The sequence below is a fragment of the Alosa pseudoharengus genome, unplaced genomic scaffold, assembly GCF_046254945.1.
Source record: "Alosa pseudoharengus isolate Yale_2024_CS ecotype anadromous, Long Island Sound unplaced genomic scaffold, YU_APseudo_1.1 YU_APseudo_1.1_scf_3, whole genome shotgun sequence".
Classification (NCBI taxonomy): Eukaryota; Metazoa; Chordata; class Actinopteri; order Clupeiformes; family Clupeidae; genus Alosa; species Alosa pseudoharengus.
Genome location: NW_027468718.1, coordinates 33080874 through 33152962, shown reverse-complemented (window position 1 = coordinate 33152962; position 72089 = coordinate 33080874). Strand labels below are relative to the sequence as shown.

General features: G+C 41.7%; 3 protein-coding genes, 1 long non-coding RNA gene and 2 pseudogenes across 4 annotated transcripts in view; 4 read left to right on the top strand and 2 right to left on the bottom strand.

The window, feature by feature from the left end:
• Positions 1–1716, bottom strand: part of LOC143099926 (E3 ubiquitin-protein ligase TRIM35-like) — a 491084-nt gene extending 489368 nt beyond the window's left edge. Inside the window, exon 1 of the mRNA XM_076262836.1 lies at positions 1129–1716. Within this exon, the coding sequence (XP_076118951.1) occupies positions 1129–1527 (399 nt within the window). The 5' untranslated portion in view covers positions 1528–1716. The remainder of the gene's footprint in view (positions 1–1128) is intronic.
• A 3284-nt stretch (positions 1717–5000) lies between these two features.
• LOC143100671 (E3 ubiquitin-protein ligase TRIM35-like) lies at positions 5001–8987 on the bottom strand. The gene is made up of 6 exons (XM_076264066.1): positions 8391–8987; positions 8149–8244; positions 7842–8072; positions 6283–6305; positions 6079–6197; positions 5001–5950 (listed from the first exon to the last, which is right to left on the bottom strand). Exons 1-6 carry the CDS (start codon positions 8964–8966, stop codon positions 5292–5294), a joined length of 1704 nt encoding a protein of 567 aa, XP_076120181.1. The 5' UTR covers positions 8967–8987; the 3' UTR covers positions 5001–5291.
• Positions 8988–13085: 4098 nt separating this feature from the next.
• On the top strand, positions 13086–14045 carry LOC143099925 (UDP-glucuronosyltransferase 1A1 pseudogene; annotated as a pseudogene).
• A 1236-nt stretch (positions 14046–15281) lies between these two features.
• On the top strand, positions 15282–16166 carry LOC143099924 (UDP-glucuronosyltransferase 1A6 pseudogene; annotated as a pseudogene).
• An 823-nt stretch (positions 16167–16989) lies between these two features.
• LOC143099922 (UDP-glucuronosyltransferase-like) lies at positions 16990–20997 on the top strand. The gene is made up of 5 exons (XM_076262835.1): positions 16990–17850; positions 19588–19719; positions 19919–20006; positions 20322–20541; positions 20644–20997. Exons 1-5 carry the CDS (start codon positions 16990–16992, stop codon positions 20930–20932), a joined length of 1590 nt encoding a protein of 529 aa, XP_076118950.1. The 3' UTR covers positions 20933–20997.
• Positions 20998–38282: 17285 nt separating this feature from the next.
• On the top strand, positions 38283–39632 carry LOC143099741 (uncharacterized). The gene is made up of 3 exons (XR_012981730.1): positions 38283–38421; positions 38751–38861; positions 39499–39632. It is a non-coding gene; the product is annotated as an uncharacterized LOC143099741 (long non-coding RNA).
• The last annotated feature ends 32457 nt before the right edge of the window (positions 39633–72089 follow it).

The window sequence follows — 72089 nt, the reverse complement described above, 5'->3', positions numbered from 1 at the left end:
AATATGTGGGATGATACCCCACAGGTGTCATTGTAATTATTGTGATTATTATTGTCATTGTATATATACATAAATATATAAATGTAAATCAGGTTTCTCGGCCAAGTAAACTGAACACACAGTGAAGTGAAGCACACACACTAACCCAGAGCAGTGAGCTGCCCGGCACTCGGGGAGCAGTGAGGGCTTAGGTTTTTTGCTCTTTGACTAAATTGTGTGCTCATTTTATTAAACTAGTCCAGTGCCAACATCCTATCCGGCCATGCTCCCCCTGCCCCCAAACCCCCATCTACCACCACAACATGTCACCATCTACCACCACAACATGTCACCATCTACCACCACAACATGTATCTTCGTAATCAACCATCTTTGGTGACATGTTGTGGTGGTAGATGGTGACACCACCACAACATGTCACTAAAGATGGTTGATTACGAAGATACTTCCTGAGAGGCCATTTCCTGTCCCTGGAAATGTATGCAAATAGGGTAGCAGTAGTACACGCCCCGTGTGAAGGGGGGGGGGTGGGGCACTATCCCCATTTATGCAGTGATTGGGCTCCCTTTTTAACATTGAGGTCTATGGCAGAATCCACGAATTTCCCAGAATTTGTCAAAGCCTTATTTTTTGAGCAATGGATGCACATTTCGGACACGGTATCATGATCTCCAAACCCTCCTCCCCATTTCAGGAGAATGTCGTGACAGTATGACCCTCCAGTCGGGAGAAAATCAACATCTTGAATTTCCCCTGGGTATCAATAAAGTATCTATCTATCTATCTATCTATCTATCTATCTATCTATCTATTAATGAAGGTGTACACCAAGGTTGTTTTGTACTCTGGCTTCTGTCTGGCGTGGAACTGAAGCATTCAAACTTCAGTCATACATTAGTGACACGCCCTTGTGCAGGCGCCCTGACGCTTTGCCGCCAAACCCCCGTCTACCACCACAACATGTCACACTCACCAGCCACACTCGTATGCCCACGGCACATTCTTTCTTTTTTTTCTGGAGGAAACATTTTTCCACTTTATGACAATTCTGTGAGACATTCATAATTCCTTAAAAAGCAACCTATGTGTAGTTAAAATTAACTGCCAGTATCATGTCAAAATCCATACCTTAATATCTAGTGCAGCCTCATCGATGGGACTGAAGTTATGGTTTTGATGCTTCTTTGAGGTCTGACACACCAGACACACAGGCTGTTCATCGTCCAGACAGAAGAGTTTGAGTTTCTCACTGTGCAGACTGCAGAGCACCTCAGATCCTGCTGAAGTTCTCTGACTTCTCTTCTGTAAGAAAGACTCACACAGGTTCCTTAGATGGCGATTCAGAGGAGGCTGAGTATTTGAGGATATCCTCCTGCAGACTGGACATTGTCTAGATCCCGTGTCCCAGACCATCTGCAGACAGACCTTACAGAAGCTGTGACTACAGGAGAGGAGAACGGGATCCCTGAAGATGTCCTGGCACACAGGACAGGAGAAATCCTCTTCTGAGAAAGAATTAGATGCCATTGTCTAGTTACTGGTAGACTTTCTTTTGAAGTGTGCTTGAAGATCACCGTCACTGCAGATTCAAGAAAACACATTCTATTGAGCTGCTTTCCAGTGGCTGAAACCAAATGCTATGTCTGTGTGCGCATCATAAGGTTTTGACACAGAGTTAAAAATGAATCCATCGTTCAACACAGTCCACGTGTCTTGGTTCCCCACTTCCTAGTTTCAACAAGGAGGGGCGTGGGTCGAGAAGGACTCTGATTGGTATTCTACAACAGCTATTTGAAATTTTTAAGGCAGACAAAGCACCTTTTATCATTCTGGCATCAATCATCTTGCACATTCTCTACTATTCCTTAAGCAATTCTAAAATACATTTTTGTGAAACACTTATAGTTCTCTATTTAAACACACAATTAAAAACTTTAAAGTATGCTATCAAAGAAGTCTTATTCTAAAGGAGGACACTGCCTAGATGTGTCATTTGGTATTTGTGTGGAGAGTATTAATACAATAATGAGGTTTTAGCAAAAATGGAATAGACTTTTTCTGTATAAGTGTGTGTATGTGTGTGTGTGTGTGTGTGTGTGTGAGTGAGAGAGAGAGAGACAGAGAGAAAGAGAGAGAGAGAAAGAGAGAGAGAGAGTATGTGGGTGAGAGACATATTTAATTCAATCTGTTGTGATGTTCAACCCTGTTAACATTCACATTATTAGACCATTGACATTTTGTCAAACAGAATTCTTAACCTGGAATTGATATATATTTTGTATGCTGGTTTGTACTCTATGTAATGCTTGTTGTATAAGTTGTTTGTTGTGTTATCTGTATTGATTGCATTGTCTGTATTTGTCTATTTCGTCCTTTTATCCCCCTTGCCCAGGGACCACTATGTAAATTAGCTGTATAGCTAACTCTGGTACAGGGCTTGAACTGTACATGGGCCCTGACAAATAAACTACTACACTAAACTAAACTAAACTAAACATGAAGTGTGTCCAAATAGATTTATTTAGGGCACAAACAGTAAAATGCACACACTTGTGCATGTGCGTGTGTATGTCTGTGTATGTATGTGTGTTTATGCAAGTTGGTGTTTTTATGCGAGTGTGTGTGTGTGTGGTGTGTGTGTTTATGTCTGTCTGCGTGTATGTGTGCGTGCTTGCGTGTATGTACTGCTGTGTGAGAGACAGAAGAGGCCATCACTAGAGTAGTTCTGAGATATTGAGCTTCAAAAAGTTTTAGAATTCCATAGAGCTAATTATATTGATAAGTGGAACAAGCCTCTTTAGATATAATGTACAATTAGATGTAATGTACAACTTCAAGAAACACCTCACTTCACCTTATGAAGTTGTGACAGACTAAGACTACAGTATGTCAATAACTCAATTTTGACAAAAATGTTAGATAGAACCTTATAATTCTAAGAAGATGAAGTGTTTCAGCCTATGTGTTCACCTCTGTTCTCACTTCAGCTTCAAGAAAAGAAAATGCTTAACTTTCATTTCTGGTGAAACAAGATAAGCACCTAACTGTCATTTCCTGTTTCAGCAAGAGGACAGACGGTGTGTTCATGCACATGGGAAACAAAAAAATTCCCAGTGAAAATGTCATCGTTCACATCAAACTACTTCGGTGCCTCAGGCCCTTTGCATAAACAATTGAAGTCACCCTTAATGTGTATTGCATGTACAGTATCAAAGCTAATTCATCCTGGGCCAAAGTATGTCGGTATTGGGCCCGCGTAGCGCTCTCGCACCTGGGCCCACCATTGGTTTGTTACACCACTGGCCTTTACCCATCACCAGTGATCATTAATGTGCATGTTGTGTCTTTGCTGCACGCATCATGTGTGTATAATACTATTTATTTATTATTATGACCGCCGCGCAGCGAAAATTTAATTTAAAATGTATTTATTTATTTATTTATTTTCTTTTTCGCATGTCCAAATTTCCGTCAATGATTCCCGGGACACTGAAAGACCGGGGTACACGAAACTTGGTGGGCATGTAACCCCACATGGATAGCATGGAACCATCGTTTTTCGTTTTGATCTGTGGCCCCCCCGCTGGACTGGACCCCCCAAAAGGAGGGTAGGGCAGACACAGTTTTCTGTGAATATCTCGAGAACCGTAGGGTTTAGGAGGACCATTTTTTTTTTGTATGTTGATCTCAAGGGGCCATGTCAACCCATTCCATAACCACTCATTTCATGTATAGCGCCACCTAGTTAAACACAAAAAAGTAAAAATGAGGTGTTGTAATCGCAGGTATCTGTGACCTAACATAGTCAAAACTGCACGAAATTGGAAGTGTAGGATCATTATGACACCTTCCGAATGCATGCCAAGTTTTGTGAACTTTCGTTCATGGGGGGCCTTACAATAAAATAATTTATGTGTACATTTAGTGACCATACACCAACAAGGATTCCCGGGACACTGAAAGACCGGGGTACACGAAACTTGGTGGGCATATAACCCCACATGGATAGCATGGAACCATCGTTTTTCGTTTTTGATCTGTGGCCCCCCCGCTGGACTGGACCCCCCAAAAGGAGGGTAGGGCAGACACAGTTTTCTGTGAATATCTTGAGAACCGTAGGGCCTAGGATGACCTATTTTTTCCATATGTTTGCCTCCAGGGGTCATGTTAACCCATTCCATGTGCACACATGTGCACAAACAGATACACACGCACACACATACATTCACAGTAATCATACGTATGACACATACTCACACAGTAGACATATGTACGCATGCATGCATATGCACAAACACACATACGCAGACAAACACACAAGCACGCACACACACAGACACACACACACACACACACACACACACACACATAAACATAAACGTGTGCACGCACACATGCACACAATTCAAGAATTTCTCAGAATTATGAACAGGCAAGATGGGAGTGGGGTTGTATAAAATGAATTTTACATGTGAAATCTATGAACTAATCATGTTTTGGTACTTGTTGTCTAGCAGATACCAGTGAGAATTGAGTGTGGATAATGCAATTTAGTGAGACAGTTAGAATCATATAGGCCTTTCAGCGTGATTTATTTTTGTGGAAAAAATGTGCTGGACTGGGCGGCGGTCATATTTTGTACCGCTCTGCGGTACATCTAGTTTTGATGGTATTTCACTCTATTCAGTGCACTTTTTACTCATAGAAACAAGCGTAAATTTGAGCGCAGGAATCATCTTTCGACAGGACTCACGTGTGATTCATGAAACGTTCGCATCACTCCAATTCCAGCGTAAGACTGAACATGTGTTGGTAAATATGGCGGCTGAAAACAAGCGTAATTTAAATATCCCCTATATATGCTCATTTCAGAGGCCTCGCCCCTACAATTTACAACCTGAAGGTGCATAATACATCCAAAAGAGAAACATTTCTGATGCAGAGAATGTTGTTTATTTTAACAGCTTGAAAAGTCTCATCAAGAAAGCCAAGAAACTATAGTGATTTAACAGATTTTATTTTTGCTTAGAGAATGCATCATTCTACAAATACATTCATTACAAAACCATACGACACCTGTCATTTGTCCCTTAAAAAAAACGTATAATTTAGGACCGTTGCGCTTTCCAAAGCAAAAGTTATTCTCTCCACACATCCTTAGCCATCAAATGTGTCAACATAGCAGGCTATATTACGGAAAGTAAGCTACAAATGAACAGGAAAAGTATTAGGTCCAAGATGTTCCATGACTTCAACTTTCCACTCCTCTGCTGATTTACTGCTGCACCGTGCTATGACACCTTAAAAACTTGCGTACATGAGTTGAGACTTGACATGAGATTCGAGTGTGGCCACTGCTCACATTCACATTGAGAAATGCCATGCTTTGTTGGAAATGAGCGTACGCCTGTTTCATGTTGTATGCTTGTTTTGGAAATTAGGGCCACTAAAACCTTCACTGGTAAGATCCTCAGAGATGACACCCCACCACCATTAAAGTATGGAAACACTCTCTCAGTGAAAGTGTGTGTGAGAGTGTGTAGGTGTGTGTTATTAACAGGGTCAGAGAATGACACCTTTCCTCTGTCCCAGTCCAGCTGCACTCTGATCCTCTGGGGTTTCCGCTTCACTGTGAGGAGAGTGGAGGGCTGAGGTGGAGCAAATGCTCTATATACATCCCTATTTTTATACACACACCTCCGTCCCCTCCTGGATAAAAAGTCTCCTTTCCTCATCACACCAACACTCCACCATGTGTTCTCCCCAACCTCCACATCCCAGCTGTGAGTCCCTGAGTTAAAGCCCTCAGAGCCCAGGACACCGTAATACTTATCAAATCTCTCTGGGTTATCAGGAAGCTGTTGTCTCTCATTACCTATTCTCACACTGGTCAGATCCTCAGACAGGATGAGACAGTCATCAGCAGTGTTGGGATCCAGAGTCACAGGAGCTGCAGAGATAAAAAAATAAATGCACAATTGAGCTGAATATTGAGTGATGTGTGAGGAAGTTGTGAATGATGTTCATTGATGCGTTACCCAGTGTTTTCTGTGTGTGTGAGAGTGACACAAAACTCACTGTATTGAACAATGTCCTGCATCTTCTCCCAGACTCTGAACTTCAGGTTGCCCAGGTGCTTTGCCACATTGATCAGAGCTCCTGAAACCCTCTCTGGATCTTGCAGTGTGCACTGGGCTCTGGAATAACATTCAGGAGTCAGTGCTGCTGTGGGTTTGGGTTCAGAACCACAGAGAAGAGAGAGACAGGAGGCAGATCACTCACCTTTTCACTGTGCTCTTGTAGTTCTGCAGAACAATAAAGGGTGAAATACAGTAAGCATTACAGTGAAATTCATTGAATGTGTAATTGAATAAATCATAAATATGGTTAAATACTGAATAATAGGTCTCTGTTCATGCCCAAATTGTGTCCTCTCTGTCATCATTTAATATATGAGGGTGAATATCAAATGGAAATGCCTGCATTCCGTATGTCCACTACAGTATAGCTCCCTATGAAGTGCATCAGCACATGTCCACTATGGTCCACTACAGCTGGTTTCCCTATGAAGTGCATCAGCACATGTCCACTATGGTCCACTACAGCTGGTTTCCCTATGAAGTGCATCAGCACATGTCCACTATGGTCCACTACAGCTGGTTTCCCTATGAAGTGCATCAGCACATGTCCACTATGGTCCACTAGAGCTGGTTTCCCTATGAAGTGCATCATGTCCACTATGGTCCACTAGAGCTGTGTTCCCTATGGGCCAATCCCAAAGGGAACCCTGAGGACTAAGGACTCACAGACTTAATTGATCTCAGGTGCTAATGAGTGAGTGTGTGAGGCCACATGGGCTCAGATAGGTATGAATGGGTTTGGGACAGAACTTCACGAGATCACATGTTACCTTGGGGACGTTTCATAACAAAGATGTTGCTGATACTTGCCGGTTTGGGAATTTTCATTTTAAGGCTGTTGTTTTTCACACGGCCAAGGCACAGGAGACAACTGCCAGATTTGTGTGTTGTGCTGTTGTTTACCTTTGTAATTTTTGGATTTCCCTATGGTCTCTACGGTAAATGTCACAACACTTTGAACTGTGGGTAATTCCCTTTGGTGAAGTCTGCACTGATGCAGACTCAGGAAAGGGCTCGGTAAGTGTCTACTCAAACCCTCACGCCCTTAGAAATGCAACATTGGGACAGCCCTAAGCCCTTACAAATTTTGCAAGAACGCGCAGCAACGTCTGTAAGTCTGGACTTTGAGATTGGGCCTATGAAGTGCATCAGTTCATGTCCACTATGGTCCAGTAGAGCTGTGTTCCCTATGAAGTGCATCAGTTCACGTCCACTATGGTCCACTTGAGCTGCATTTTCTATGAAATGCATCAGTTCATGTCCACTACACAGTAAAAAAGGAAAAGTCAGGGTTGTTGAATTTATCAAACCATATTACGTTGTTCAAACCGTATTACGTTGTTCAAATGTTCAAATAGTCATTCCAATTGAGTAATCCATTTTTCCATCACGTCAGGTAAAAACTTGACTGTTTCATGTAATTGTAACGTAATGGGGTTTGATAAATTGTACAGACCAGACTTTTTATTTTTACAGTGCACCTGTATAGCACAATCACATTGAAATGACATGAATATTTCATGTAAGCCTAATCAATTTCATTGGAATTAATTGATCAAATTAGGTTATCACAACATGAAGGCTGAAAGAGAAATGCTGGACTAATTCTAGACATTTCTTTCAACCTATGTACATGGTCAAATCTAGTAAGTCCTGCAATTTCTTTTTTTCAATATAGAAAAGCTCAAGACTGCTTCTTACTTGTAGAAAAGTCACTTCATCAGCTTTCATCTTCTCTTCTATGGCTCTGATTGTGTCTGAAAGAGATGAGATCTCTCTGTTCATCTTCTCAATCTTCTCCTTCATCATCTGACTTTTCTGCTCCTCTTCCTTCCACAGTGCAGCTATCCTGGCTGCCTCTTCATCTCTCAGAAACTGGTGAAGCCTCTTAAACTCCATCTTGATCAGCCTCTCTGTGTCTTGAGTCTGGCTCTACATTAACACACAATAGATTTACATCTGCTGTAAATGAGCGTAAAGTTGGTATTGAGTGTGATCCATGTCTCACCTTAATGTGTGCTGCTGTTTGGTCACAGATGAGTTTAACTTTTTTAAAGGTTTTCAGTTTCCTTCTCATAGGCTTCAGTTTGATCTCGAGTTCCTCCTGAAATATGCAGAGATTTTTTACTGCTGAGTAATTACTACTGTTATAATGATTTCAAGAGATTTACACTCTTTGACCTAATTGTGAAAGACATTCATCTTTAATTCATAATCTACAAACCACCACCATTGTTTCAAAATCCATACCTCGATATCTAGTGCAGCCTCACTGATGGGACTGAAGTTGTGGTGTTTGTGTTTTTTAGAGTCTCTACACACCACACACACAAGCTGTTTATCCTCCAGACAGAAGAGTTTGAGTTTCTCACTGTGCAGACTGCAGAGCACCTCAGACCCTGCTGAAGCTCTCCAACTTCTCTCCTGTAAGAAAGTCTCACACAAGTTCTTTAAATGGAGATTCAGAGGAGGATGACCATTTGATGACCTTTTCCTGCAGACTGGACATTCTCTAGATTTGTTAGTGTCCCAGACCGTCTGTAGACAGACCTTACAGATGCTGTGACTACAGGTGAGGAGGACGGGATCCCTGAAGATGTCTTTGCACACAGGACAGGAGAAATCCTCTTCTGAGAAACATTTGGATGCCATAGTGTAGTCACTGGTTGACTTTCTTTTGAAGTTTGCTTGAAGAAAACGCAAGTTTTCTGAAAGACTATCGAGGTGCTTTACAGGGGCTGAAACCAAACGCTGTGTCTGTTTGAGCATTATAAGATTTTGAGAAACTCTTACCGTGTTAAAGATAAGAAAGAATCCATTAATCATCACAGCCCGCGTGTCTCGGTTTCCTACTTCCTCTTTGAACAAAGGGGAAACAGAGGGAGGGGCTTGGGTCGAAAAGGACTCTGATTGGTAATCTACAATATGAAACAGCTATTTGACAGACAGACAAAGTGCTACTGGCACAATCATTGTGGCATCTATCATCTACGGGCCTGGTCAGCGGAACCATGAGCATAGTCTCTGTGTCATTTGACATTTGTGTGGAGGGTTTTGATACAAAAATGTGATTTTGGTAAATAGGAAGAGGTGTTTGCTTTTGCTGTATGTGTGTGTGTGTGTGTGTGTGTGTGTTGTATGTTTTGTGTGATATGGAGTTTAGTTTGGACAAAATGAGGCAGTTTTAAATATTCTGTCTAAACATTAGTAAAAACGAACCAAAAAACTATTAAAGTAGAGAGAGACCTATTTCATTAAATCTGACATGCATGAATGTCATGTGGCATTCATTTTGCTTTATAAGCTATAGGAGTGCATTCACTAATAGCTATTCTAACTTGACGGAATTTGCCACGCCTCCTTCTTCAATCAGTCAGGTTATTTATTTTGCAGTCTACCTGCCGAAGTTGCTGCATCGGTGTTACTCCGCTCGCAACCCACCACCTCCCCTTACGCCTCCCGTCTTCCATATTTAAAGAATAAGGGGGTGTATGGCGGAATCCTGCCCGACTCCTGCCTGCGCAGTCGACTCCGGCACGATTCCGCGAAGCCCTTCAGGACCATGGCCAGAGACCTCGCCAAACATGCTTTTCTATTATGCTTTTATGTATTATGCTTTTATGTCTTTATGCAAATTCAGGAATGTGAACTAGTGAATGCAGTATTGGCAATTTTTTCGCTGTTTTCTCGGTTTTTGCTTCTTTTCGCTAGCTGTCATGACGAATGTCTGAGAAACTCCATCACTACCTTGTTCTAGCCGGTGCCTGGTGTGTACAGTATGTGTATTTACTGTATGTTACATCGGAGCTATTATTTCTGATAGGCCTATATTGAGCAAATTACGTTTGATTTTAGTTCACATCGCCTGCCTGCATATGTGAACCAGACGTGAACGGTAATGTGTTTCTTTTTAATAAACTGCCTGTACACTTACAAAGTTCTCAATGCTTCGGTTTACATGTAGAGACCCTCATTATGCTACTGTGTAAGTGTGGTGCTATTTTGAGCCTTGTTAGTGGTATAGAAATAGCAATTTCTTTCTACTGTACGTGTGCCCCGAAGGCTAGCGTTAAACGCTAATAAGCGGTTTGCAATAAAACTGGTCACATTCGACTAGCATGAAAACAAATCCCAGCGAACGGTCGAACTCGGTACACATGTGTTATTAACCCCTAGGTTCATTTTGCGCCGGAATTGTCCTTTAACTTTCACCCGTGGTCACATGCAGTAGGCTAGATCAGGGGTTCCCAAAGTGGGGGTCGCGACCCCCCGGGGGGTCGCGGGACGGCGAGGGGTGGGTCGCGAAATGATTTCCATAAATCAAATAAATTTGGAAAAAAAAAATTCTGAAAAATTCTGACTGGATAAGATCACCATTCACTGTAACCACCGCAAGTCATCTGTCAGCCGGCATGGAGGGCGCACTGGTTGAGCTGTCATGTGACCGCACTTTAAAGACAGATTTTAATTCCAAGACGCTTGCTGATTTCTGGATTTCAGTCGAGAGGGAATATCCACAGCTATCCAAGGCCGCGATGGACGTACTGACGCCGTTCTTTGCACTGACATATATTAAAAACAAATACAGATCGCGTCTAAATGTGGAGGATGATCTCCGTGTGGCCATCTCCACAATTAAACCAAGAATGGACTTTCTGTGTTCCGCGCATAGCGCGCATCCATCTCATTAGATGAGATTAACGCTGAAACGTAGTTGCCAAAATTTAAATTTGCGCAGCAACAATGTACATATGTTTACAACAGTTTGTGGATATTACCCTGACTGAGATATTCTTCTGTTAAAGCAACACCAAATAATTTTTTGTACATTAAAATACTGTTTCCAAAATCATCAACTCATAACAGGGTGAACGGGACTTCTGCATTCTCTTCGCGACCCTCTATCGGCTATAACCGCACTATTGCCAGATCGGGTAGCGGATCTTTAGTTCGATGGAATGAGACATAAGAAACTACAAATTTGACTTGCTTCTGATGTCGCAATACATTATACTTTCATAAAATCATGCAACGTACTCTACCTTGTCTGTAGACATCGTTATTTCCAAAGCCAGTGCTGTATAAACAAGCGTGCGTGCGACAGGAAAAGTGCTTTGGTGTTGCTTTAAAATGGAAATTAAAGTAAAGTTTGCACATGACAGCAATAATGTGCACTCATGGATATTATTTTTTGACTAAGGTATTCTGCTTTTATCATATAGTAAAGTTCTATATGTAAAATCATAACAGGCTGCTCTGTTCTTTTGTGTTGTCGTTAAGCCCGTGTTTGGATAAGCCTAGTGCGTATGGCCGGTGCGCACATTTTATTTTATTTTTTGAGTCACATCCAGGGATAGTGGGGGTCGCCAGTCTCTGGCACGGTTATTTTGGGGGTCGCGGGTTGAAAAGTTTGGGAACCCCTGGGCTAGATGACTAAATTCCACTCCAGAATAGTAATGTAATCATGTGGATCAAAGAGCCTTTGTTCATACTTGGTACAGACCATTGCTATCTGATAATTAATCTGAAAAGATGCAAAGTCCAGTCCAGAGTAAAGTAAACACACCTCACTGTGAGCCTCTCCACTGAAGAATAGCCTATTTCTTCTTGTCCAGCCATAGCGGCACACAATTCAGATTTCTCCATGGCTGCTGCACAGATGTCCGTCAGGAGACCGTTCCCCCGGGCTGCTGATTGCTCTCTTCTGCATGGGTTCTGCATGGGCACCTAAGAGCCACCCAATGCATGTTGCCCTACTGAAAGCATGCTGTACAACAAGGAGCTGATGCAGACCCTACAGGATTATGTTTATCTTTTTGTTTTAATTTTATTATGTTTTATTATCCTTTGCTATGGCAGGCATACCATTTTTCAGTCGTCCGTCCATATGTGTTTTTTTGTCTGTTACAACACAGTATTTGCATATCTCCCAAAGCGGTTGAGGGATCTCAATTTTTGCACTAATCAGTTTTTGCAAAGTGAATCACAAGGGGGAGTATTGTTGTTCTTAGATGAAGTCATATGTGTGAAACCCAGTAAATCAATCATTATAAAGATTAGATGGACAGCTATAGGTACTAAGATTGTGTGGTCAAAGGTTATGATCACATCAGGTTATATATGTCTACATGTCTTGAGGTGACATCAACAGAACTGCCACGGTATAATGGCCATATGCCACATTTTGACGTCTGTTGGCATCAAAGTCATGTTGTGGGCATAGGTGTTGAATGAATGAATACATGCACCTGGGCATAGGTATGGTGGCATGAAAAGGGGGTGAGCAGGGAGAGTGCATTTTTGGTTGACCATATCGCAAGAACAACACACTTTATTGCATCTTTGCACATTACACAAGTACTTTATGTCTGCCCTTGCCATGCTATGCTGCTTAGATTGATGTTTTTACCTGGACTTTAGACAGTAAATCAAGCAAACTACATGAAGGATTCCACATTTGTTTGGAACAAGCCTTACTTAGCCTCTCAGTGACTTTATATGTTCGTAATCACTGTACATGGGTTAAAGGGACAATACAGTATTTTTCAGGTGGTGACTCATCACTCATAATTCAATGGCTAACCAGTACTTCAGTAGGTGGCACAAAATGTGTACAGAGAACGAATTGTCCTTGTACAAATTATTGTATTCTAACATAATATAAACAAAACTAATTAGGAAATTACCAAAGCCTACGTTTAAAAATAAACAACATAGGGCATGGCGTCGAGACCTAATGTAGTTGCAAGCTTGATTTTAAAGCCTTGATTCAGACCTGGTCCAGACCACTTTTTTCATGTTTCTTACCTCATGATTAACCTGAGAAGACGCAAAGTCCAGCCCACTGAAAAGTAAACACACCTCACAGTAAACTCCTCACAGTGAGCCTCTCCACTAGAGAACACTTATTTTGCCCAGCCACACCTGCACAGTTCAGAGCTCTCCATGGCTGCGTTGTATTCCACCAGCATAGCTTTCTCCGGGCTGCTGATAGCTCTCTTCTGCGTGGGTTCTGCTCAGGGTGGGAAACTGTTAGTGATACCAGCAGATGGCAGCCACTGGACCGGCATGAAGCCCCTGGTGGAGGAACTGGGGAGGCGAGGCAACCAGGTGGTGGTCGTGATCCCAGAGGCCAGTCTTAGTATGGGCCCCTCGGAGCACACCACCACCCTCACCTTTCCTGTACCATTTACGAAAGAGAGTATGATGAAGGACCTTCACAAAAATCTACTCCAATTAATGACCATTGATGTCTCCACAACTGTGGCAAGGTTAAAGAACTATTGGAACACCGTGGTGATGCTGAGTAATTACACCATGATAACCTGCGAAAGCATACTCTACAACAAGGAGCTGATGCAGACCCTACGGGATTATGACTTTGATGCTCTCCTCACAGACCCGTTTTGGCCTGTAGGAATCATCACTGGAGCTTATCTGGACATTCCCTCCATCTACATGCAAGTAAATCTCCCTTGTGCCCTTGACATTATCGCCACACGGTGTCCTAGTCCTGTTTCATACGTGCCACTGCGCTACTCACACTTCAGCAATCGCATGAACATGTGGGAGAGGACTGTTAACCTGCTGAGGTCTCTACTGGTGCCTGCAGCTTGCAGTCGTCTTTACATTTACGCAGACAAGGTGGCCTCAGACGTCCTGCAGAGAGAGACATCCATTGTGGAGTTGGCGAGCAATGCAGCACTGTGGCTTGTTCGTTCTGACTTTACCTTCGAGTTCCCCATGCCTCTGATGCCCAACATGATCATGATTGGGGGGCTGAAGGTTCAAAAACCGAAACCCCTGCCACAGGTGAGTTGGATTTGGTCTGATGATGCAAACTTGGACAGTAGATTTCAGACCTACTGTATATGTTGGATGAAGCTGCATTATTCAAGCAGTTAATCATTAACTTCCCCCACTAGCATTGAATAATAATACACGTATGGTATGCATTATATTATGTAGGATAGATTTTTCACAAATTAACATTGAGGAGCATCTTTCTTATATTGTTGCATTATATGCCCACAGTTATTCTCATAGTGATGAATACCACCGCCTCTCTGGGATGCGCTTTTTATACCCAACCATATTGCCAATTAACCTAATCATTTGTGAAATTGGTGTTTTCTCAGGCATAACACAACTTGTCCAGCCTTTTGTTGCCTACGTCCCAACTTCCTTGAGACGCGTTGTCGGTCTCAAATTTAAAGCAGTCCAATGCATTTTTTTGCTACTGGGCTCCCCCAACAGTTGCAGAGTGTTTGTATTTTACACATACCACTCATGGCTGGCACCCTTCTCCCATTTGTTTACAAACCCAGCAAAGATAATCACCGAAGAGCCATGTCAACTGACTAGGCCATTGCACATTGTAATTCATGATTCTCCGGGTCAGGACATCCACATTCCATTTGCGTTTGAATCGTAAAGACTTTAGTTTGGTTTGTGCCTCTAGTCCACACTACTCTGTAAATGATTGAAAACACTGTTGGGCGCTCATTCATTTGAAAACACCAGCTTTGTGTTTTTTTTATGTGGACAGGGGAATCTGAAAAACATTTGAAAACAATGACGTAGACGTCCATGTTCCCTTCCTGATTGGAACTTGTCAGTGTGATGTTTCATGACTCTCTAAGACTCACTTTGACTATTAGCCTGTCAGCAGTGAATGCAACACGGAGACCGAAATACAAGCTTTAATAGCCTTGCTGTCTTTGGTGGCAACAAGCGCAGCCAAATTATGCATTTTACAATGAGTGAATATTCATGTGATCCACGCTTCAGGTGTCCCCCCCTATGGTCAAAATAAGCCTATATTTTTCATAAAATAGTCAATTTTGTTACATTTGTAACATTTCATGTGTCGTCTTTGCTATAGCAAAAACAAAAATATGGGTTTATATGATTTGCATATCATCACATTCCGTTTTTTATTTACATTACACACAGTGCTTTTTTGAAACAGGGTTACAGTATATATGGTTTTTAGGGGTGTTACCCTCTTGAACAGCCTTTAGTCTGACTTCAACTGGTTTACCTATTTGCCTGTCATCACTGTTGTGTAATGATTAATCAGAAAAGATACAAAGTCCAACTGACTGAAAAGTAAGATCACTGCTTTAAGTCATTAGGGACATGGCAAATGCCCAGGTATGTCTGCGGAGGGCTTTCTCCGGGCTGCTGATAGCTCTCTTCTGCGTGGGTTCGGCTCAAGGTGGGAAACTGTTAGTGATACCAGCAGATGGCAGCCACTGGACCGGCATGAAGCCCCTGGTGGAGGAACTGGGGAGGCGAGGCAACCAGGTGGTGGTCGTGATCCCAGAGGCCAGTCTTAGTATGGGCCCCTCGGAGCACACCACCACCCTCACCTTTCCTGTACCATTTACGAAAGAGAGTATGATGAAGGACCTTCACAAAAATCTACTCCAATTAATGACCATTGATGTCTCCACAACTGTGGCAAGGTTAAAGAACTATTGGAACACCGTGGTGATGCTGAGTAATATCACCATGTTATCCTGCGAAAGCATGCTGTACAACAAGGAGCTGATGCAGACCCTACGGGATTATGACTTTGACGCTCTCCTCACGGACCCGTTTTGGCCTGTAGGAATCATCACTGGAGCTTATCTGGACATTCCCTCCATTTATATGCCTGGTTCCTACCCTTGTCCCCTTGAAATTATATCCACACGATGTCCTAGCCCTGTTTCATACGTGCCACTGCACTACACACACTTTAGCAATCGCATGAGCTTGTGGCAGAGGACTGTTAACCTGCTGAGGTCCTTGCTGGAGCCTGCAGCCTGCAGTCGTCTTCATATCCATGCAGACAAGGTGGCCTCAGACTTTCTGCAGAGAGAGACATCCATTGTGGAGCTGGCGAGCAATGCAGCACTGTGGCTCATGCGCTTTGACTTTACCTTCGAGTTCCCCATGCCTTTGATGCCCAACATGATCATGATTGGGGGGCTGAAGGCTGAAAAACCGAAACCCCTGCCACAGGTGAGTTGGATTTAGTCCGGTGTGTCCGGAAAAATGTGTTGAAATGCATTTTCTTTGCATAGGCTCTGTCAATGTATTGCATACATAATTTCAGGTATGCTAGAGATGCATAAGAGTTTTTTCTGAAACAAGAGGACTGAATATCCAAGAATCTCACTTTGTAAAAGCCAACAACGGCACTCTGTGAACTCATTGTGAAAGAAGATCAAGGATTGATCACCACATACTGCATTCAATTCATTTTTTTACTTTAACCAGATAGAGGTTGACGTTGATAACAATGACTTATACTTTATCGGATATAAGTCATTGTTACTTGGTTTACATTCACGACGGAATTACAGAACTACCTATTGATTATGGTGATTTTTCAACACTTATTCAGAAGGGTGGGGTGGGAGGTATGTTGGCTTGGTGGTTGGGTGTTGTGTGAATTAGTTTGAATTTGGTTAAGGCATCTTTACTATACTTTTGTACAACCAAGAATGCAAGCATTGCTACTCATAATTGTCTTGGGTTTTGCAGAAAATCAATAAAATGTGTAACAGTACATTTACAGTATTTGATTGACTGGCACACAAGAGTTAATACACGGCGGCAGATCCATATTCTCAAATAATTAACCTGCTCCGTTATCTACTCAAATGATAAAGTAGACTTTACACCACAGCGAAGGGAGGGCTTTGCACAACATGTTTAGCTGAGTCACAAGGCTTACATATAGGACAAACAAGGTCCACAAGCTACTCTTACTTATAGGCTTATGCAAAGCCCCTCTTCAGCTCTCTGCCGGGTCTGAGGACGTTAGTATGTAACTCTGCTTACACCTCTGATCATCATGTCTAAAGGGTTTTGTGTATCTGCTCTGGGACTACTGGCCTGGTTGTGGTTCTGCTGCCCGGGGCCGACTGTGGGGACCAAAGTGCTGGTCATGCCCGTAGACGGCAGCCACTGGCTCAGCATGAAGGTGCTGGTGAACGAGCTCTCGCGGAGGGGACACGAAATGGTGGTGCTGGTGCCCGAGACCAGCATCCTCATTGGAGACTCTGACAGCTACCAGACAAGAACCTTCAAGGTGCCTTACACCAAGGCTGAGCTGGACAGCAGCATTGCCAACATGAATGAAGGGGTGTTCCTGAAGAAGCCTGGGTTCTCTGACGTGTTCGTCAAAGTGCAGACACTGATCACTTTCACCAGCATGCAGGTGAAGGGCTGTGAGAGTCTGCTGTACAACCAGCCACTCATGCAGCAGCTCCACAGCGAAGGCTTCGAGCTCCTACTCACAGACCCCTTTCTGCCGTGCGGTTCCATCATAGCGGAGGCGTTCTCGCTCCCTGCGGTCTACTTCCTGCGTGGTATGCCCTGTGGCCTTGATTATAGTGCAGCCCAGTGTCCCTCGCCAGTGTCGTTTGTCCCTCGCTTTATGTCAGAATACACTGATGTCATGAATTTCCCTCAGAGGGTGAAGAACATGATTTTGACTGTGATGGAGTCATACCTTTGTCGTTTGCTTTATGCCAGTTTTGATGAGTTGTCCAGTAGGTATCTGGAGAAAGACATCACCTACAGGGAGATTTTGGGTCATGGGGCTATCTGGCTGATGCGGTATGACTTTACCTTTGAGTATCCGAAGCCACTAATGCCTAACCTGATCCATATAGGGGGAATTAACTGTGAGAAGAGAAATCCTCTGCCTGCGGTATGTATTTTTATCCACAAGTGTCAGACAAAGTTTATAGCAGTTTACTGAGTTTTTATTTAGTGCAGAATTGGTAAGAAGACAAGCCAAAGGAGAATTTCTTTGTCATAAAAACATCTTGTTTGTCTCACAAGAAATGTATCAGCTCCTAATGAGATCTCACATTCTCTCCTAAACCCTTCAAAATACCCTTTTTTCTTCTCAATCTACTGTATTCTTATCGATCATTATTCCCCCTGGTCTTCGTGGTTTAACCATTTTTAAACAACTCACAAATGACCAACTTTGCTCCATATTGAGTAGTGTATGAACATCTTGAGATGCATACTGTATCTTCTGATGATGTAATTATGTTCATTTATAATGTATTTACAAACATCACTCTCTGTCTATCTGTGGCATCAGGCATGTTTAGCCTGCTCTGACATACACAATGTTTAACAAACACTGGCCATGAGTTCCCTTCGTCCAGCTTCATCTTGACAATATTTATTTATTAATGTTTATGCCTGAAAAATTCAAGACTGTACAGTATGTTGCTATTAGTGTAGTGGGCTTTTCATGTTTATCATATGTTTGGCTTTAATATGGTGAGATACGCTCAAACAATGTAAATATTTTGTGTTTTAAGATGATGAATCTTTCTTTGACTGTTAATACACAGCAGTGAACTTGAAAGCCATTGCCCTGTTGGATTATATCCCAGCCCGGTGTCTCTTTGGGCTTTCAGTAGTAAACACTGAAGTTAGAAAAACATTTTTCTTTTGGGTTGGATTGTTTAAATCTTTCTGTTCATCTTATACTCCGACAACAGACTGGTTGTCATTGGGCCCTATCGTAGACCTGGCGGAAAGCGTGATGCAAGGCTTATTCTTATTATGTTTTAAACCTTGCGTTCAGGGGTGTGGTAATTAGCAACATAAAGTGTGGTCTGGCGCATGATTCAAATATCGCTATCTTGCACCCTCTAAAAATCATTACGCCACTGACCAAGAAAAACCTGGTCTATAGCGAAAGGCGCATATAAAGCACAGCTGAAGATGCAGTGTCACAAGATGTAAGCAGCGCTTAGCAACCCGTCCCAAACAACTCCTTTGGAGGATAAATATCCTTAGGATTTTTATTCAGTCATTCAAACATTATTGGGGTATGTGACATTATTTATGTAACATTATTTAGGCTGTTTTCAATGGTAACCCCTTGTCAGTCAATAGTAAAAGTAAATAACTGTGTAGAACTGTTTTGTCATTGACTATGAGACCACAGTTAGGTAGTAGTTCAGTTTGCGCTGCATGTTGTTAAAGGGAATGACAGATGTCACTATCATTGATTCAAAGGATGTTACGCCCAAAACACACCCATGACTAATTAAGAAATAGAATAACAACCCTTTTGAACAATGCACCCGGTCTCTGATCACAAAATCACGCCCTTAAACCCCCTTAAACTTTGCGTCTCAGACCATGCGTTTCCAATCGCTATAATAGAGCCCATTGCTTACAAAAAAGTCAGTTTTACAGTATTAGATGTATTTTCATCACCAAATGCTTAAGCTTTCCATGTCCTGTTTTCTTAATGCAATATATTATAGTGTTAGATGAGCACATTATCTTGTGCACATGGCCTTTGTTTAGGACATTTTGTGGACTTGGTAGCAAAGGGTCACTCTGTTTTCTCTGTTAAGGAACCTGTGATCTAGGGTTCCTGAGCAGTATCTATTTTGTGTTTCCATTTCAGGAGGTGGAGAAGTTTGTAAGTGGATCTGATGAGCATGGCTTCGTGGTCTTCACCCTGGGCTCAATGGTGTCCCAGATGCCAGAGGACAAGGCCCGAGTGTTCTTTGAGGCATTTAGGCAGATTCCACAGAGGGTGAGCAACAAGCTCTTATTCTTCAAGGCTGTTCAAGATATTTTGGCCCCACTAATGCGAGGAAATCAAGATATTATTTATGAAAGAGAGACATATTAATATCAAACTGTTCCAAACAAATGGTACCCTGCAGAGTATGCTTGTGTACTTAGATAGAGGGTCACTCTTCTTCTCATACTTAATGCTACTTCCTCCTAAGGTTTTGTGGAGATACACTGGACCTGTGCCTGAAAATGCCCCAGAGAATGTCAAACTCATGAAGTGGTTGCCTCAAAATGATCTCTTAGGTTTGTTGTATGCATTTGAGTTCATGCCTGTTTGATGGAAAACATTTTTGTTTGAACACTAAAGCAAAGCATTAGTTATTTCAGCTTTTCTATTCCCATAACTATACTCTTAAAACACTCAAGTTGTGTTGTTTTTAACGCAAATTATGTTATTTTCAACACATTTTGTGTAACAAATAAATAAGGAAACAATACAAACTTGTGTTGTCACTATCTGGACACAGAGATGTGTTAAAACAACGCAAGTTGTTTTTTTGTACATTTAAGAATGTAGTAATGCTAGTTTAATTAACTATACTGTGTCTGTGATTCCAGGTCACCCTTTGGCCAAGGCTTTCATCACACATGGAGGGTCTCATGGCATCTATGAGGGTATATGCAACGGGGTGCCCATGGTCATGCTGCCACTGTTTGGTGACCAAGCTGACAATGTTCAACGCATGGTTGCACGTGGTGTTGCTGAGTCCTTGACCATTGCTGACGTGACCACAACCACACTTTTGGAAGCCCTCAACAAAGTAATTTATGACAAGAGGTATGGTGCATTTCATAATGGCCTTTCCAGAAACATCTTATTTCTCTGTTTGAAAGTGTGAATATGACACTGATGCAAAGTGCTGTTTCCTTCATTCTCCAGTTACAAGGCAAATATGATGAAGCTTTCAGCTGTGCACAACGATCGTCCGATTGAACCTCTTGACCTGGCCGTCTTCTGGACCGAGTTTGTCATGAGACACAAAGGAGCGGAGCACTTGCGCCCAGCTGCTCACGAGCTGAACTGGATCCAGTACCACAGCCTTGATGTGATCGCACTGCTAACAACCATTGTGCTCACTGTTGTTCTCGTGACAATTAAAAGTTGCATGTTCTGTTTGAAGAAGTGCACAAGAAACAAGACTAAACAAAAGAAAAACAAGCGAGAGTAGTTGAGGAGTTTTGTTTGTGAGTGAAGGTGAATGGCACTGGCAGAAGGAAAAAACACAGCCTACCTCCTTATTATAGCCTAGTGTGTATGTAGAAACTATTTGAAAGTGAAAATATACAGGGAATTTCTAGCTACTTATTTGGTTGTAAAGGGCCTAGGGTTTCTTCAAATCAATGAATGCTGTTGAAAATGGGTGTTTATTGCATACATAGAAGACTACTTCTGTGTACTTTTGCTGTAAGTCAATCATTTCGACACTTAATTGTATGATTGTGCAATGGTCTATATGAAGAAAACTTGGTATGATGACAATAAAAAAAACTGACTACATTACCCATGAGCCTGTTGTTAACTTGGCTGTATGGAAGCCCAAGTCATATCCCCTGTACCTGCAAAAAAAGCATCTTCTATACTTCTAGAGAATCTTTCTAAGTATCTTTCATACTTCTAGATGCAGCCACCAGGTATTTATAAGTCTTGGGTACTTCCACATTGACCTCTTTGATGGAGACTGGTAGCAGAGGGGGCCTAGACCTCCAAAAAAAACGTACTGAAGAAGAAGAAGAAAACGATTACTCTGGCAAGCCAGCAAACCCTTCTTTTTCTGAGCTTTTTTTTTTGGCAGTTTGCAAACGGAGTGCATTACCTCCATCTGCTGGACTGAAGTGTGATGGCAAGTGTAACCTGTAGCCTCGTTCTGGCCGCCGGATAAATAAGGCGAATTTTAATATGAGTTGGTCAATTATTACAACATACTTTTCTGATTTGTAGAAACTAGTGCAAGCACCCCATCGTGTGGTCAAATGCAAAAACGACTATGTGCTGTTGTAGGACAAGCAGGGACTCTATAAGCTCAACAAGAATAAAGCAAGACAGTAACAGTAAAAATAGTATGCATTTTCAACAGTCAGTTAAAGGAATTATCTGGAGTAAAATGCACTTTAGATCGATTTACGGATGATTGGGGGTACATACAACTTTAGTGGACATTTTTCAAAAATGTAATGCTCATAAAAATGTGATTAAAACTGACAGATAAGTGCAATGTTATGAAATGAGACACCGAAATTTACAGTAATCCACTAAGTGGATTGAACTTTTATGATGCAGAAAAGGTGAGAGCAGGGAAAGGAACATCTGGCTTAGTTCTCAATTCTGCCCCTGGCCTTGGCTCTAGTTTTGGAGCGTGTGATTACTTCCGAGTAGTTCCCAGTTCTGGAAATTGTGGAGGATGAGTTATGCATGGGCACCAAGGCCTTAGGTTTGGTCTCCCATTTCCTTCCTTTTTCCAGCTTGGTTCCCTTGCATCCACTCTGTCGAAGGTGCTTCCCACAGTGCCTCTCAAAGGTGCAAATCTTGGTGAACATCCGGTTGCACACCAAGCAGTGGTAGGGACGCTCTCCTGCACGCATCCTGAGCTGCAGGCAGGACGAGTGGGCCACGGGAGTCTGGCACACGCCACAGCCGAATGACTCGTGACTCTCATGCCTCCTTTCATGCCCCCTCAGTGCCAGTGTCGACGTTAAGATCTTACCGCAGAAGCTGCATGGGAATCTCTGCTCCCCTGACTCCAGCGCTCGGTGGGAAAGCAGGTGTGTGGAGGAGAGGAGGCCTTTTCCGTCCCTGTTGCACCTGGACGGCAACTCCCCTGTGTGCTGGCGGTGGTGTGTGATGAGGCCTGCCTTCTGGGTGAAGGTCTTTTCGCATACGGTGCACTTGAAGGGCTTTTCGCCAGTGTGCAAGCGCAGGTGGGTCTTGAGGTGTGAGGCACGGCCAAAGCTCTTCCCGCAGTCGGGGCACTTGAAGGGCTTCTCCCCGGTGTGGATAGCCGTGTGGCGCACCAGGTGAGAAGACTGCAGGAATACCTTGCCACAAATGCTGCACCTGAACTTCCTCTCGCCGCAGTGCGAGCGCAGGTGGAGGGCCAGGTGTGAGGAGGAGACGAAGGTTTTGGGACAGACAGTGCAGCTGTATGGAAGCTCACTGGTGTGTGAGCGCCTGCACTGCATCAACCCTGAGGACAGCACAAAGTTATTCTCACAAAAAGGAGGCCCATGGGCCTTCAGTTTTGCGTGGGCTCTCTTAGGTCTGGTGAGGGTATGTGCCGGAAAAAGTCCTTTCCCAAACAGGTCAGGAGCCAAAAGTGGCTTTGTGACGTGTTGTGATTTGTGCATGTTCTACCAGCATTCCAAAGGATTGCCCACACTCTGAATAGGAATACAGTTTGGGGGCCACATTCTGGACATACCTCTCCTGTATCCTCAGAGGATGGAGCTGATGCTGTTGGACTGTTAGACACCATGGAGGGAGAGATCACTATTCACTGTTTGTCATGACCTCAGGTGATCAGTTAGCTGCTCCAGGTAGGCCTAGGCTATATGAAAACAAGATTGTGGGAGTGTCCTGGCATGAGTTAATGATTAATGGGTGTCGCAAATAAAGGGGAAAAATCACTTCATTAGGAGTAGCTAAACAGATCACAATTTGACCGGATATATTTTTACAGATCAGGACTGCCAAGTTATGTGATCTAATTGCCTGAGAACCTGCCCAAAATAAGCTAATCACAAGAATGAAGATCCCTTATAGAACATAAGGAAAATCTGTATTAATCTGATTAGTAGCTATGGTGGATTTTCATGATTTAAAAGGATGTAATCACGGGTTTCATAAGGGTTTATAATATTGCATGGGTTTTCATGTTTTAGAAGAATGTAGTCATGAGTGTCATATGTTTTTATGTCACTGCATGTGCTGTGAGCAGGGTGAGGTCATTGTATCTTGTGTAGGCCAGACCAACTATCAGAGGAGTGGGGTGAGTGAAAAAAAAAGTACTGGGGGTACCAGGATGAGAGCATCCTCCTTACATGGTCAAGGGAAGGGGGGTGTTATCCAGCTGGTGAGCACCGGACAGGACAGGGAGTAAGAGGCCACTGTGTCTTATGATTTAGGTCCTGTCCAGCTAGGAAGAGAATCAGATAAGAAGGCCCTATTTCCCCAAACTGGAAAGAACCAGAAAACCTCTATTTTACAGGTTAGACAGGTTTGCATATAGTTTTATGCATGATGAGAAGATGGTTTCCACCAATGTAAGCGACCCTGCTTAATGCTGATTGGTGAAAGGTGTTTTTGGGGATGACGTGAGAGGGTGGCACTTCTCGAGGGCCAAGGGGTATAAAATATAGTGTATAGCCCTCCGTAGGCAGATTTCGTCGGGGGCCCCAGCTGATGACATCTCCTCCCTATTGCTTTGGTGGTTGGTCTGGACTTTGGTTAGGCTGTACTATCATTGCAATATGGAGAATAAAGATCAACAGTCCTCAGAAAATCTTCTGTCTACATTGTCTCCTTCGGACGCCTTGTTCCAGAGTGCTAAATTACTAAATAGTCAAGTGGTAATTGTTAATTGGAAAATTGGATTCGGAAGTGGACTTTTTCCACGACATAGCCCACTACATCTAGGCAACTAAGACTTTAAGCTTGGTCAAATGAGTGCACATTCTCACAATATAGCCTACTAAAAACAATTCTTGCAATGACGCCTCCAGGGCTCCGTACTGGATTAATGTAGCCTACTTTCTTTCCGGTGCAAAACAAGAATAATGTTGATGCGGAAACACTTCATGAATAAATAACTGTTTAAGTAGCCTAATATTCTAGCCTACTCAAACCAAACAACTCTGAAATATAGGCTATAACACTGAACTGACAGATATCACAGGAAAAAAAAACATTGAGAACATCAGCAGCTCCAGAAGCACAACTCTGAATTTTGGTGAAGGCTTATATTTTCTCTGTTTATTTTTTCTGTCTCGGCAAAGTAGGCCTAGGCTAGCCCTGATGCACTGTAAAACTCTGAACGAAACATTTCATCACACGCTGCTATCATCTGTAATAGCCTACAGACTTCTTGACTCACAGTGGCTCAAACGAAAAGAGTATTTCTCTGTTGGGATAGTGATGACAAACCGAGAGGGATGAATGACAGCAGCAGGGTTTTCCTATATCTCATACAAATCGTGCAGTCTTTGTTAATAGTCTAATTTATAATAATGTTCTGTGGTCTGTCATGGATTTGCACTAAATTGCTCTTATAGGCGAAAAAAATGGCGTTCCGCATTAGTTCAATACGAGCACATATTTTTCCCTTTCAAATAGCGGGACTGTTCCGTTTTTTACGGAACGGTTGGCAACCCTATATATATAAAAAAAAACCTTGATTATGGCTAGTCTACCTAACATGCCAGACAAACAGGGCAAATGCTCTCCTCTCCATAATGGACTGCGTGACCGTATGTCCTACCGTCATGGAAAATCCATTTCGCCGTCAAATTCAGACGAGGCTATTTTGCCCCATCACGAGGGAACATCATCTGAATACAGTGGGTCCCCGTTAAAAATTGACACTTCATTCACGATCATGGTGAATGGTGAAATGTAAGTACAACTGCAGCCGCTTGGGGGCAGCATAGTCCGCTGTAGCGTTTCACGGTCGAACCAGACGGCACATTCGACAGCAAGGGCTGTGATTGGCCGAGTTTTCAGTGCGTTTCTCTGTGTTTTTAGCAGCCCCTGCAACATGCTAGTCCACTGTAGCCTAAGCCTTGTACATAATGTTAAACATAGTTTTGGATTCAGTGGCAAGATTTCTTGATTGTACAGTGTCTGTCTCTCAGTAATGTTTTAAAATGAGAGCTTCGTCAGCTGGCAGTAGGCTACTTTGTTGGTAGTCATGAGAAGTTCGCTTGCTAACAGAACATAAAAATGCTGCCCAGAAACCTTGTGAATAGTTCTGACACTAACGAGGTTGAAATATAGCCTTTGCCTACAGCATCTCCTTAACAGTAATGTTAACAAAATGACAGCATTCATATGACAAAGGAAAACGAATCCGGTCACTCAAGACTGTGCCGCAGCCGTGGGGCAGAAGACGCTTGGTGGCCGCCCACAACGTTATAAACTTAACCTAAATAGTCGGCTGCTGTAAGCTACAATCGGATTTTATTGTATACCCCTGTTGTCTCAATGATAATAACATCTCATTTCCGACTATATTTCAAAGTGTGCTGTTCATTTGCATTAATAACATAACATCGTATTTTGTCATTTTTGGCGAAGACATGCATTCCGTTAGGGATATTGACCCAGACAGCAAAATATATTTGGGCCAGATTTGGTCCAGATCTTCATTAGCATTTGGCGCAGATCCTCTAAACGGACCTGCCCCGGGGTCATTTCTTCCAACGGGCCAATACCGGAACAGGTTGGAATTACGGATCAGAGACAGATCTGGGCCAGAACTGGCCCAGTACAGTTAATATTGCCATGGCATTTGGTGCGGATCTGGCCCAGACTCATATTCTACATCTGGGGCTCATCTGGCCCTGGTCTGTGAGTCATATTTAAGCTACCACACAATTTGTAATTTTCAAAATAGTTTTTTATTTTAAAAAGGCAAAAGAGAACACTGTGTCCGCTAGCCTAAGCTTAGGCCTAGGCCTACAACATAACAGAAACCAATATGTGAAATATAAGGCTTATGTTGATAAACAAACTCCGCTAAACGCACTGAAATAAAATGTCATGTTAACATAGTCCGTTGCATCTAACCGGCTGATGTCCCGATGATGATGACGACGGCGCTCAGCTGTGTCGGAGGAAGATTACTGGCAGTCTGGGGAGCACTGAAAGCTCAGAACAGTTGGGCGATCCTGCAGATCAGCAGGTCGGTGGACTTTGACAGCGACAGTTTGTTGTTTCGTGAGAGTTCTTCGACGTTAGCTAGGCTACTCAATCCAGACTGCAGGGCAGGCTGCTATCATGGCAGCTCGCAGGTCAGCAGCAGTTCCTTGGTCGCGGCAGCGGCAGATCTCTCGCAGAGGCTAGTAGCTGTCCTGAGAAATATTTTCGAGCAGACGGTGAATAGCAGCGCCGTTCACGGATGGATGTCAGAGGACCAGGGCAAAAACTAGCCCAATGGACTAACTTTAAAGTTAGGCATCAACCTGCGATTCTTCCTCACTTCTCCTGTGAGACGTACAAAAAGCACACAAAGCAAAGAAACAAAGAGTAAATATTTGATTCAACATCCAAAGATTATTTTATAACAGTATAGTATGCCAACAACGCATTGCATCCCAAACCGGATAAACTGGAGGACAGCGACAATTCTTGTGGACCTTCGATAAAAAGCCTAGTGTTTACAGCCAAGTTTTTCCACTCTAAATCCATTTTAAACAGGCTTAACAAACGCTGGCCGTCTATGCAATACCTGCAGTGCTACTAGCAGCAAGGCTATCTACATTCAAAGTGGGTAACGTTAGCGCTAATGGCTACGAATTTGCAGCTAACACACAATGGACACGATATTAAGCGATTTTGGTGAATAATAAGCAAAGCTCACCAATTTAACCTTAAAGCTCATGTTCACGTTGTGCATGTTTAAAAGAACCTACAAGCTAACCGTAGCTACTACCCAGCTTGTCTGGCACGTTTCAGGTTGTCAGAATTTCAGAGTAAACTAAGTTTGTAAACTTTCATGTTTAATACAGGCCTAAATATTTAGCAGACTAAAATGACATCAACACCAGTTTACATTTAAAATGATACTTGTATAATGTACTTACCAATAATCACAAAGACGGTGCAGCCTGTAGTCTTCCACTCTGCATAATCACATAACGTAGAGTTGCACTTGCAGGTTTATGTGGGGGGAAAGTGTTCCGTTAGTTGTGGCGCGTCAGGTCTGCGCAGCTCCTGCGAATCTGGCCCACACCCGCCGGGCGGACTAAATTCAGTTGTGGCGCGTCTGGTCTGCGAAGCTGCCCCGGATAGGCGCCGCACCCGCTGGATGGACTGTCACAGTCAGAAGCTAAATACAAGTCTGGCGCAAAGTTGGTGCAGATCTGCATAGTGAGTGCGACTGCTGCGCGAATCTGCTGATTCAAAAACGGATCTGGCACAGATGTAAATGCTGTCTGGGGAACATATTTAACATTCTCTAACCATCGTGATTTCGAATTGGTGCAGTTGTCAGCACAAAAACTCATTTTATTATTTTGCTCTTTTGCATTGCTCTATGCTATTCTATGGTGCTTTCTGCCTCTTGGTTGCGCATGCATGTTTTCGTGACGTTTCATAGAAATCCATGTAGCCTATAATGAGCGCATAAAACGACTTGTTTTGGGACATTAATCTAGGCTACGTTAAGCTTTAAGGATTGAATGTCCTTAATTTATTTATATAGGCCTATTTAGGCTAGGCTACTTGCGCAAACCCTGGATAGACTTTTATTGCCACACAACAATATTGGTGGTATTTGTTACATTAGCTTCAAAAGGCACCGCTTCAGAAAGCTGCACTGCTTGTGAAAGAAGGGGGTGGGGGAGGGGAGCTTGCAGCCAAGTGTCGGAAAAATGCATAGCCTACAACACAGAACCCGCTTCTCGCATTAGTCACTGACAGTAGACACTCTTCCAGCCTAATGACTTTCACACATTTTGAATGATTTACAGTATGCCTAGACACATTAGCGCTCCACGTGTAGAAACTGTGCAGAATACAATGTGTGAATGATGCTCAATGATTTGCCAATAGCCTATAAAAGTCTTCTGCTGGGTTGCATGTACTGTAGGCTATAGCCTACAGTTTTACTGTAGGCTACATGTTTTCAGCCTTTATTGGTTAAATGACCATTTTTATTACGAAAATATTTCTTAACTTCAAAAACTCAGTGTCTAAAACTCGGTGTCATTCAGACTCAACCCTCTTGACGTTTGGTGATTAATTGACAGCTGTTTTGGGACACGTTAAACTTTCTTTATAATGAACGCATAAAACGACTTGTTGTTTTGGGACATTAAGCTACGTTAAGCTTTTTCGCATTAAGGATTGTATGTCCTTAATTTATTTATATTTAGGCTACTTGCGCAAACCCTGGATACTTTTATTTCCACACAACAATATTGGTGGAACAATATTTGTTACATTAGCTTCAAAAGGCACCGCTTCAGAAAGCTGCACTGCTTGTGAAAGAAGGGGGTGGGGGAGGGGAGAAAGCTCGAGTAGCCGAGAGAGACGCCGAGAATGATCGGTTGAAAGCGGAGGTCAACAACCTCAAACGAGAGCTTCAACAACTCCGAGAGACCAGCCACTTGGAGTGCCACAGAGACATTTTACAGGAGATGACAGCTGGAATCGGAGAACTTCAGGCGACGCTACGTGAGCAGAGAAGTTATTCGACGCCTGAGAGACCAATCCCCAGGTGCACCTCGACACCAGCTCCAGAAACGTCCTCCTTGCAGATGTCTCCATTGGCCCTCTCCGTCACACTCAACGACAGCATCCAAGTTCCTAGTCAACACGCAGACGTGACCTTGCGTGATGTTGGTCCCGAAGACCACGCTAAGATTCACCAACAGAGCTACGGCCAAGTGGGCAGATACGGATGTTTGCTCTTCAGGTCCATCGTCACAGAGGAACACTATAAAGCCTGGAGCAAAACCACCAACTGGGATGGAGCGAAGGGCAAGCGAGCACTGCCGCAGAATGTGAAACACTTTGTGGTCTCAACACTACAACGAAAGTTCCCTGCTATGGGGAGGAGTGAACTGAAGGACTGCATCAATAAGATCAACGAATTCCTCCGCACAACACGCAGATCTTCCCAGGGATTCAACGTGCTTTAAATTTAGACTGTAGAATGTTGAATGTAGACTGTTCATTATTTCAATATACGTTTTCTCTGAAGCACTTTCCCGACTTCGTCTTTCTATAGGCTAAGCATATCATGGAGATAGAGCAGAAAACTGGATTTAACTAAACAAATGTAACTAAGTAAACTGATTGTTTACTCTACAGTAGGCTATGTTCCCCCTCTCAGGCTGTACAGTAGGCCTATGGAAAGTAGACTAATGAGCTTAGACACATTAGCGCTTCCAGCCTAATGACTTTCACACATGAATGATTTACAGTAGACACATTAGCGCTCCACGCAGTGGCGTAAATATAGTTGGTGCAGCAAGTGCAGTCGCACCAGGGCCTGTGACCTCCGTCGCTACCCCCGCAATGCAATTGCTGGAAAATTCTATACCGGTCCTTTCTGACTACCTGCGTGCCTTTGACCAGGCCAAGGCTACAGCGCAGACACTCGCAAATAAATGGGGGTTCAGAGTACATTTGAAAAGGTTAGAGCACGGAGAGTGAAGCAACACTTTGACGAACTATCGGAAGATGAACGCTTAACAAAGGCGAACACTTTAACAGGGGGAATTAATTGGGCATGGATCATTGTGCTGAACGGTATTTGTCAATGAGCAGAAACACACACGACATTCAAACTATTGATAAGATGTACTGGTCTGTATCTATAGGCTAACATTGGACAAATAAATGACACTGACTCGCCATATCCTGACTCAGGAAAAAAAAACATTTTCTTGCTTTGCCGCAAACTTAGCAATGAAATCATAGGCCAGTTTGCAGGTAGCCTAACGTCTTTTTCATAGAAGGGAGAGCCTAGTCTCTCCTGTGACATGGAGGTGCGCAAATAGTTTTTAATAGCCTGTTCAACTTCGAAAAGCTTCGTTCACCCGATGCCAGTCACTGATCGCAATTTCAAAGTTCGGAAAGCTTCATCTTTTTAAGTTTTAAGTGCAGTGGCCCCTATCTGCCCCCTTTGGAATTATATCTCGAGCCTATTATAAGGTCCAGTGCGTTATGTCCTGGGATTCGGATGTGCTCAAAAAGAAAAGAAAAAACACTTTTTTATAGATGGTTATGAGGAGCAATATGAGAGAGAAATTTGATGATCATTGATCGTTGTTTTGGGACGTTAAGCCTTTTCCATAGGCGTCAGTGAAGGAGATTGAAGAATGACCATTTTTTTATACGAAAATATTTCTTAACTACAAAAACTCAGTGTCTAAAAACTCAGTGTCATTCAGACTCAACCCTCTTGTTGTTTTATTATCTTTTTCGTTGTCGTTTGAACGTTGGCAAGCAGGCATGTTGCGGTTGCAATTTAAGTGAAATTTCTACAGTAGGCCTACAACATGCTGTAGGCTGGGCTACTGTCAATGTACTTCAATTGCTGTACAGGTTATATAATCAATTAGCTAAATCATTTGTCCAGCTGTTTAAACATTTTTTCGTGCTACATTCAAACGCAAAAGGTGCTTTGATATATTTTTCGTTTGAACGTCGGCAAGCAGGCATGCTTTGGTTGCAATGAATGAGGATAATTGCTTTTTTTTGCATTATTTTGAATATGACTCTCTCCAGTCTCAACAGCACATACTTTTTCCACACGCTAAGTTCTAACACACATAGGCTATCCCCTCTCGCTTTCTCTCTCTCCATCCCTGCACACGGTGCTTTCTTAAAGGAGCTGCACCATTTTACAACAATTGCATCTACATTTTCATATTAGAATGTTTTGTCAAGTGTAAGCTTAAACTACCGTGATCAATTTAAGTTCCCGTGCCCCCGCTGCGTCATGGAAGCAGTAAGTCAGTCGCATCAAAAATAGTAGTGGCACCCAAGTGACACCTTGTGGTTGTTTGTGTCAACTGCAGTTTGTGCCATTTCTGCCGAGAAAATGGGGATCGTGATTCCTGAAGGAACCCGTCCAAACTTAACAGGGACCCACTGTAAATTCAATGGGATAAGCGACATAGCCTATAGTCATGCAGCTTGATCCTGCCTTCAAATGATAACAAAATAACGTTTACGGTTCAAGGCTGAGCTTCCCAGAGCTTCCCAAACAAAAAAAATGAACGAACGATTCATAGCCGAGTAATTTCATGGCTAATAATAGCCTATATTAATTTTGCCAGGGGCGTCGCCAGCCGATTTTACCGGGGCTTCAGCTCAGCCCGGGTAGCCAAAAAACTGACATTTAACTTTTTTATTTCGTTGTGCATTCTATCCCTCGTAGCCTGTTAGAACAAGGAATCTCGAACACTAAACTCTGACAAGGAGAATCAGAACGGGCGGGGCGGGGCTGGGCTGGGGGTGGGTGGAGAGCGGCAGAGGGTCGCTTTGCGGTCTGGTCTGAGATCAGTGGATCTGTGCTCTCAACTATTGCAAGCCGTTCAAGACAAAACGTCTGTCAAAATAACGCCTCCACTTGTAGATTTTTTACTTCTTCAGGAGTAAAAAATAGACGTCTGAGCGTCAGACATCAAATTTTTACGTGTGCCACGCGCAAAAACTTTGCGTCTGACGCCAGAAGTAAAAAAATTACGTCTGGGTGATTTGCTGCAATAGAGCATCACAGTCCCGCCCCTCCTCCGAGAGAGCTTAAATTTCCCATTCATTTCTCCCATTGACGTTTTGGAAAAATCCGTATCTAAAGAGTTTTAGAGCATGTCTTAGGCTAATCAGCTACGGCGTAACACTCATAAGCATACAACATAATTTTGAGTGAAAAAACGAATAGAAAGTCCAAAAAAAGTCAAAGGTACAAGACTGTGTACATATTTTCATTTCCGAGCGAAGGAACTACTCATCCCATAAACCACCGCGTCTTGGATTACTGTTTTTGGATTGTTTGCCCTGGACCTTGTGTGTTGTGCTCACTCATTGACTTTCAATTGTGCTCTGCCATTGCCTGCTGTTGCTCGAAACGGTTCTTGTTTTTTCACTGAACATTAAATTACAGTTTAACCCGTTACCATTTTTGCTTGTGTCCTACTTCGGGGTCCAACCAGTACCTCTGGCCTACTGGCCGTAACAATCCTGATGCATGGACTGGTGCATTGTCTGCTCTCGGACCACCATATTCAGTTTATTAACTTGCTGTGAATTATTACACAAAATGTACGAAGAAGTATTTCTAGGTTAATGATTGATAGTATAAGTATGCTTTTTTGATCCCGTGAGGGAAATTTGGTCTCTGCATTTAACCCAATCGGTGAATTAGTGAAACACAAACAGCACACAGTGAACACACAGTGAGGTGAAGCACACACTAATCCCGGCGCAGTGAGCTGCCTGCTTCAACGGCGGTGCTCAGGGAGCAGTGAGGGGTTAGGTGCCTTGCTCAAGGGCACTTCAGCCGCGGCCCACTGGTCGGGGCTCGAACCTGCAACCCTCCGGTTACAAGTCCAGAGTGCTAACCAGTGGGCCATGGCTCGTACAGTATGAAGGCTACAGTAGCCTGGCTAATGTTAACTAGCATTACCAACCTCCCTGCAAAACTTACCACACAACTTCGTAGGTTTGATAGGTCTTGTCCCTCATGCTGGCCCTTACAAAACCCACAAGCTGACCCTCGACACACAACAGTCAATAATGCGACCCGATTTAAAGTGGTTTTCACCCCTTTGGACACTCTTGATTTCGTCCTTGAAACAGTGAAATATTCACGGGGGCATGGACGGTTTGCTAACATTAGCCATTTTACTGCAGTGTCTAGCCGGTGGTAGCATCCAGCTTGTGCTATCAGCTAACTAGCTAGTTCAAAGGTTTAAGTACTTAATGGGGTTATACAGGGCTTTTTATGCCTCGACTAAGTTGATGTTTCATATAAACAACAATTCATGTTCACAGAAACAACAAGGTCACTAAAACATAATATATTTCATACCTGTGTTGCAGCATGTAGGCTAATGTTAGCAGCATTATAATGACATTCTAATGTCTGAAAGGCTAATGATTAGCTAGCCTATCGGCTACCTGAAAAGTTAAGTGTTCAAACTAGCATTTACAGTGTTCTATTTGATGGTGTATTGGCCCTGACTAAGTTCGTGTGATATATAAACCACAATCCTTGTTGATACAAGTACCAATGTTCGTCTAGAAAGTTTTTATTCACATTAAGATTTTCGCCATAGGCAGTAAAAGACTCCACCATCTTTGTCAATAATTTTCGCTGATAAAGTTTCAAACTATGACCTTAACGGCCTTTCCACCAATCAGAGGCATCACTGTGGGATTGTTCAGGATTGTGGGTAATGAAGTACTTATCCAAGACATCGTGAATAAAAGACATTTATCTCAAAACGAGGTTAGTGCCCCGTGAACTTTTGGCGTCTATATGAGCATACATAATCGCTTAGTACAGCCGTAGCTGGTTTTGAGTCTACCATGTGCAGTTAAGTTTTTATGGCTTATACCCGAATTGTCAATGGAGAAATTGCATTGAATTCTTACTTCCGGAAACTCCTGTGGGCGGGACTGTGATGCTCTATGCCAGAGCCTTTGTGCCAGAGTAGACACAGCATTGGCTGCTGGAAACAGGAAATGCAGCCGCTATAGTTGCAGCAGAAGAAACAAGATGCCAGAGCATCGAAAATCGAAAAACGACCTTTTATCTGTATTTTTAAAAAACAAAATAGGAAATTCCCTCGTGTTTTTGTTTTGGATATTAAACTTTGTATCCCTACGACCGAAATCCAAAATCCGCACTACAAGAATGTGAAATCGGCACTTTCCTCAATTTTTCATTTGGCCTATCCCCGCTAGGCTGTCCTACATTGAAACCTATGACGTTTTAATTAGAGACATGTTTGTAAACAAGCTAACTTACGAAGAAATGTCAGCTACGTTGTATCAACTAGGAGCAAGGGGAGTGGAAGCCGTAGAACGCACAGCTGGGGAAAATCTGACAACAATTCACTGGCCTAGCATGAGGCACGAAAATATGCATTTGGGCTCCTCTGTTGTTCTGTATGCGCGACTAGCCTATCGTTGCCTGTATTATGTTGGTAAAGGAGAATAGTAATGGAGAAAGAATCGAGAATGAGCTGTCCTTGCATAGGGGCGGAGGGGGATGGGGGGGGGGGGGTGCACGTGATAATTGGCCTAAGGAAGCATATAGCCAGCCGACCAAAGACATAGGCTATTTGGTTATGGTTATGATAATGGTATTTCGCAGATGCTTCTGTTCAAAGTGACATAGGCCTACAACTAATTTATATTCATATTGTAACAACTGAGGCAACAAGTTTCAAATCAGTACATTTATTGAGTCAGGAGCGGGGAACACAGACAGGTCAAAACATCATTATAGAACACACAAGGCTAGTCACTAACACATGCGCAATACTCGAACAGGTAGTCACACACAGTGTTGCCACAGTTACCTTGAAAAAGTAATCTGATTACTGATTACTCCTTTAAAAAGTAACTTAGTTACTTTACTGATTACTTGATTTTAAAAGTTAGATTACAAGTTACTATATTAGTTACTTTCAGCAGCTGCCGACAACACCCCCAACGCCAACATAAAAATGATAACCGGTTTTGCCAATACTCACTATACTGGAAGTGCATTTTAACAGCAATGTATAGCAGACATCCCAACCTAACCTATACTGAAATTCAGATGTTTGTTCAATAATGTCTAAGTACACCAAAGGCCTATTGATAGAAATTGTTATAGTAAAATATGTAGATTTTTTTTCATGTAGCCTTGGCAACTAGCCATCTTGTAGCCTATAGGCCTGAGTAATATGCAAATGAAATTACACTTGTTAAACTCACCTCAACAAGTCTTTTGCAATCATTTAACCCGCCGTGAGCAATGCTAAAGTCGCTGTTACAAACAGTGCAGTATGCAAGATTATCATTATGTTTTAATCTTTTGAGACAATTGGGTACACTTTTGTGTAGTCTGATGTGAAATGGGTCTTAAATCTTCCTTTTTGAGGGACACTGACGCTGCCATGACGCTTCTGTTCCTAGATACACTGACTGAACTGATTAATTATGTTTGGGAGAAAAGAGATATAAGCACTTACACTGAAAACTGATTGGTTGATTTAGCAAAACAGACCAGGATGCTCTCTGTCTTGGATGCGCTTCAGGCACAAACGCACCACTCCTCTCTCTCTCCCTCTCCGTTGTGTGCGCATTAAGCTATGCACACGCGATTTGAAGCAAAGATTCTAGAATCTTTGATTTGAAGTCCGGTCTGGCTTGCGTGCTCTTGTTCGCTCTAGGTTCCGGGAGATTTTTATGTAATTTGCGGGCGTCAGGAAGCCGCTATCAATATGTGGGAGACTCCCAAAACTTCGGGAGACTTGGGATGTCTAGCTAGACAGCACTTTGTCGCCAGCACAGAATGTACAATGTACCTTAATGTTGTCATGTTTAGCTGACACAAACTCAAAGTAATGACTGATGAAATGTGCATCTCTCTCTCTCCCTCCATGGTTGTTTACGTTTGTGTCGCTGCACGTGAATTGTCCTCATGCTGAAAACGTGAGCATAGCCTATGACATTAATCCCCAAGACAAGAAGAAAGCAAAGAATATATATTTTTATTAAGGAAAATGACATAGTAACGCACAATAACTTAGATAAGTAACTTTAATCTGATTACTGGTTTGTAAATAGTAGCGCGTTAGATTACTCGTTACTGAAAAAAGTGGTCAAAATAGACTAACGGGTTACTAAGTAACGCGTTACTGGCATCACTGGTCACACACAACACACATGAATAAACACATGAGGTACAACCATAGGGGTACAACCAAGGGAAGACTACACATGCTAACACACCACAAGGTAAATGCAAATACAATAGGCCTACTAAAACCGATATATCACATTCCAACATGCACATATGGCATTATGGGAGTCCGATACGAGTCAAAGTGCAGTTTAAACTGTTAAGCTAAGCCTATACCTACAAAACATAGGCAAATAAATGCATTTTGTCTATTGTCTTTTCAGTGACATTTCCCCTCTTTCTTCGAAGGGTGCACGCAACCTTAATCCCACTCCCTAGCACACCTGGAAATGAGAAGCTTGGAATGTTCTGGCGATTTTTTTCCTATGTGCAGATCACTGTCCTTCAACATCACCATCTTGCTCCCTTTGATGAACATATAGGCTAGCAATTATCCATTCGGGCAGTGGCAAAAAAATGCTGTCAGCATGCAGTAGCTTGTTGAGTGTGTGGTGGCCTCGTGTGCCTGGGTTTTCATTTTTAACTTGAATAATGACTAATTGAAATTACAATATTGAAATTCAAACCCTCATTGTATATTTGATTATTTTTTCCACAAAATGCTTCAATATTTGTGTTTTATTTTTCTCTGGGAAGTACTGTTTTAGGTAAAGGTCTTCAAATCCGTTTTTTGATCACTGTTTCAACCTTAAAAATCAAATGCACAGAAGGTACACGGACCAATGTGCAGCATATTCCTGCTCAAATCGGCGGACCATCGCAAACAGGGCTCGGGGGATTACTTTTCACAAGTAAGATTTAACATTATCATACTATTGGTTGTATTTTGTGAATGCAATATTACCAGAGAGTTGAAAAGGAGCAAGGATCTTTGTTATTGTATGTAAATCGTAGCCAGCTAGCTAGGCTACTTGCTAGGTGTTCAGGTGTTATGAACTACTTGATGAGTCATATTCCATAACACTGACTTACATTACAACTGACACAAGAATGCTATTGTAGAAATTAATCAAATATTACTAATATAACATTGGCCGGCGAATTTTACACAAGTGGCACAGATGGTGGGGTTGTTTAAGGCTCAGTCATTTCAAATTTGTGTTAAAGTTTGGTTTTCACTTCCAAGTTGAAGTTTAGGGTCTATAGAACAATTTGAGTGTCGAACACAGATAAAAAATGGCCTCTGGGGGGCGCCATAAAATATATAAACTGCTACAACTTTTCATTAGATTATCCAATTTTAACATATGAGGTATGTATGGATTCAGAATTAAAAGGAGAAACTGGTGTGCTAAGCATTTGGTTACCAGATTAAAAACACACTTTAAAATAAACACACTTCTAGCCCATGGACAGCAAAATTGTGCTTTTTTTAGATAAAGGGTGGAAATGTCCTCAAAGTTGCTATCATTTTTGCATCATTGCATCATTTTTAAAGTTGTTGTAAATAAAGGCTGGGTAATCACTCAACTCGATTTAAGATTGGTGTTCAGAATGTCCCTGAAGCACAAAGATACGTAGGATACCCATACACAAATATGTCTGCATAGAGCCTATGTGATATTAAAGGGGACATATTATGCAAATTTCACTTTTTGCATCCTTTTGTACCTCCATTTGGGTCTCTACAGCTCCTAATAACACTCCAAGTGCGAAAAAAAGCCATCCATCCGTTTTCTGTGAGTCAGTTGAACGATTTTGGTGTCAGGAATCATAGGCTTCTATGAGCCATTTTCTGGCTCCCTTATCCTGACGTCAAAATAAGGGAATTTGCATAGAACCACCCTGGCGCCACCCCTCACTTCTCAACCCCCACATAGCTCCACTCACTCGATTAGTTTAAGATCCGCCATTAGTTTGCTGGTTTAACAAGCATGGACACCGAGCGCAATGGCTACAAGCAAGAGCAAGTCACACATGAAGTGTTGTGTTGTTGGCTGCACAGAATAACACAAATCCTTGCACTTTCTCCCAGCCAAAGAGAACAGAAGAACCGAGTGGCTCCATTTCATTTTCGATGGCCATGTTCCAGCAACAGTCGGCAAAAATCTTGTGTGTGGAACCACTTCAAGGTAGCCTAGAAATCTAGACGCGCCCTTAGCGGCGCTAGTCTAGCAACTCTCCGTTGACTTGTGAGCTCTAGAAATCGAAACTAAATCTGGCATTGAAATCGTGTATAGAGTCGTTTGTTGGGCTTAACATAATGATTGATGGCAGAGTTGCAACGGTTTGGCTTGAATTCCCTGCTACTTGAAAACAAATATCCTATTGCGTCCTATTGCGTGCAGAGGGAAATTGTAAAGACAACTGATTATCCCGACCCTCGGACTGAGCACTGCGAACGGTGAGTGCCCAGACCCTACATTATAATGTGGGTCTGGCTCGCCAGGCTAACTTCAAGGCAGACTGCTTTGAAAACCTAGGACAGTACACTGAGGGATTAGCCATCAAACTTCGTTTGACAGAGGGATCTGTACCTACTGTCCGTGGCAAGTCACAAGATGAGAGACATGTAAGTACTTTCAAATAATGACTTTTGTGTTCCTATCGCAGTTACGCATGAACTAACGTTAGGTTGTTTGTGTTTTGTCATTTAGCACAAGCTAACGCAAACATTACAGCTAACGTTAGCCCTGCATCTGCTTGGAGTGAGCATTTTCTCCATTCCAAATTGCAAATGCAGCACACAGCCGATCGAGTCATATTTGACAATCCCAGTCAATAATATCTGAAAGTAATGATTGTTAAAATGTTGTCTAGACGCTAGATCTCCATTAAATATTGTCATGTTATCCACAATTGAGGCGACCAACAGCTAAAAGCCCTTAGTATAAGCTAATGTTAGCTTGTAGCCTCACTTTATAACGTTATCCAGTGTTTGCACATTTCCCCTATAGCTCTATTTCATTTAAGCTGCAAGGGTTTGTCACAATTTGTAGTCGTTTTGTCCTTACTGATGAGGAGTTAGATATGGTCATGTTATCTACAATGAAGGTGGCCAGTAAGCTCTTAGTCTAGGCTAATGTTTGCTGTTGTAAATAAAGCGAGATATAGTACTGACAGTGCAAGAAATTGTAGCCTCAGTTTTAAGCTCAAAGTAAACGTGCATGCCATTATTTTCATGTTTGGTTTTCTCTTTACTGCGCAAGACTCTACCTGGCTGCTCTGCATTACAATGAGGATGCTGCACGAGACCAGGCCACCTTATCCTCTGGGGACCCTCTCTACAGGATGCATTTCCCAAAGTACAGGAAGGGAGAGTGCAGGGTGAAACCCATCAAAACCGAGACAAGTTACATAATTTTTTATTTATCAACATTAAAAGATCTGTTCATTTTGCATGCTATTGCACTATGGTGTCTTTACAATGAACAAAACAATAAATAAATGTACAATGAAATGCTTTACAAACTATGTACATAGTTACGAAGTGTGAAATATTGCACAGGGTATGTGGAAGACTTGATGGGCTTCATCATGGGTGAGGTCTTTGTGGACCAAGAAGCATACAGGGAGGAACTCCTGAAAATAAACATTCCTCCGGACCTGTCCTCAGAGTTTGAGCACCCAGAGAAGGAGGAGGTGATCGCCAACTATGTGTCTCACTTCAATCCAGGGGAGGCAGTTTGAAGCCCACGTATTGTCCTTGGCTGTCAGGAAACTCCGACGAACACACAGGACCACACATGACGGGATGACGACCCTTATTCTGCATCCAAGGAATCCCCAACACCAAATTACAAAGCTCCTGTAGGCAAGGTATCTGTAACGACTAAAGAAAAAAAAAAACATTGCAGTAGTTAGCAGGTTACATAATCTGTCAGTTTTGTCAAAAGTGCACAAAGTACAATTGTCATATTGCATATGTCATGTTTTATTTCTGTTTTGTGTAATAAATATATTGTAATGTCTTAAATGTGTCACGAGTGTATGTTTGATACCTGCTGAATTTGCAGACAATAGCCATACATAAAAAGAAAGAAAACAACAATTGGGGCATGTGTTGGTGTGTAAGGCCATTAGTGACCTATGAACATTAGTGAACATTGCTGATAAAAACGGTAGCCTGTCACTTCTCATAAACACTGGGAAAAACTAATAAGTAGCTTAATAAATAACACATACTGCTCTATTCCCCGTAGCCGTAAGGCCCAATGGTCAGCTCTGTATATGTTCAGTGCGTTCTGAAGAGAATAAACATTCAGGCACACTGGGTATAAACCCGTCTGCTGCAGACGTCGTGTGATCTATAATGGTAAGGTAAGGTGAGGGCTATGCTAGCACAGTCCCTAGCATTATTCGTAAATGAGTGAGTAATATGGCAGCATACTCGCTAGCTCATTTGTAAATAAGTTAGTAACACGGTAACATATTTGCAGGCCTTTCTGTAGCTTAGAAAAGTTACCTGTGTAATCTCCTGGCAGCATATACTCTGCCTCAGTTAGCATTGCCCAACAATTTCCACAAGCGAACCTATATAATAATTAAAATAATAATAATAATAAAAGCTAATCAAGTGCTGTGAATCTAGTGAAGTTTCAAATACAAGCAAATGTTAAATATTGTAAAAGGACTGGCTTTGTCACAAAAAATTACATTACGTTTACTTCATAACAGGCTGAACAGGGTAAAGGCTAATAGCCAAGACTAATTTGGCACGTAGGAGAGATAGCAAATAAATTGATTTAAAAAGTTAACAAACCATTTAGAAACTGCTTGCAGCATTCGTGAAGGTGTTTCTGCAGGTGGCTCCTCTTCATCTTGATCTGGGTCCGACTCTGGGTCGAAAATGTTGGGCTAGAGCATACATGGGCAACATCCGGCCCGTGGGCTTTCCCTGACCGGCCCGCGTAAGGTCCGTGAAAGAACAATAGTCTAGAGCCTAGCATAGAGATAATGCACGCAAATCAATATCGTTGCTTTTATTATGACCGCCGCGCAGCGAAGCGGCGGTCATATAGGTTTAGTCAGATTTATTATTATTTTTTTTTTCTTTTTCGCATGCCCAAATTTCTGTCAATGAGTCCCGGGACACTGAAAGACCGGGGTAGACGAAACTTGGTGGGCATGTAACCCCATATGGATAGCATGGAACCATCTTTTTTCGTTTTGATCTGTAGCCCCCCCGCTGGACTGCACCCCCCGAAAGGAGGGTAGGGCAGACACAGTTTTCTGTGAATATCTCGAGAACCGTAAGGTTTAGGAGGACCATTTTTTTTTTTGTAAGTTGATCTCAAGTGGCCATGTCAACCCATTCCATAACCACTCATTTCATGTATAGCGCCACCTAGTTAAACACAAAAAAGTAAAAATGAGGTGTTGTAATCGCAGGTATCTGTGACCTAACATAGTCAAAACTGCACGAAATTGGAAGTGTAGGATCATTATGACACCCTCTGAATGCACGCCAAGTTTCGTGGAATTCCGTTCATGGGGGGCCACACAATAAATTAATTTATGTTACTATACACCAACTGGCCTGTAGGTGGCCGGAGACAGTTTTCTGTGAATATCTCGAGAACCGTAGGGCCTAGGAGGTCCACCTTTTTTTTGTATGTTGATCTCAAGGGGCCATGTCAACCCATCCCATTACCACTTATTTCATGTATAGCGCCACCTAGTTAAAAATTTAAAAGCAAAAATTTTGGTGTTTTCATCACAATATCTCTGGCTGACATGGTCAAAACTGCACGAAATTGAAAGTGTAGGATCATTATGACACCCTCCGAATGCATGCCAAGTTTTGTGTACTTTCGTTCATGGGGGGCCTTACAATAAAATAATTTATGTGTACATTTAGTGATGTACACCAACAAGGATTCCCGGGACACTGAAAGACCGGGGTACACAACTTGGTGGGCATGTACCCCCACATGGATAGCATGGAACCGTCATTTTTCGTTTTGATCTGTAGCCCCCCCGCTGGACTGGACCCCCGAAAGGAGGGTAGGGCAGACACAGTTCTCTGTGAATATCTTGAGAACTGTAGGGCCTAGGATGACCATTTTTTTTCCGTATATTTGCCTCCAGGGGTCATGTTAACCCATTTCATGTGCACACATGTGCACAAACAGATACACACGCACACACACACATTCACAGTAATCATACGTATGACATATACTCACACAGTAGACATATGTACGCTTCCATGCACAGGCACATACGCAGGCACACACACAAGCACGCACACACACACACACTCACACACACTCACACACACACACCCACACACATAACATAAACATAACACAAACAATCAAGAATTTCTCAGAATTATGAACAGGCAAGATGGAGGTGGGGTTGTATAAAATGAATTTTACATGTGAAATCTATGAACTAATCATGTTTTGGGACTTGTTGTCTAGCAGATACCAGTGAGAATTGAGTGTGGATAATGCAATTTAGTGAGACAGTTAGAATCATATAGGCCTTTCAGCGTGATTTCTTTTTGTGGAAAAAATGTGCTGGACTGGGCGGCGGTCATATTTTGTACCGCTCTGCGGTACATCTAGTTTTGAAAGCGACTGCTATTTGTACGCCCATACATTTGTGCGTGGATGCATACGATGTAAACACCCTCACTGATGTGCTGGTGAATAGAATTTATGCTTCTGCGTCGACACAATGCAGTTGCCTTTAAGTCGGCGTAAACCTTTCAAAGTTTTGTGTGTCTATGTCTGCGTCGCTCACCACCGCAAAGGTTGTCAGAACGAACTCCTGCTGTTTGTTGGCGATACGAAGTGTTAATTTCAAAATGTTACTGGCAGATAGATAGTTTACATTCGGATAACCCCGTCATTGTAACCAAAATATGTCTGAGTTCATTTGCAAAGCTTATGTTAGCGAATTAGTATGATGCTAGTACCCACAGGTTGCTTGAAGCAGCCGGTTCAACACACAGGGCGAGTTGACCAATCACAGTTTTGTGCATAAAGTTAAAGCAAAAACATAGCCTACATTTTTAAAATAGTTTTCTTGGTGCATGTTGGATTAACTAATGACAGCCTACTATTGTCTGCTCCACATTTTCATAGTCTAATTCTGCAGTTAATTTAATGACGGTAATGATTTAATGATGAAATATTGCTGAGTGTTGATGAAATGGTGGCACAGGCCTATGGTTTAACTGACTCCACATTTTCATGGCCTAGCCTAATTATATAGATATTGTAGTACTTTTTTATATCAGTCTTTGAAAACTGAAAAAAAATGTCAATGTCAAAAAATCATTTTCGAGAATGAGGATTAAATACTGGACATAGATTAAATAGCCTATTGCTGTTTTTCATTTTCATCTGTTCTTACGAGTAGTAAACAAAACCATATGATTTACTTAATGTTATACAAGAACAGAATAGAATTGGACAGAATTGAGTTCAGACTGGAGTTCGGTATTTTGGGTCCAGCCCTCCTCAACAGTCCCAGTTTGTCATGTGGCCCCTTGGGGAAATTAGTTGCCCACCCCTGGGCTAGAGTGTGCCTCTGTATTCCGTCATTTTCACCCAAGCAGTGGAGGTTTTCACGTGAAGAAAACGAACAGCGTAAACATCTGACAGGTGGGGCGTGGCCAGCAGTAGCTTATTTGCATAAAAGTGACAGAGTCCTTAAACGGCTCATTCTGAAAGGGACTGAAGCTGGCAAGAATAGAGGCTGCAGAGATCTCTTTATGTGAGATTGATTTTGTGCAAAAAACTTTATGAACATGTTTTGTATAGCCCATAGACCTATTCTTACTTGTTTAAAAAGAGGTATAATATGTCTCCTTTAAGCACCCAACTTGCATGTCTTTTGTTATTGTTGCACTTCTTAATTATTTTGCTGCCTTCATCCATAATATAATACGGTGATTTTAGAAAAATAAGGTTATGTTGCACCAGATCTTTATGATTTCATTGTTATTGATGGTGGAGCACTTATCCATTCACTGCCTGGCACGACCGTCCAAGGGAAGACTTTTGAGTCATACTTCAACAATGTCTTCTGCCCAAGAGTTCAACGTGACTTGAAAAGATCAACACGAGTGGACATTGTCTGGGACCAGTATCATGCTTTGACAATCAAAGGAGGAACAAGAGAAAAACGAGGATCAGAAGTTCCAAGAGACTGAGGATAATAAGACATAACTGTTTTCATTCCTGTCAACTGCGCTGGTAACAAATGGACAGTTCCCAGATGACAAAGATGTCTTCATAACAGCAGATGATTGTGTCTACCATGTAGGAAATAGTCCTCCAATGGATCACTGTGTAAGGCACTTGTTTACCCGACTACGCCACCCAATTAAAGAGCTGGGAACTCTAACAATGAACTGCAAGTTCTTTTAATTTGGTGGGAGCAACAGAACAGAACTACCACAACAGCAAATCCGTATAAAAACAAAATATTTATTACAAGCTTTCAATTAAATGTGTACACCATTCATGCATTTATTCATGTATGGGGCAATCCGAATAACCAGTCCACGTTCCATCCGATACAGGCACACACACAGCAGACGCTACAGCGCTACACCAAGTCCACACAGCCCGTATGGGGAATCCCCTCTTTATCAGTCCAGTTCACAACAGCGTATCCAAGGCACACCTATAACTCACACGCGCGCTCACACAACATGCACACAACAAAAGAGAAGCCGCCAGTATCTCCACAGCAAAATATCACAGCAAACACCAAACAGAGCGATCAAGCATTTAAATACACTATAATTCCCCACACTACCCACATAGGCTATAATCTTATTCACGGGCGGCAGTCTATAATTCTCAATTGACGTGTTGCAATAATCGTTAAACTCATGCAGCGAGGATGTAGATCTTGAACTTGAACGAATGCGGCACTCACCATCAAACTGGGAGCAGACGTATCTGACTCCCAGTCCGGTTACACGTAGCCCACAGTCACTGCGCCGGTACAGCTTGGTTGATTGTAGACACTGGGCCTCCACGCCTTAGGAAACCCACAGGGAGGACTGGCAAACCATTCGTCCAAAACGTAACGTCGGGAACTGGAGTGTAATGTAGATCAGCACAGCTCAGCGAACCACAGGCGCAGCGTAAGCCAGGAGCTCCAAACGGACTATCCACAGCAAAAACGGAGGAAAGAGAGCAACAAAAAAGCAGCAGACACCAAACAACAAGCCAGGCCGAACAAACTTCATCTGAGCAGTCCACCTTTTAAGTCCAAGTTACTACTAGGCCGGCAATCAATAACACCTGTAAACCTAATCAGCTATTAGGCCATTGTTCAGCTGTTACCTGCAGCGCAGGGGGGAAAAGGGGCGTAGCCCTGAGTCATGCAATTACGGTCAGACAATACACCGCAATCAATGCACACCACAAGATAAAATAAGAAAGTAAAAAGCACAGCAATCATTATCTAAAAATTCACATTTCACGGCATGCACAAATGACCACAATTATCCATATATCCTTACATATGACAACTGCAACCATGAGGAAGCTGACACTCGTGTCCTAGTGCATCTTCTCCATGCCCTCCAAACAGCATCAGTTGGGATGGTCTATACTGGAGACACAGATGTTGTCGTCATCCTGCTTAGTAACTTCCATCATATCAAGGGTTTAAATGCAAATGCTGAAATTTGGATCTGCTTCAAAACTGGAAAGACATCAAGAATGATCTCCCTGAACACTCTTGCCACAAAACTAGGCACAGAAACATGTAAAGCCATGGCTCTCTTCCACGCATTCACTGGATCAGACAGCACATCTTCTTTCAAGTATAGGGGTAAGCGATCCTGCTGCAAATTGATGCATGAAGTTCCACACTTCACAGAGATGTTCGCAACTATCGCTGAGACTCCATTCCAAACCTCTCCAAGGCTGAGAGAAGTTGCAATAAACTTTGTCTGTAGGCTGTACTCCAGTGAACCAAATGAAGAAAATTATGTTGATCATCTTCGAATGAGGCTTTTTACACAGAAGACGAGGGATGTTGAAAGAATCCCCCCAACAATGGATGCTTTGGATCTCCATCTCAAAAGGAGTGTCTTTCAAGCAAGCATTTGGACGACAGCCCACATGTAAGTATGCACCTGTCTGGATTTGAGTATTGTACTATATAATCACAAAAGATCATGCATTTAGTTACTAATTTATTCATTCATTCATTTTTGTCAACAATGCCTGTCAACAACCCCACTGACCATGGCTGGAAAGAAGAGGACAGCAAACTTCTTTCAATTTGGACTACACTACCACTTGCCAAAGATGTATTCCAACTAGAGGTGAAGTGCAGTTGTACAAGTACTTGTACAAATAGACCTGCCAGTTCTCGGTGCAAGTGCATGAAGGCAGAGTTAAAGTGCACACGTCTGTGCAAGTGCACATGCAATTTCTAAGAATGACCACTGACTGTTATCGTATCTGTTATCTGTCATCTGTCACTCAGTTATTGTAGAGTGGAGTATTGGAATAAATGTTAGCCCTATGGTCTTCTGTTTGTTTTTTGAATGCCAGAAAAGCTGTTGTTCCTCATATTATTATTATTATGACCGCCGCGCAGCGAAGCGGCGGTCATATAGGTTTAGTCAGAATTATTATTTATTTTTTTTCGCATGCCCAAATTTCTGTCAATGAGTCCCGGGACACTGAAAGACCGGGGTACACAAAACTTGGTGGGCATGTACCCCCACATGGATAGCATGGAACCGTCATTTTTCGTTTTGATCTGTAGCCCCCCCGCTGGACTGGACCCCCCGAAAGGAGGGTAGGGCAGACACAGTTCTCTGTGAATATCTTGAGAACTGTAGGGCCTAGGATGACCATTTTTTTCCGTATGTTTGCCTCCAGGGGTCATGTTAATCCATTTCATGTGCACAAACAGATACACACACACACACATACATTCACAGTAATCATACGTATGACACATACTCACACAGTAGACATATGTACGCTTGCATGCACAGGCACATACGCAGGCACACACACAAGCACGCACACACACACACCCTCGGACTCAAATTGTTCAATAGACCCTTCACTTCAACTTAGAAGTGAAAAACAAACTTTAACACCAATTTGAAATGACTGAGAAAAATTACACATACATACGACCCCCCTAAGACTGTAGCCTATTATCGGGCAGTTGGTACTTGTAGCTTAGCTAGTAATAAGTGTGTTGGTGGTAGCTTCACTATTTCCTGAATAAAGTAACTTTTCAATAGCTTAACTTCCTTATATGAAGTAGCTTGGCCAAACAAGCTACACTTTTGTCATGTGAAATTAGCACAATTTAAAGTAGCTTCCTATGTAGTGAACTAGCCTACTGCTGTGTTTGTGTTACTAAGCTTGCTACATTTGACTGGGGTGGTAGTTTTGTGTAGTGAAGTTTTATTCATGGCAGAGTAACTGATAGTTTTGCTCACTACAATTCCCAAGTAGCTTGCCCAACACTGTATTATTCACATGTAATTCACTCTAACAAAAATAAGATGCATCTCAAATCCCTTTTTATTCATTTATTATGACCGCCGCGCAGCGAAGCGGCAGTCATATAGGTTTAGTCAGATTTTTTTTCTTTTTTTTTTTTTCTTTCTTTTTCGCATGCCCAAATTTCCGTCAATGAGTCCCGGGACACTGAAAGACCGGGGTACACGAAACTTGGTGGGCATGTAACCCCACATGGATAGCATGGAACCATCGTTTTTCGTTTTGATCTGTAGCCCCCCCGCTGGACTGGACCCCCCGAAAGGAGGGTAGGGCAGACACAGTTTTCTGTGAATATCTCGAAAACCGTAGGGTTTAGGAGGACCTTTTTTTTTTTGTATGTTGATCTCAAGGGGCCATGTCAACCCATTCCATAATCACTCATTTCATGTATAGCGCCACCTAGTTAAACACAAAAAAGTAAAAATGAGGTGTTGTAATTGAAGGTATCTGTGACCTAACAAAGTCAAAACTGTACAAAATTGGAAGTGTAGGATCATTATGACACCCTCTGTATGCACGCCAAGTTTCGTGGAATTCCGTTCATGGGGGGCCACACAATAAATTAATTTATGTTACTATACACCAACTGGCCTGTAGGTGGCCGGAGACAGTTTTCTGTGAATATCTCGATAACCGTAGGGCCTAGGAGGTCCACCTTTTTTATGTATGTTGGTCTTAAGGGGGCATGTCAACCCATCCCATTACCACTTATTTCATGTATAGCGCCACCTAGTTAAAAATTAAAAAGCAAAAAATTAGGTGTTTTCATCACAATATCTCTGGCTGACAAGGTCAAAACTGCACGAAATTAAAAGTGTAGGATCATTATGACACCCTCCGAATGCATGCCAAGTTTTGTGTACTTTCGTTCATGGGGGACCTTACAATAAAATAATTTATGTGTACATTTAGTGACGTACACCAACAAGGATTCCCGGGACACTGAAAGACCGGGGTACACAAAACTTGGTGGGCATGTACCCCCACATGGATAGCATGGAACCGTAATTTTTCGTTTTGATCTGTAGCCCCCCCGCTGGACTGGACCCCCCGAAAGGAGGGTAGGCCAGACACAGTTCTCTGTGAATATCTTGAGAACTGTAGGGCCTAGGATGACCATTTTTTCCGTATATTTGCCTCCAGGGGTCATGTTAGCCCAGTTCATGTGCACACATGTGCACAAACAGATACACACACACACACACATTCACAGTAATCATGACACATACTCACACAGTAGACATATGTACGCTTCCATGCACAGGCACATACGCAGGCACGCACACACACACACACACACACACACACACACACACACACTCACACACACACACATAACATAAACATAACACAAACAATCAAGAATTTCTCATAATTATGAACAGGCAAGATGGAGGTGGGGTTGTATAAAATGAATTTTACATGTGAAATCTATGAACTAATCATGTTTTGGTACTTGTTGTCTAGCAGATACCAGTGAGAATTGAGTGTGGATAATGCATTTTAGTGAGACAGTTAGAATCATATAGGCCTTTCAGCGTGATTTCTTTTTGTGGAAAAAATGTGCTGGACTGGGCGGCGGTCATATTTTGTACCGCTCTGCGGTACATCTACTTGGCTAAATGTTGGTTCCTCTTCATCTTCAGCTAACTCCACAGACAGTAAAATAAACTCTCAGGCTTGCGGTTTTAGGTTTTGCAGCTTCCGTTTGGCTACGTGACATCAGCCCCCCACAAAGGTAAACACTAGCATTATGTATTTCAAAATGAATCGCGGCGATTAACACGTTAATTTTGATGGCCCTAAAGACACCTGGACTCGGTCGAGACCAAAAGCCATATTTGGCAAGACCAGTGGCCGAGACCGAGACAAGACCAAGTCCAAATACTAGCAAGTCCGAGACAAGTCCGAGACCATAGAAAAACGGTCTCGAGACCGGACTCGAGTACTACAGCCCTGGTCTCAGGCTTTAAGCATACAATCTGGCTCTCTTAAGACTACAGATTCTGTTCAACTATTTCCTCTGCCCACAACTGTTTCAAAATAAATGTCCTCACTACAATAATTCACTATTAAATGATGTAACTATTTAAACTACTCAACTATTTAACTGTTCAGCCATTTCAACTGTCAGTTGTTATCCACTATGACTCCAGCCAACTGTTTCCTCTGCCCACAACTGTTTCCAAATAAAAGTTTGTTTTGTATTTTATGTTAATATACAGTATGTTTTGCCTTTTCATTCACTGGTAATTTCCTCGAAATTACATTTTCTAGTTCAATTCAAAAGTCTCACCTGTTACAGATTAATAAAGGTTAAAGGAGCAGTCAGTGACTGCATGATGTTGTGTTTCTTTATGTTTGTGTTTATATTGAGATTTCTTAGTAGATGCTTGTTCAAAACAACATACATTATATTTTAACTAGAAAATGTAATTTTGAGGAAATTACCAGTGCATGAAAAAGCAAAACATACATTTACAGAAAATGCAAAACAAACTTTTATTTGGAAACAGTTGTGGGAAAAGGACACAGTTGGCGGGAGTCATAGATGACTGACAGTTGAAATGGCTGAACAATTTAATAGTTGAGTCGTTTAAATAGCTAAATCATTTAATAGTGAATTAATAGATGTGCATAGGTAGATAGTTTAATGGATGTTGATAAACAGATAGTTTAATGGATGAAGTAAAGAAAAAGAAGTGAAAGAAAGTGGGGAAGAGAAAAGTGAGCTACTGTATCCATTTCAATGGAGAGAGACACAGAGAAGAGGTTCCATTGAAGTTGCTGCAGTCAGTGAGAGAGCACAAGTGCAATTGATTGCATTCTAAGTCTAATTGGCTCTGTGAGGGGGCCTAGTTGAGCAGCTGTTAGTTGATACAGGTGCAAATCAGTTTGATTAGCCCATTGTGATGTCATAGTGCCGATGCAAAGTCTATCAGGAAAAATAAGCTTGATTTATGTTAATATCTCAAAAAGTATAAAGTTTCTAAAAACGAAAAATACATTCCTCAAGTGTCCTTTTCAAGACCTATGTTTGAACATAGTTTTTACGTTAAACGGTTGAAGCTGAATTGGAAGCAGAAATTTGGTGGAAAGAAGAAGAAGACTTCGGATAACAGAACAGTGCATTTTCATGCATTGTAATTAAGGACCAAGCAAAACACACCAGAGAGGTAGCTCACGCCCCCCCCCCCCCACACACACACACACAAACACATACACAAATATACATAGAATCAAACACTCACACACACAAGCTCACACACATATAAACACACTCACCTGTACAAAAGGTAGCTTACATGTGACACAATTTCAACAAATCTTACTCAACATAGATAGATAGATAGATAGATAGATAGATAGATAGATAGATACTTTATTGATCCCCAGGGGAAATTCAGATAGATAGATACTTTATTGATCCCCAGGGGAAATTCAAGAAACATTCTGTGTGTTTGTGTGTGAAAGGGAGGATGATACAAAGTTTCAGAGATGTTGAACTGGGATGCCCCCCCCCCCCAAAATAGATAAATTAAATAAAATACAAAAATAAATAAATAAATGTGTTCTTGAAACTCATCATGGGCCATATTCACAAAGCCTTTTATTTTACCACTAGGAGTACTCCTAAATCGCACTAAAAGATTTTAGCTAGGAGTTTTCTCTTAAAAGTTATTCACAATGCCTTTCAGACCTACTCTTGGTAAGGATAAATGACAACTCCTAAACTAAGAGTGAGTCTTCGTTGCTATGGATGACGTCATTACTCATGCACGAGCTTGACTGAAGTGACCACCTTGATTGGCTGATGATTGTAACGCGGGAATGATTCCAAACACCTCCCTTACGATGATGAGTGACAGGCCTAGCCTAAATGAATAAAGAGTAAGGCAAAACAAATAGCCTAGTAGCCTAATGAAACAGGCCTACGGATTGATGCAGTATCTTTGCAACATTATTAAATTAATCTGTCACCATATGCCTACATTTGTAAAGAGAACATTTTAATTTGATTCACAATGAAATGTTACATTTAATTTACATGTTAACAATGAGTAGTCTTGGTTGTTGTTGGTGGCGTTATTGCATCCCTTTTATGAATGCAAAATTGTTCCCTCGCGATTGGAAGCTCCTGTCGCCGCATAGGCTACGCATTTCAAAACATTGCAACGTGAAATGCCACGAAAAGCTGTTTGTGAATAGGAATATTCACAATGTAAGGTCTGTTTGTGAATAGGAATATTCACAATGTAAGTTAGGAGTAGTAGTAGTAATTCAGCAGTACACACCTTCTCGTCCTCTCAGGTCCCAGGTGAAAAACCTGCTAGTAAAACCTACTGTTAGAACTAAACATGGTGAAGCAGCTTTTAGCTGCTATGCGGCTCAGCTGTGGAACCAACTTTCGGATGACATCAAAAAGGCCCCAACTGTAGCCAGTTTTAAATCTAGACTTAAGACCAAACTGTTCTCAAATGCTTTCTGCTAACTGTGCCGAGTTACAAATTCTGAATCTGCCTTGATAATTATTCTACCTTGTCTTTTATTACTTTTTTATACTTTTGCCTTTGTTTTTGCTTACTAATTATTCTTTATTTTTATATGATTTTACCTTGTGTTTTATGATTTCTTTTCATTATAATCTTTACCTTTTAACTATTCTTTGACTATATTGCCCTATATGCTTTTATTTGTTATTATTGTTTGGTTTTGTTTATGTAAAGCACATTGAATGACCTCTGTGTATGAAATGCGCTATATAAATAAACTTGACTTGACTTGACTTAGGAGTCCTCTCAACTTCTTTTAAGCTGTCCCAGACTTAGGTGCTACTTTTAGGTCTAAAATGCTTCGTGAATTACTTTTAGTGAAAAAAATTAGGAGTCCTAAAGTTAGGAGTGACACGCCCATTATTTTTAGGAGTTGCTCCTAAATTCGCCACTTAGGAGCTACTTTTGGCCTTAAAATTCTTTGTGAATACGGCCCCAGATCTCCCCAAAACCATGTAGGACAATCTTTTTTAATCACTTCATACTTGATACACTTGATACTTGAACCTGCATGTGTCACCCATATAGTGCATTACATTTTTTACCATGTGGTCATAGGAACCTGCATTTCCACTTATGTTTTTAGGAATAGTGAAAAATGAGTAACCCCATGTGACTAACAACTAAAAATAGTATTGTAACATAAATGCTTATATCTCTATAACTACAGGGAGTTACAGTACATTCGCATGAATCTGATATTTATAATGTCTATTTTTTTCTTTTTTCAAAAACACAACTTTGACTTCCAATTATGGTATGATAAATATGTGCTACCACAATTTTTAGTTTTGTCATGTGTAACCACTTGTCCCAAGAGGTCTCACTCCAAATATCAAGTTGCTGCCTCCATCTGTGGCCCTTTTCCTTAAACAACTATTTTTGTATTTTTGTCTTTAAGAATATAAATATAAGAAAGTTTTGTGATTTGAAGGACAGCAATAGCCTACATTATGTAGTTTGTGGTATGTCATATAACCAGTTCTACCTGTTAAAGAGCCTTAACATGTCTTCAAGACCCACTGATCAAAAGCACAGAAAAGAAAAACCTAGTGCCTCAGGCTTTAGAATATTTGTTGAGAGGTATACACCAGTGGAAATGCATGGATTCCAGTTGCTGCTACTGGAAGCAACTGAATCCATGCATTTCCACTGAATTATTTTTGGAATCTGATCCCTTATCATACCTGTTCGCTCGTACTCGTCGCTTGACTTATCGTGACTAAATTCAAGATGGTGTCGAAAGGTAAAATTCCTTAAGGTACTGTCTGTATAAATAAATAAACTACCAGTGCATTTTCAAAGTTCTCCATGTATCGTTTTAAATGTCAAGGCCCTCGGAAGTCTACCAATGAAGTATGGAGCTACTTTGAGCCTTGTAAATGGTGTAAAACAGTGATTTATTTGCATGGCTAGGCCGATGCCCGAGGCACCGCAACAAAACACTGTTGGTAGCATTGGCTAACTAGCGCCAGATTTCTGAGTGAAGCCGAGGTGAGCTATGAGACATACGTTCACACTCGGTATCATGTTTCAACACACTTTAGGTCAATATCACACCGGAATTCTCCTTTAAAAGCCATGTATCCTAGCCACAGCGTTTTTGTTTCAAACATAAGCCTAATCTAAGCATGCTCAGATGACGTGATAGACCAGGCGCTGTTAACCTGTTCAACATCGTAAAGCCCGATTTGATTGGTCCGCCCGATCTAGGGCGAGCATACTTGCTCCACAATGGAGCAATGCTAGGGTGACCAGACGTCCTCTTTTGTCCTCTTTTTGAAACCTAAAAATGTGTCCGGGCGGAATTTCAAAGTCGTCCGGGATTTTGTTATTCTAGCCTCAAACATGTTTACAGCGAATTTGCATTGCTCTCTCTTTCATTCATGGATATATCTATGTCTTTCATTTATATACTAGTCACGGCCTCCCCTACAGTTCGCTTTGCATTGAGTGGAAAGTGTAGGGTGTAGTACAGCCTGACCTTAGCTACCAACATTGGTCGATAGTAATTTCAAACATTTAATTGGTCAGTCAGTCACCTCAATAGCGCAAACTTCCTTGTTTAGTGTAAGTTCACTGACGAATTAAAACGTAAATTTCCATGTTTTTGTCTCAGCATCGGTTTGACTCAACATGAAGCTGAGTGCCGGACCTGCAAAGCCGGCACTTACGCGTCGGTCGCAAATAAAGGTGCCAACGACCTACAGGTAGGCTACACAATGTTCAGCAAAGCATCGAACGGCAGCGAGGGGTGAGAGCTCATCAGCTAAAGTGACAGAGTTTTTCGACCTTAAAAACTGCTTGAACGTCATCAACAGGCCTCATCAACAACTCATAAACTGGAGGACAGCGACAATTCTTGTGGACCTTCGATAAAAAGCCTAGTGTTTACTGCCAAGTTTTTGTTGTGGAAAAAAATCTCTGTCTATTAAATTTAGTTTAGCACTCTGAACAAAAACAGCGGAGAATATTTCTGAGATGAGAAGTGGCCACTTGTGGCCTTTTATTCACAAGTCCTCCCGGTACAGCTCTGAAAAATGCACAGAGACTAAGTGTCGCCAGGCAGGAGTTGCGAATGACGGATGTCCTCTGCAGCGGAGACTCCACAACCCAGGCCTTGGGGAGAAGGTGCACACGTTCTGAGGATTTTCCTCTTGGGGAAAGTTTTTGTATGTTATCAAAACACCTCCTTTTCTCGTATGGCCAACCCTGGCCGGGTGCCTGCCCCCTATGTAAATGGCAGACCCCCTTGTAGCCAATCAGTATACACTCAATAAATTATATTGGTGGATGAGCTCACCAAGCTGTCACAAATATTATTAAATAATCTGCAGTAGGCCTGTGTCGTGTCTGCGCATGTGCACAGCACCATCCTTCGGCTTCCGCCTGACAACACATGGGATCTTCATGAAAATTCACCACATTTTTCCACTCTGAATTCATTTTAAACAGGCTTAAAAAACGCTGGCAGGCCGCCCGGCTATGCAATACATGCAGTGCTACTAGCAGCAAGGCTAGCTACAGACAAAGTGGGTAGCGCTAACATGGCTACGAATTTGGAGCGAACACACAATGGACACGATATTCAGCGATTTTGGTGAATAATAAGCAAAGCTCACCAATTTAGCCTTAAAGCTCATGTTCACATAGTTGTGGATGCATGTTTAAAAGAACCTAGACTACCAGCTAAGCTACTACCCAGCTTGTCTGGCATGTTTCAGGTTGTCAGAATTTCAGAGTAAACTAAGTTTGTACATTTTCATGTTTAAAACAGGCCTAAATATTTAACAGACTAAGATGACATCAACACCAGTTTACATTTAAAATGATACTTGTATAATGCACTTACCAATAATCACAAAGATGGTGCAGCCTGTAGTCTTCCACTCTGCATAATCACACAACACAGGTTTATGTGGGGGAAAAGTGTTCCGTTAGTTGTGGCGCGTCAGGTCTGCACAGCTCCTGCGGATCCGGCCCACACCTGCCGGGCGGACTCAATTCAGTTGTGGCGCGTCTGGTCTGCGAAGCTGCCCCGGATAGGCACCGCACCCGCTGGATGGACTGTCACAGTCAGAAGCTACAGACAAGTCTGGTGCAAAGTTGGTGCAGACTGCTGCGAGAATCTGCTGATTCAAAAACGGATCTGGCACAGATGTAAATGCTGTCTGGGAATAATCTTATTTTTAAGTACCGGTATTTAAATATTTAAGGGACTTGTTCATGACGAGTATGTGTGAGGAATTACACTGATTTATGGTGAAATATGTAATTATATTAGTTGTTAGTATTCAACCCTTTTCCACCAAAGACCATATTGTTAAGCCATTTTGAAAAATGGCCGCCTTGGCCCTAAAGGGGTCAAATCTGAGGCGCCTACAATCCTAAATCTGATCAGACCCCCTTTGTAACTTTCTCTACCAATTTTGATGTGTTAATCACAAAGTGATCTATTGTTGTGAAAATTTGGGTAGCCCAGACTGTCCTGAAAAAGGAAGATATAGCATGTGATAGATGACCATTCCAATGTCTAAGATAACTACAGTATCTTATCTTAGATTACAACAGCTCAATATGATTAGCTCAACAACACTGGTGACCACTTCTGCATAATTTTAACGGAGTGCAGAAATGTACAGTATTTTTGACCATTTCTGAACTGTGAAACTCAGCAAACATGCTACGTGGTTGTGAACTTGCAGTATAATCATAAATATCAATGTGATTGGTAAGGCTGGACCAATGATTAGCAGTGACGGACTGGACGGTCTGGCATTTGGGAAGATGCCAGAAGGGCCGCGGCCTCTCGTGGGCCGTTTGGGCCGGCCAATCACGGGGCGGCATGCTTGTTGGGTTTGCGCGGCCCCTTCATTGCAAGGCCGGTTCCACATTATCTCTCGGCCCACTATCAAGCATCAGTAGTGTTAAATGGCTTCATATCAGACAGCACTTCGAAACATAAGTGAATGTCTGCTTAAATTTAGTGAAGATGCTACGGTCGAAAATCTACAGTCGGAATTCACACACCTCGCTATAAACTCTGGGACAGTCTGAAATCATAAACTATCTGAAAACAGGGCTTTAAGTGTAAAATACCGAACTTGTCCTTTAAGGCTAATATTCAATTGTTTACAACTGTAACTGACTCCAGGTGGATGTCGGAAGGCAACTGCAAGTTCCACAATGTATTGCTGTGACTGCTAATTATGATTCCAATTACACAATGTTGTATTTATCTGGAAATAAATTGTTCATATAAAGGCTTTAGATGTAAAATTGTTCGCTATCGAAGTGAGGCCTTGCAACCATATGGCAAGTTGCATTTCAAGTTAGCTCTGGGATAGCAAAAGTCAAAGTTCACCGTCTTAATGTACTGAAAATCACAGGACCCACTCGAAGGCAGAGGACAAGTGTGTAGAGCCAAACATCTGCATTTCAGATTTTTTCGTCCCCACAAATCTGAACAGGTGTGATAATTAAAAATTCCCATATTATTTTCCCATAGGAAAAATCACAAGATACTGGATCTCCTTGTATGGCCAAAGATGGTAGCTTTTTTTGTAAACGAACCTCAGAGGCCTATTGTTTCCTGCACTGTGTTCACCTCTCGTTCCTTGTCCATCTGTGTCTTGTTGTCTTAGCCTATCCCTGTGTATGAACCCCTAGTTTTGTTCAGTCCCTTACTGCACCATTGTTTATATATTACTGTGTTATCCTGGTATCCCATTTACCAACATTACTAGATGCACAGCCACTGGGTAAAAGACGTTCAGTGGCCTCGTCTGCTATAACCTAGAATTGGCATAGTTTGTAAACTCATGTTGTCTCAATAATAATATGTAGTTTTAGGTTTCATCTCAGAGTTTGTCTTTCATTTGCATTATTAGTATGCCGTAACCTCCACCTATTTTTTGATGAAGGCATGCATTCCTTTGCATTGAGACCCATGTATATTGTCCTTGTGCTGGTCCGTTCTTTGTAAAGTAAAGATTTGTTTGAGTTTAATTGTGTGTTGTTGTACATTTGGGTCCAACCTCAACTGAGTATCTTGACATAACATGGCTGGCAAGCAACCATAGGACTCAATATTTTTCCAGTAGGGAAAGAACAAGTGTATACTGTATGTAAAGTAGGAAATCCAAAGAAGTCCAAGTTTCCAGTTATTTTATTTCACCATCACAATGTAAAATTACATTAATTGATTTAATGATAATTTAGCCAGTTATTTTATTTCACCATCACAATGTAAAATTACATTAATTGATTTAATGATAATTTAGCCTTTCTTTACCCAACCACATACTGTAAATTATTGTGAATATCAAATCATATCATATCATATCATATCATATCATATCATATCATTATAGATGACCTGATATATAATGATAAATACCCGACACCTTGATTAGTGTAAACATAATGTTATGTTTGATAAAATCCAACTCAATTCAAAATCATTCATTTAACATTAAGGTCATAATGTTGAGGCTAATTTTTGCAGATAACTACACTCTTCTATTTGTCAGACTTAAAGAGACTTACAGTTCAGATAACACAAACAACAGAGGGTTAAAGCAAAGCCAATGAGAATTAGAGGGCATCTTAGTCATGACTTAAACTGGCATACCTTGCAAATCAACCATTTAAAAGTCCAATTTAACAAGTTTTTTTGTTTCTCCCATTTATGGTAGCAATTTATAAACAAAAATATCTTTTGACCTTTTTAAACCATCCTTTGATATGTAGCCTTCCTGGTTCTGTAGATCACCACTCCACAAACCATGGCAACAGCTACCAGGAAAGCTCCAAAGAACATCTCGGTTTGGGTCCAAGGTTTGGGTCCAAGTTTTGGGCCACTGTACAACAGAAAGGGGGAAGTTTTCAGAGACAGTCAGGACTCCACTGACTCGCCAGAGGCGAGTGGGTAAACTTAACAACAAGAATATAACATCAGCACTTAAGACTCAGTGAAATTCGATGTAAACAAACCAAGCGGCACTGAGCTGCTAATAACTGTCAATTATAAAATGACAACCTCCACAGGGAACACCACTTCTCTGAAATGGCAAATGTAGCCATGACAGTTAGTTCCAGTAGAGTAATTGATTAATTTCTGATTAATCACTTTGTGATTGTAACTGCTGCACTCTGCCTTTGGCATCATGCCTCTCAGGTCGAATCACAACTGTGAGCGCATCCTTCGCCAGCCTCACGACTCATTTCGTACTGTACTTTAAAACAAATCATGTTTCCGCACAAAGGACAGCTGTCATTCTGTCCAACTGAGCCAAAAATCACTCTGACACTGGTACTGAGGTTTTGGTTTACGTGACCAGAGGTTGTTATCCAGGTAGGGATTTCTAATTAACTGATTACTACGCTTCGCATCACGGGTCAAGTGGTCTCTGGTTACGTTACCTTGATCGGGCACACTTGCAATTGCTCGCTGGGGCCTAATATGGACGGGACCCTGGGAGATGAAGTGACGTGACGTCTCGAGGGGGGCGTCCCTCTTGCGCCTTTGGAGCTCAGTGAAGTGGGTAACCTGGCCAACAGGCAGGAGAGAATGCTCGCTCTCATTCTCCTCAGTAGGGATAAAGTTCTCATCAGTCAGGCTGGGAGCTTCCCTCTTGCGACGTGATGCAGGGCAGCTCTGAGAGCAGGTGCTGCCCGCTATGCCGGCCTTACAGAGGATGGTGGAGCAGGTGATGAACACCTACACACAGAGGACATGGCATCTCAAGAACCAACAGAGGACAATTAACCTTATAATGACCTTATAAATTACATAAACAGTAGACTGTCTGCACCATAAGCTATGATCATTACCTGGTCATGGAGGCCAATAAACTTGAAAGCCTCCATTGCAAACTGGACCTTTGAATCATTGCCATTGGTATAGATCTGCACAGTCTCATCCACTGTACACCTGTAAAATAGCAGCATAATGGTAGCCTCTAGCTAGCTGTTGCTTTCAGTTCAGATCAGAGAATATAGTTTGGACATCAATGGTTTTGGAAAGAACCAACACACTCATTAGCATGCAACGACTGAAAACAGTCTGCAATGGAGAGTGCCCAGACCCTGTTTCAAATGTGGTTTGGTGAAACATGGCAAGTATAAGGGGTTATCACTTAAACAATTGTGTCAAATTCCAAGCAATGTAATTTTCTTCACACATTTTCCCTATATATGGGCATTTAATATCTCATCAACCGATAATCACTTTTTCAATATTAATGAAAGTCATTTCCATACTACTTCATAAATCTAATTTGTGGATGTCAGATAGACCTTGTTAACTCTTAGTAGATGATCTATCTTGCACCTGCATGATGCTTCATACGTTCAGATCACAACTGGTCTTACCCATTTTTAAGAATCTGATATTTGCGTTGATCGGCAGGAAGATCAGTAGGAGCAGCGGTGCAATCGAGTGCCCGCAACTCGGTGTTGGGAATAGAAGAGATGGAGTCGATCTGCATGTACATCATCTCTCCCAGGTCGAACTCCAGAGGGTAGGAGTTTGGGTCCTCTGCTTGACTGTATGCCACTGACTTGAAGAATTCAAACTGCAATGTGAACTCACCAAAGCCTCTCTGCGTGAAATTGACTGGTGGCCTGTGACCGTTGAATTCAATAGTCAGGTTACTCCGTTTGGGATACTTGCAAGAAAATTCAATATCCACCAAAGGTTGCCTGACTATGACAGCACTGGTATCAGTATAGGACACAATAGCATTGGAAAAGATGAGATATTCTCCATCATCCTTAAAAAAACAGATATGGAGAGCAAAATATTAGAGGCAAAGATTTCACAGTGGCAGGTCAATAGAACCGGGGCAGATTAGCAGAGCTGAAGACCAAAATTTTAAAAAAATTATAAAAAAACACAGAAATATTTGAAACATTTTGAATTTGGTTCTATCTATCAATTCCTAAAAGCCTAGCCCTTTAGGCCTAATTGCAAACAAGGACAAGTAAAGATTTGTCACCTATTTTGAGACTCCAAAACAAGGCCTAGCAGTTATTACCTGCTCTAGATTGATCTTATTAAGGCCTTACTATAATGCATGTGTCTGTGGATCAATACTTCTTCTGTTGAATGTTCAGTTAACGCTTAAAGGTATCCAATGTAGTTTCGGGTATTTTGGTGACTAAACCAAATCAGTGGCAAACACAATCTGACAAAATGTTACAGATGGGCAAAGTAGTATTTTTAATGTTTGTTGAGAGCTGCTTATGTTCTTACATGTGCAACTGAATGCCACAGGGTTGTAACATAATTTTAGCACAATATTAGAAAGATTACCGTATTATGGCTTTATGGAGTGATACATTGAGTTATGAGCTTATGGCTCCAGTGATGCAGTGTTGTTTCATTACGGCAACGTATAGTGACTATTGTACAACTATGTACTGTGTACAACACTGAAGGCCATCTTTTAGATTTTACCACCATCAGAAGAATGGCAAATAGCTGTTAGTTGGATATAAGCATTACTGAAAGTTATTTAAAATAACAGGACATTTTAACTATGACCGCCGCTATGAAACTGCATCTAGTGAACATAGTTCCGAGAAAAAATTCCTGTTATTTAATGGTAGCCTATAGCAGGCACAATTCAGACAGTGGTTAAATTCACCAGCGTGTGAGCGGATGACCCAGGTTTGATTCCGACTGCTTTGTAGTAAAAAGTTGCTTTGGAAATAAATATCTGAACTAAATATCTAACTTAAACCTATACTATGTTTAATTCTTTATTGATTATATGGTGTGCTTATTTGCATTTAAGCTGCGTCTTAGAATTCTAACAATCTGGCTTGAGGATGTGAAGTCTCACCTCCATTTCAGTGCCGCATTCATCAAGGGACATGTTAGCTAACAGGTGAGTCCCGTTTGAGAAAAGATTGCAGTTGGAATTGGCAATCCTCAGCTGATGTTCTTCCAGCACAGATTCTTTCAGCACAAGGTGCATAGAGGTTTCCATGCAGATTACATCCAAATCTGTAAGAGATTAACAGACATTTTAACCCATTTTCTGGAGCACTAACGATAAAATACATTGGTAGGGCTTCAAAGCTTTTTTTATTAACCCTGCAGTGGACAGTTTGGTGCCTGATCACAGATAAAATGTTGGGAAATGATTGTGTTTCCTGGTATTCTGGTCACTGGGTGTTAAACCATCAGCATAATTGCCTTGTTGGGTACAATTGGGTTCTATGGAACTATTTATTTGTTTCTGATTGGTAGAGAGACATTCCATGAGTGGGAATATCCCTGGATATTTCAACTCAAGTCAAGTCAGTTTTATTTGTATAGCGCATTTAACGTGCACAGAGTGCAGACTTTGCACAGCTAATAATAAATCACTCCGTGATACAATGCAATACTGCAGGAAAATTACCTTGTTCGGTGTAATTTACCTGACCTATTAGGAGAAATATTCTGCATTAGTATGTGCTTATACACCATATACCCGAAATCAATTTAATTATACAACTGATTAATAATAACACTGAAACACTGAAGCTCTCACCTGCTGTTGTTTCTATCATACCTGCCAGAGAAAGGAAAAGGTGTTCAGCTTATCTGACCACTGTCTGAGTCAACTACAACATGGCTAACTAATTAGCAAATATTGTTTTTTGTTGATTGCCTCATTGTGCAAAAAAATCTAAGGGTATTATTAATAATGCTGGGCAAAGGGCAAGATGCTTCACTGGAAGTTTCAGCAAGTTACGATATGGCAATGTTCCCGAACACCTAATTCTATGGCATAGAAATATTTATAATTGAGTTCCATAATGGACTATGTGTCTCAAAATCACTTACCAGCAAGCAGAAAAATACTTAAAATAACAAAAGCTGAGAAAAACATGGGTATAGATGTGTTAGAATATAAAAAGGATATGTTATAATAAATATCAAGATTGCATATATCAGAACAACCACAAATGGTGGTACATCTATAACATGTTGCGAGAGATAACAGATGTTCAACTCATACCTGTTAAATTTGAAGCGGGATGCACTAAAGTAAAACAGAGGAATTTAAAGGAAGATTTAAATATTTTTTATATAAAAAATAACATATTACCAATTCTAAGTGAAGCTGATTTGGCTGGCTAAAACGGTTCATACCATATTTATCCTTACTGACAACATACTGAGCCCTCACAGCAACGTGAATTAATTAAGTCTAGTAAAACAGTACAAAATGATGTACAATTGTTTCCATATTAATAGTTATTCTCACAGCCAATTCATTATCCATGCCTTAAGTAATGTACATTTTGTAATTATTTTGTCGTAAATTCATTTGAAAATTATCAATGGGAAAAAAATCATTGAGTTATTTTGGAAAACCTACTGATGAATTTGAAGTGGAGCACACGCAATACGCTGGATGGTGGATGCTTAATGATAAACAATATTGAATGTTCCAGGAATGCTTTAAGAGAAGAACAAATAGCAAAATAAAATACCGATAATAATTTAATTTTTTCATGCATTTTAGATTAGATTAAGATTCAACTGTATTGTCATTTCACAAGTAAGGACAACAGTACAGCAACATGCAGTCTACCATTTCTTTACGTGCCTTACTAGAGTAAAAATAACATAAAACATAACAGAAGGCTTATATAACCATGTAATAACAGTTGATACACTGAAAATGTCACACTATCATTAGATGAATGACATCCAATATTTTGTTGTGGTGCAAGCAGTAGTAACATATTTTCAGCTATCAACAATTACTGCTAATTTTAACATGATGCTGTTATATCATAGCAAAATGGGTGCCGTTATGACAAGATCCATCTTTCCTGATTCATGCATACAGTAGCAGTAGTAAAGGTTGTGGGCTTGATTCCCAGTTGCTCTCGAGCAAGGCACTTAAAGGAGAATTCCGGTGTGATATTGACCTAAAGTGTGTTGAAACATGATACCGAGTGTGAACGTATGTCTGATAGCTCATCTCAGCTTGTCCCCTGCACTCAGAAAGCTGGCGCTAGTTAGCCGATGCTACCAACAGTTTAAAATAATTCTGTGGAAATGCATGGATTCCAGTTGCTGCTACTGGAATCAACTGGAATCCATGCATTTCCACAGAATTATTTTTGAAATCTGATCCCTTGTCATACCTGTTCATTCGTACTTGTCGTTCGACTTATTGTGACTAAATTCAAGATGGCGGCGAACGTTAAACTTCCTCAAGGTACTGTCTGTATAAATTGTCTTGTAAATAAACTACCAGTACTTTTTCAAAGTTCTCAATGTCTCGTTTTAAATATCAAGGCCCTCAGAAGTCTACCAATGAAGTATGGAGCTACTTCGAGCCTCGCAAATGGTATAAAACAGTGATTTATTCACATGGCTAGGCCGATGCCCGAGGCACCCCCATCGAAAAACTGTTGGTAACATCGGCTAACTAGCGCCAGATTTCTGAGTGCAGGGAACAAGCTGAGATGAGCTATGAGACATACGTTCACACTCGGTATCTTGCAGAGAAAATCAGAAGAATTGTGTTGTGTCTATAGCACTTCATAATATGTTTTTGATGCTGTGTATGTTCTCCACAATCTCTTTCCTTGAATGACACTCCTAACTACACAAGAACACCACTTTGGGGCATCACTGCCAACTAAATATCCTAATATATGCACAATCATTTAAACACTCAACAGAGCATCTTTACATCTATACAGGTGGTAAGCAGGTAGATAGATAGATAGATAGATAGATAGATAGATAGACAGACAAAGAGACAGACAAAGAAACAGACAGATAGATGAACTCACTTGTACACAGCGGTGGCGTTCACAAAGGCAGCTGAATGAGCCGGAGCCTCCTGAGCACTTACTGCAAGGCTCCTCTTCTTAAATAGACACACCAGTCCCTCTCTGATACATCACAATGAGGCCGATCCTGCCCCTCCAGCCCAGCAGTGACACCAGATTCATCCCAGGGACAAAGCCTTGGGGCCACAGCATGACAGACAACTGCAACAATGAGAAAGGTCAAAAGAACAGGGACACTATACCTGTTTATTATTCTGTCCTTTCAATTAGAACCAGAGGTGGAAAAAGTATTTATTTATTTATTTGGGGGGGGGGGGGGGGGGGGTGGTAGTACATTGCTACACTGTAAAGTTTGACTGACTGAATTTTGTATACAAAAAAATAGTTACTGTCTAAGGCAGGGGTGTCAAACACCATGCCCGCCAGCAGGTTTCATACGGCCCCCCAGATGTTTTGGGCAGGAAGGGAAAATAAAAAAAAAAAGATATGAAAGAAATTATAATGACCAAAACAATGATGGCCCCCCACAAGGTCTCATTCCAACAAATCCGGCCCACTACCTAATATGAGTTTGACACCCCTCTAAGGTCACTCTCACTCTCCCTTGCTAAAGCGCAAAATGGTTAAGTCCGCCTGCACAACGATTTATAAGGTTTATGTAGTTGAGCATCGCTAGTAGTGGACCGCTAGGGTGAAGTAAGGTAATTTGGGACACTTTTTGATAGATCACAAATAAAACTATTTAAAATGCTACACAGGGTGGAAGTGAATACTTTTATGACTCCATATGAGTCTTAGCAACATTTCTGTGCAGAAAATATGTTGCCAATTATAATATTTATATAAGATAGGCTATTAACCTTCAAAGACAGTCAGGTAAAATGGGACAGTCAGTTGTAGAATTGAAGAATTTGCAACAAATTGTACAATAATAATAATGTTTATTTTTATTTTTTTATAATTTAATTAGATACATAAAAGGGGGAGAGAGTGCATGTGTGGGGCATGTCCACTTGTGTGCGTGCTTGCTAACAGCTTTTTAAACTGCTTTAATATCTCCGCAATTGAACTGAGACAACCCATTGAAACAGCGGAAAATACACTTTCCTAGGTTACACAGGTAATTGAGGTATCTTGTGATCCACATCTCCATCTCCATCTATTTCAGAAAGACTTTGCGCCAGCTTGATTCATACCCTATGGTAGGCTACATGCTGATCATGGTCACTAGTGGTTCCGGATGCAATTTTTTCCCTTTCCCTTTTCGTTAGTCTTAACCTTTTTTTTATTCAGTAACGGATGGGATTTGTGATGTAGCGAAGTACAATACTTCACTCAAAACGTAATCAAGTAAAAATAAAATTACCGATTTTAAAAACTACAAAATACAAAAAAACTAGGCCTACTCAATACAGTAATGTGAGTAAATGTAGGCTAATTTGTTACATTATACAATACATTCCACCTCTGATTAAGCATTTTTGGCATAAAATGTTCATTGAAAATGTAGAATTACAACCAGCGCATAGGCTTGCACATTATCGAATCGGCCCTAGTCTTATGGTTTTAGCAACAATTATTGTGATTTGCCTGGTATTCTTTAGTAAAATATATGTACAACCCTGTTACCAAGATACTGGGACACTGTTGTGTCACTGTTATGGCAAAGCCACATTCATAGCCAAAGGCTCCATCTACCTCAAAGCCAAAGGCGCCATCTACCTCAAAGCGATGGTTTGTCCTCTCAAGAATGTTTTGAACCACATGCTGACTGAACCACATGCTGACTGATGCAGCTAATGAGTGCAACAAGTACAATTATGATAGGTATGTCACAAAAGGTTAGCCGTGGTTTCACAGGTTGCCTATTTTGGACACTAAATGCAAATCTGGCAAATGTGAAGCAAAGTGGCACTCCAGGGCAAAATTAGCTGAAAGTTGTTAGGGGTGCTGAGATGCTGATCAACATATTGTCAGGGTTGTGCAGGATCAACATATTGTCAGGGTTGTGCAGGAGGACCCAAGTGCAAGACTCCACCAGGCAGAATTACGGACAAAACACAATTTATTTAACACGAACTTAACATTTAAAAAGACACACAGACACAGACACAGAGACACACACACACACAGAGACACACACACAGAGAGACACAGAGACACACACACACACACACACACAGACACACAGAGAGAGACACACAGACACACAGAGAGAGACACACAGATTAACAGAAGGCCTTTGATTCTATTTGGCATGATGGCCTATTTTGTAAACTTATTGAATCTGGTGTAGGGGGAAAAGCATACAACATAATAAAAACAATGTACTTAAACAAAATGTGCAATTAAAATTGGAAACAAACAAACAGAATTCTTCACTCAAGAACGGGGTGTGAGACAGGGCTGTCCTCTATCACTGACCCTCTTCAATATATATATTAATGAATTGGCAAAAAGACACGAGCAGTCAGCAGCTCCTGGCCTCCTATTAAATTACTCCGAAATCAAATTTCTCCTTTTTGCGGACGACTTGGTTCTGCTGTCTCCAACAGAAGAGGGTCTACAGCAGAACCTAAATATCCTGCACAAGTTCTGTCAGACCTGGGCCCTGACTATTAATCCACAAAAAACAAAAATACTAACCTTCCAGAAAAAATCCAGACATCAGAGAAAGAAATTAACCCTTGGTACATATGCAATCAAACAAGTAAAAAGTTACACCTACCTTGGGCTAAAAATCAGTTCAACTGGTAATTTCAACTTGGCCGTGAATGATTTGAAAGAGATAGCAAGAAGGGCTTTCTATGCCATCAAAAAAACTATTCAATTTGACATACCCATTCGGATCTGGCTCAAAATATTTCAAACAGTTATCGAACCAATTTCATTATACGGCAGTGAAGTGTGGGGTCCTCTTATGTACAATGGATTTGAAAAATGGGACAAAAACCCAATCGAAACCCTGCATGCAGAGTTCTGTAAAAGCATCCTAAAGGTACAGAGGAACACACCTAACAATGCATGCAGGGCTGAATTAGGCCAATACCCTTTACTAATTAAAATTGAAAAAAGAGCTATCAAATTATTCGAACATCTCAAAACAAGCGACCCCAACTCCTATTGTTATAAAGCCCTAAAAAGCCAAGAGATGAGTGTAAAAACAAGTCCCCTCATCCAGCTAGTCCTGAGACTCACACATACTAATAGTACAACTAACACAACTAATAGTCAGCCTCAGGACCTTGCCACCCTTTCTCAAACAATTCGGCCTAACCAAATTATAAATGCAGAAAAACAAAATTACTTATCATATTGGACTGAAACAAGAAAAAGACAAAATAAACTTCAATGTTATTTGGTCCTAAACAGAGAGTACACTGTGGCAGACTACCTATCCACAGTCACTGATACCAGACAGAGAAAAACCTTGACCAGATACAGACTAAGCAATCACAGTCTGGCTATTGAGAAGGGCAGACACAGGCCAACCTGGCTGCCCAGAGAAGACAGGCTGTGCACCAATTGCAACCAAGGTGCCATAGAAACAGAGCTTCACTTCTTGGCTGAATGCTGCCAATGGAAAGACATACGAGATCAATTCTTTCCTAAATTCAGAGAAATGCATCCAGACCTTCAAAACTTTAAGGATCTAAGTCTAAGAATACTATTAGGCGAGGAACAAAAGAGCGCAAGAGTCGCAGCAAGATATATAGATGCTTGCCATAAACAAAGGGAGTCAGTTCATCAGTGAAGCACACAAAAACTCAAATACACACACATACACACACACACACACACACACACACACACACAGCCATTGCAGTAATGTATGATGCATGATGTTTTGTTTTATGTCTCTACACACTACTACATACATGTATGCTTTGGCAATACAAATTGTATTTTTTGTCATGCCAATAAAGCTCAATTGAATTGAATTGAATTGAATTGAGAGACACACAGACACACACAGAGAGAGACACACAGAGAGAGACACACAGACACAGACAGACAGACAGACAGACACACACGCACGCATGCACGCACGCACGCAGAAGTCTACAGTAGCATCAATATTTAACTCTATTTAAAAGCCTTCAATCGATGCAGTATGAACTTACATATCACATAGAAATAAGAATGAAGGTGGAGACAGTTAACCTGACAATAGCCAGATGAATTTCGCTCCGCCTAGCTCCACTCATCCATCTAGAACCGATCCATTGAAGTGTTGCTTCAGAAGGCTGGGCCTAATCAAAAAATGCTTGCATATGTTTGAATAAGCCACTTGTCCGTCATCTATTGTCGTGCTACTTCAACCACTCACATCGAAGGTAAACAAAGTGAACGAGAGCTATTCCAGACGGAGTACTGTAGGGAAAAGAAATCGAGCAGAAGTACGTATGCAGGCTGAGGCCAGGGCCCAGTTCCCCGAAAGCATCTTAAGCCTAAGAGCGTCGTAAAGTCCCTCTTACGAACGTCTGAAGATTTGCCGACTGTTTCCCGAAACCATCGTAGCTTAAGAGCGTCGTGAAAATACTCGTAGATCTACGAGTGCTCCAGAGTTCTCGTTACCGGCTAAGAGCGTCTTATACTTCTCACTGAGGTCACCAACAGGACATACAGAGGAATTACAACTTAGAATACATAATCCAACTTACGTTCCCATTCTTTATTGTGTTTACCTGTGATGAATTAGATTTTAGCGTGCAAAATTTAATGGTCATAATAATGTGATGAAAAGCGGACAAAATGCAATCAAGTTATAAAACGAGACGTTGCCAGAATAGTTTGCCATTATCTTTGCTAAGTGAGGGCTATATTTTATTAGGCCTATAAGGGTACAAGCAGAGAAAGGAACATGTGGTTTAGTCTGTAGGCCTACTGCATCAAAATCTAAGCCTACACATTTCCTCACTTTCTTACTCGACTTCTTTCTTATCTTCAAACGTATTCAAACGTAAACGTGACACAGCGAAAAAGTATTGCATGGTGCAACAATCTAATCTTAAATAATTACAATTATTTATGTCTGTGTGGTATAACCTACTTGGGATGCTTACATGTGTAGCAGATTGGGCTACGCCCTATTATTTGGCTCCTTTGTTTCTCCCCCTGTGCTGGATTGGTGTGGCTGCGTTCATCCTAATTACGTGGCGGACCTAGGCAGACTTATATCTAGGAACGTAAATTGCTACCTGGATGTGCTACTTTCTCTCTTTCCCGTCTTCCGGGGCGCATAGTAGTTTGGCGTGGATCACAACTTGGCTGGTGAAGCCACCATCAAGTGAATGCTCTCACGAGTAAGGTAAGCTACCTGACGTTTATCTGTGCTGGCTGATCTAAGCGTGCACAATTGCTCTTACATCCAGTATATCTCCACTTCCGTGTTGTAGAGCTTGGTCTGTTCTGTCGGCGTTGAGGCCGGTGTAGCACTGTTGAGCCTGGTGTCTGCCTTAAAGCAGCTAGAGGTAGGCTTGTTTATTTTAAACCTTTTTTGTAGTCTAATTGATCTCCATTGCAAACGGCAATCCTAATTGCCTCTAATGTGTTATTAGCAGTGTTGTCGGAGCTAACGCAGCTTCCCCTCCCTCTCCCTCAACTTGATGGTCAGGAACGAAATCTTTTTAACTTGGTATGTATGTGGACAATATATTAAACTGTTAAAGGCTAATTTGCTATCTTTATTGTCCGTGATGGTAGTCTGTATACACTTGTTGATTTCCACAGATTACGAAGTCGGCCGGCATCACCAAGTGTCTCCACGCCACACGCGGCTGCTGTTCTGTCTCTTAAGAAGTTTATTGCCTCCTCTTCAACCCTCGGGTTGACGCTGGGGTCATTGTGTAACCTACTGGTTGTTGGTCCTGTCCTGGTATTGTTTGTCGTACCAGTTGGGATTGATTGTGCATGGGATTAATTTTGACGTATCTGCATAATGCATGTTTAGGACTGTCTGGCCGTGTGGTGCATGCTTTGCATGTTTGATTGATTGCTTTTCTCTGTGTATTTGCATGTGGTTTAGTATGTTCTTCTCCTGTGCCTTTCCTTTTTGTTCCCTGTTAATGCATGTTTAGAGCTGCTTTGTGCTGCATGCACATTTGAGTATTTGCGGGGTTAACTCACCTGTATCTTACAGCCCCTTAATTGTAGTGATGCATTGTGGGAACTGCTGTGCATGTGCATGTGTGTGGTTGTTAGTGGTGTGTGAGCGTGTATTTGTGTGCAGTAACGTTATTCCCCCCATCGCCGTGACCAGGGCGGTTGCACTGCTCCAGCTTGACCTCCGGGGCCGTCAACATCTGTGGGACGGCCATTCCAGCCTCCAGCCCCACAGCTCAAAAGCTAAGTATAACCATACCGGCTAACGCTAAGTTAGTGTGATTGTGCTACCCACAGTTCTAACCATAGTCTCTCCCTTGTTCTCCTTTGGACAGGTGCGGTGTGGTCCAAGCGAGCGGCAGGCTCACCCTCAGGTGGTGGGGTCCCTTCACATTTCCTGTAGCACACCTCGGGTGTCTTTGGAGTGCAGTGTTATTGCAGTGCGAGTGCAGTGATTGCAGTGTGATTCTCACGTGTGATGTGTGGGTGTCTTCTGGACCGCTTCCCCCTCCTGTAGTCCTGCCGGTCGTGGTAAGCCCTCGCCCTGCTCCGTTTTCCCTTTTCTTGAGATTGCCCATAGACCTTGTGTGGCAGCTGACGTGCAGCCTCGCTGGTCACCGTATGTACGGTATGGTGTGTATGTGTGTGTGTATGTGTGTTGTTGTGTCTCTCATACTGGTATCTTTCAGGGGAATTGCTGAGACATTTCCTCAAAGTTGGGTTTTTTTTTTATAATTGTAACTAAGATCTGTCAATAAATGTATATTTTTGGAATCTAAGTCTCTAGCTTCTCCTGTGTTTGAACCTGTGTGACCTAAATTGAACTCAAAGGGTTAGCATTGGCTTGAACTATTTCCTAGGGGTGAACCCTCCCCCTAGGTGGCGTAGTCGTCACTACATTATACTAACTTTCTCATACCACTTGCCACATTTGGCGTAGTCGGCAGGATACATTTCTTGAAGCTGGAGACATTAGATCCTTGTGTTCTTTTTTTTTTGTGGCTTTCATGTAGGGTTTTTTTTTCTCTACTCATATAGAAGTTGCAATCCCAGGACTTTGCAATCCCTGGTTTTCTTTGAACAGCAGAGACAGAACAGCAGCCTCTAATCAAATTAATCGGTAGTATTGCAGCCTAGTCTTGTGAAATTGGTTTAGTGTTCTTTCTCTGGCAGCATGGAGGAGGAAATGCAACAGCTCCGAGACCAACTGCAGCAGCTCAGGGCTGATAATGAGCGGCTTCGTCAAGAAAGGGTTGGTTCCCAAGCAGGCTCTAGTACAGCTACCCCGGCCTCTGCGACAACAGGTTATGC

Coding starts and splice junctions, on each gene's coding strand:
- LOC143100671 (XM_076264066.1), bottom strand. CDS start 8,966: ATGATTAATGGATTCTTTCTTATCTTTAACACGGTAAGAGTTTCTCAA. Junction 6,306..7,841: donor ATGAAGTGACTTTTCTACAA/GTAAGAAGCAGT, acceptor ATTGTTCTGCAG/AACTACAAGAGCACAGTGAA. Junction 5,951..6,078: donor GCAGGACATTGTTCAATACA/GTGAGTTTTGTG, acceptor TTATCTCTGCAG/CTCCTGTGACTCTGGATCCC.
- LOC143099922 (XM_076262835.1), top strand. CDS start 16,990: ATGTCTAAAGGGTTTTGTGTATCTGCTCTGGGACTACTGGCCTGGTTG. Junction 19,720..19,918: donor TTAGGCAGATTCCACAGAGG/GTGAGCAACAAG, acceptor CTTCCTCCTAAG/GTTTTGTGGAGATACACTGG. Junction 20,007..20,321: donor GCCTCAAAATGATCTCTTAG/GTTTGTTGTATG, acceptor CTGTGATTCCAG/GTCACCCTTTGGCCAAGGCT.